This window comes from Triticum aestivum, chromosome 7B, assembly GCF_018294505.1.
Source record: "Triticum aestivum cultivar Chinese Spring chromosome 7B, IWGSC CS RefSeq v2.1, whole genome shotgun sequence".
In the NCBI taxonomy this organism is placed as follows: domain Eukaryota; kingdom Viridiplantae; phylum Streptophyta; class Magnoliopsida; order Poales; family Poaceae; genus Triticum; species Triticum aestivum.
Window position 1 is genome coordinate 131,537,216 of NC_057813.1, and position 72,089 is coordinate 131,609,304.

At 44.0% G+C, this 72,089-nt stretch overlaps 1 protein-coding gene and 1 pseudogene across 1 annotated transcript; both read left to right on the forward strand.

Annotated features, from left to right (window-relative positions):
* Positions 1-4,277: 4,277 nt before the first annotated feature.
* LOC123157770 (uncharacterized) lies at positions 4,278-46,662 on the forward strand (annotated as a pseudogene).
* A 235-nt stretch (positions 46,663-46,897) lies between these two features.
* LOC123162789 (probable E3 ubiquitin-protein ligase ATL45) lies at positions 46,898-47,680 on the forward strand. The gene has a single exon (XM_044580556.1). The coding sequence runs from the start codon at positions 47,036-47,038 to the stop codon at positions 47,528-47,530; it is 495 nt and encodes a 164-aa protein (XP_044436491.1). The 5' UTR covers positions 46,898-47,035; the 3' UTR covers positions 47,531-47,680.
* Positions 47,681-72,089: the final 24,409 nt, after the last annotated feature.

Below are 72,089 nucleotides of genomic sequence, written 5' to 3' on the forward strand. Positions count from 1 at the left end.
AAGGCAATCTTTCTTAGCACGCAATCTAGCGGTTCTTTCCTTGCACTCATTAATGGAAATTCTCATGGCTTTGAGAGACTCATTGATATCATGCTTAGGAGGAGTAGATTTAACTTTAAGAGAATCAACATCAAGCGAAGTCTATCAACGTTCCTAGCCAAATAATCAACTTTGAGCAATTTTTCTTCAAGCGAGGCATTAAAATTCTTTTGAGACATCATAAATTCTTTCACACTATTCTAAAAATTAGAGGGAATCTTATTAAAATTACCATAAGAATTATTGTAGGAATTTCCTAATTATTAGAGGAATTACTAGGGAACGGTCTAGAATTAAATTTTCCTCTATAAGCATTGTTTCCAAAACTATTCCTACCAACAAAATTCACATGCATAGATTCATTATTATTCTCAATCAAAGTAGACAAATGCATATCATTGGGATCAAGAGGAGTATTTTTAGTAACAAATAACTTCATAAGTTCATCCATCTTTCCACTCAAAACATTGATTTCTTCTATAGCATGCACTTTTTTACTAGAAGATCTTTCGGTGTGCCATTGAGAATAATTAGCCATAATATTATCAAGAAGTTTTGTAGCATCTCCTAACATGATTTCTATAAACGTACCTCCCGCGATTGAGTCTAAAAGATTTCTAGAAGCAAAGTTCAAACCGGCATAAAATTTTTGTATGATCATCCATAAATTCAAACCATGAGTAGGGCAATTGCGAATCATCAATTTCATTCTTTCCCAAGATTGGGCAACATGCTCATGATCAAGTTGTTTAAAACTCATAATATCATTCCTAAGAGTGATAATCTTAGCGGGAGGAAAATATTTAGAGATAAAAGCATCTTTGCACTTGTTCCAAGAATCAATACTATTTTTAGGCAAAGACGAAAACCAAACTTTAGCACGATCTCTAAGTAAAAACAGAAATAGCTTCAATTTGACAATATCATTATCCGTATCTTTCTTCTTTTGCATATCACACAAATCAACAAAGTTGTTTAGATGAGTAGCGACATCTTCACTGGGAAGACCGACGAATTGATCCTTCATAACAAGATTCAGCAAAGCAGTATTGATTTCACAAGACTCAACATCATTAAGAGGAGCAATCGGAGTACTAAGGAAATCATTATTATTGGTATTGGATAAATCACACAATTTGGTATTATCTTGTGCCATGGCAACAAATAATCCAACACACAAGCAAACAGAAAAAGGCAAGCGAAAAAGAGAGGAGAAGATTGGGAAAGAGAGGGCAAATAAAACGGCAAGGGTGAAGTGGGGGAGAGGAAAACGAGAGGCAAATGGCAAATAATGTAAATGCAAGGGAGATGAGTTTGTGATGGGTACTTGGTATGTCTTGACTTGAGCGAAGACCTCCCCGGCAACGGCGCCAAAAATCCTTCTTGCTACGTCTTGATCTTGCGTTGGTTTTCCTTGAAGAGGAAAGGGTGATGCAGCAATAGTAGCGTAAGTATTTCCCTCAGTTTTTGAGAACCAAGGTATCAATCCAGTAGGAGGCTCCTCAAAAGTCCCACGCACCTACACAAACAAACAAAGAACTCGCAACCAACGCAATAAAGGGGTTGTCAATCCCTTCACGGCCACTTGCAAAAGTGAGATCTGATAGAGATAGTATGATAAGATAAATATTTTTTTGGTATTTTATAATATAGATGCAAAAAGTAAAGATGCAAATAAAAGTAGATTGGAAGCTTATATGATAAAAGATAGGCCCGGGGGCCATAGGTTTCACTAGAGGCTTCTCTCAAGATAGCATAAGTATTACGGTGGGTGAACAAATTACTGTCGAGCAATTGATAGAAAACCGAATAGTTATGAGATTATCTAGGCATGATCATGTATATAGGCATCACGTCCGCAACAACTAGACCGACTCCTGCCTTCATCTACTACTATTACTCCACACATCGACCGCTATCCAGCATGCATCTAGAGTATTAAGTTCATAAGAACAGAGTAACGCATTAAGAAAGATGACATGATGTAGAGGGATAAACTCAAGCAATATGATATAAACCCCATCTTTTTATCCTCGGTGGCAACAATACAATACGTGCCTTGCAACCCCTATTGTCACTGGGTAAGGACACCGCAAGATTGAACCCAAAGCTAAGCACTTTTCCCATGGCAAGAAAGATCAATCTAGTAGGCCAAACCAAACTGATCATTCGAAGAGACTTTCAAAGATAACTCAATCATACATAAAAGAATTCAGAGAAGATTCAAATATTACTCATAGATAAACTTGATCATAAACCCACAATTCATTGGATCTCGACAAACACACCGCAAAAAGAGTTTACATCAAATAGATCTCCACAAGACAGGGGGAGAACATTGTATTGAGATCCAAAAAGAGAGAAGAAGCCATCTAGCTAATAACTATGGACCCGAAGGTCTATGGTAAACTACTCACAACTCATCGGAGGGGCTATGGTGTTGATGTAGAAGCCCTTCGTGGTCGATTCCCCCTCCGGCAGAGCACCGGCGAAGGCTCCAAGATGGGATCTCACGAATACAGAAGGTTACAGCGGTGGAAATTGTGTTTTGGTGGCTCCCTGGATGTTTTCGGGGTACATAGGTATATATAGGAGGAAGAAGTACGTCGGTGGCCGCTCGAGGGGCCCAGGAGACAAGGGGGCACCCAGGAGAGGTGGGTGCGCCCTCGTATCTCCTGGTCGCCTCGATTGCTTCTTGACTTGCACTCCAAGTCCTCTGGATCACGTTCGTTCCAAAAATCACGCTCCCGAAGGTTTCATTCCATTTGGACTCCGTTTGATATTCCTTTTCTTCAAAATACTAAAATAGGCAAAAAAAAATACGGGTTGGGCCTCCGGTTAGTAGGTTAGTCCCAAAAATGATATAAATATGTAAAATAAATCCCATAAACATCCAAAAGGGGTAATATAATAGCATGGAACAATCAAAAATTATAGATATGTTTGAGATCTATCACTCCACCGACCTCAACTCCAACTCTATATATTCCGTTTCACGGAGAAAAAAACCAGAGAGAAAGTTTCATCGCGTTTTACGATACGGAGCCAAACCAAGCCCTAATCTCTCTCGGGAGGGCTGATCTGGAGTCCGTTCGGGGCTTCGGAGAGGGGGATTCGTCGCTGTCGTCATCATCAACCATCCTCCATCACCAATTTCATGATGCTCACCGCCGTGCGTGAGTAATTCCATCGTAGGCTTGCTGGACGGTGATGGGTTGGATGAGATTTACCATGTAATCAAGTTAGTTTTCTTAGGGTTTGATCCCTAGTATCCACTATGTTATGAGATTGATGTTGCTATGACTTTTCTATGCTTAATGCTTGTCACTAGGGCCCGAGTGCCATGATTTCAGATCTGAACCTATTATGTTTTCATGAATATATGTGAGTTCCAAGTCTATAGTCACCTATTATGTGTTATGATCCGACAACCCCGAAGTGATAATAATCGGGATACTTCTCGGTGATGACCGGAGTTTGAGGAGTTCATGTATTCACTATGTGTTAATGCTTTGGTCTGGTACTCTATTGAAAGGAGGCCTTAATATCCCTTAGTTTCCACTAGGACCCCGCTACCACGGGAGGGTAGGACAAAAGATGTCTTGCAAGTTCTTTTCCATAAGCACGTATGACTATATTCGGAATACATGCCTACATTACATTGATGAACTGGAGCTAGTTTTGTGTCACCCTATGTTATAGCTATTACATGAGGAATCGCATCCGACATAATTATCCATCACTGATCCAATGTCTACGAGCTTTTCACATATTGTGTTTCGCTTATTTACTTTTCCATTGCTACTGTTACAACTACTACAAAACTGCTATCTTTACTTTTGTCACTGTTACCATTACAATCATACTAATTTGCTACTAAATACTTTGCTGCAGATACTAAGTTATCCAGGTGTGGCTGAATTGACAACTCAACTGCTAATACTTAAGAATATTCTTTGGCTGCCCTTGTGTCGAATCAATAAATTTGGGTTGAATACTCTACCCTCGAAAGCTGTTGTGATCCCCTACACTTGTGGGTTATCACCCCTAGCATGAGTCCATCACCCGTCCTTCGTCGACGTGCGCTAGGGGTACAATACTTTGGTACTGACCATGCCGTGGATGTAGGAGGGGAGCAGCAGCAAGGGGAGCCGCAGAGGGCTTCTCCCAACGTGTCGCCCCCATCGACCACGCTGCCCCGAGGGGCTTCCCCGGCAACGGCACCAAGCGCCAAGCCCATGCACATGGAGGAGGAGGAGGAGAACACGGGCGCCGGTGGCCTCGCCTCGACGTCGGACCTTGGGGAGAGGGAACTTCTGCTTCTCGGCTTGGCACGGGTAAGCCACTCGCTTTCCGTTTCTGCTTGCATTCTTTCCTTATTCTTTTTACCGGGCTTTGATCTTGTCCCCGCCCTGTTCCCTTCTTGGCATTCAGACTTCCCCTCGACGGACCCAGAAGACGTCAATACCGTCATCGAGGATGTCGCCAAGGACGCCGCGACGCAGGCCGTGAAGATCGGCGCCGAGGAGAGCGCCAAGGGCGCTACTGAGGACGCCGCCAAGGGGCCCGCCGGGGAGACCGGCAAAGGACCTGCCAGGGATGCCGGCAAGGCCGCTGCCGAGGAGGAGGTGGTTGATGACCAGCCCTCCTCCTCAGCCGCCTTCGGCTCCGGCAGTTATCTGAGGGTGAGCGATGACCTCTTCGTCCATCTTCCAGGCGCGTCGAGCACCAGGGCTCCCATTGAGGGGGAGGTGTTCGACGATGAGGTGCTTGCCGCTGCTGGGCTCGAGGTCGTCGACGAGCCGAGCATTGGTGGAGACGGCTCCCAGGAGGAGCGGCTGCTCCAGGCCATGGGCGCCAGCTTCCGAAAGCTCCAGGCGCTCCAACGCGCCCGTTTGGACAAGGCCAAGTCCAGGACGGCGGTGGTGGAGAAGGCGGAGGCGGACCTCCAGGGGCGCGTCACCGAGGCGCAGGACTGGTTCTGCCAGGCTCAAGACAAGCTGAAGGCCGCCCAGGGCAAGCTGGCCAGGCGTGACGTGGAGCTCACCATGAAGCTGGCCAACATCGAGAAGGCCCAAGAGGCGGCGAAGAACTTGGCCGCCGCCGCCGAAGCCGCCCGGATCCAGTACGAAGCCGCACTAAACTCCCAAGAGGAGGACCTTGCCGCGTGCGAGGATAAGCTTTCCGCCACGCTCTGCGGCAAGGATGAAGAGGTGGACAAGCTCGTCGTACAGCGGACCCAAGAGCTGGAGCAGAGGCACAGGGGGGCACTCGATGCCAAGGCTCTGGTTCACACCGGCAAGGTGAAGGAGCTGGAGGCGGAGCAAGATGAGCTGGAGGAGAAAACTCTGAAGTTGTCCAAGGAGAAGGACACGCTCAATAGCGCCCTGGCGGAGGCGTATGGCACGGCCACCAGCAGGGCCAGAGAGCTCTTCGAGGCCAACAACTCCATCAGAGACCTCAAGCTGAAGCTGGAGGATCTCGAGAAGATGTTGTCGGAGGCCAAGGTCTGAGAGGGGACCCTCACCAAGGACCTGGAGACCGAGAAGCAGCTGCGGAGGAACGAGGCCGCCAACCTTAACGACCACGTGGAGGGAGAGAAGCGTTGGCTCGGACGCCTCGCCGTTGTTGCGAACTCGGCCGCCATGCAGCTGGCCACCATGGGGATGTCAGACGTGACGTACGCCCTAGAGACGAGCCTGAGCCCCAAGGCCAACCTGACCCTATTCTTTGAGAGGGTCGTCGGTGCCTTGGAGCGGCTTCACTCCAACCGGGCAGCCTCCCTGGCCGAGGAGTCCCGGATGCTCTGTCGGGGCGCCATGACCAAGGTGCTTGCCAAGATAGTGCATTGGCACCCTGACCTTGACTTCGAAGCTGCGCTGAAGAGCTTGCCGGAGGATGCGGAAATCGCGGCGCTCAAGGAGCGTATCAAGCCCATCATCAGCCACATCCACGGAATCAAGAGGTTGGAGGGCCAGCGTCGGGACTAGGCACCCCGTTTCTTGTTGCCGTTGCACGTTCATGACCAAGACAATTGTTATCTTTAGTTAGAACCGCGGCAGCAATTTCTGTAATATAACTCTGTAGTACTTCTGACATTATGCATGTTATTTTCCTGTTCAATTTTCCTTTGTATGTCCGCCCTACGCTAACTGGGTAGGCTTGCCGGCGCGTAAACCCAAGGCGGTGTCTTGAGGACGGATACCCATTGGCCTGCCGGGTGTGCTTGCTGCCGGGGAAACCACCTTACCGCCCTTAACGCGGCCGCTCGAACTATCGAGCTTGACTCGAGTCAGAGTCGAGAGCGTTGCTAATTGTGGAAGGCTACCTTGCCGCTCTCGACGCGGCCGCTTGGGCTGTTGAGAAGACACGAAACAGAGCAAGGGCGTTGCCAATTGTAGGAGGGCCCCTCTGCGTACATGTTTTCCATACATAGGCAGAATCTCCGAGGATGATAACCTTATATTAAGGAGAAACGTTTAAAGTTTGGCATGACTTAGCTTTCTCGTCGCCGCCCCGGCATCCTTCGCGCTCGCAGGCAGCACCACTCTTTTGGCCGCCTTCCCCGCGGGAGCCATGGCGATGAAGAACTTCTAGGCCAACTACTAGACCAGATTCTCACAATTGTGCACCCCTGCCTGGCGCGCCAAAGATGTCGGTGGGAAACGACACCTATGGGATCACAAGGATCCCTTCTGAAGTTGCGGGGCGCGGGGTTGTGAGAAGAGCAGGATTAGCAATCAGCACAAGGATCGTTTACCCAGGTTCAAGCCGCGAGGATGCGTAAAACCCTAGTCCTGCTTTGGTGGATGTATTGAGTGTTCTTGAGCTCTTGAACTAGCTACGGTGATTGCGTGGTTCCAAAGAGCCGAATCCCTCTCCAGTACGCCATGGGCCTCCTTTTATAGTCAAAAGGGGCTGCCACAGTGGCACATAGGAGGTGGAAAGGCCTACAGTGCTATGAGTTTATCGCTCGTATTACAGGACAAGACGCATTTAATGCATAGCTTAGGTGTCCTCTTGCTTTATCGGGGACGAGAGCGAGGCCCGTCCCGTCCGTCACCGCTCCTCCTCGCTTCGACACGCGCCCTGGCCAGCGATGCATGCGGCGCCATGTAGGCACGCAAGCAGCTGAGGTGGCACGGTGGTGGAGCCTTCACAAAGATCTGCATGCCACCATGCAGGCCTGTGCTGAGTTGGCCTGGAAGCTGCATGTTGCCACGCAGGCGCCTACCCAGCTGGTTTGGCTGGCAGCTGCATGTGAACAGCGATGGAGACTTGGTGGGTGCGGGCCTGGCAGTGGCCTAGCTGATGCCCTTGGCAAGGGTCTTGCCGGGTGGCCCGGCAAGGGTCTTGCCGTGGCGCGCTGTCGTCCCCGGCAAGGATCTTGCCGGGGGTGTTGTGGGTTTCCTCAGCAAGGATCTTGTCGAGGATCGTTGCCTCCAATTCTCATCTGATCTTGAATATTCTTTGTCTTCACAAAGATCCGCATGCCACTATGGAGGTGCCTTCCGAGCCCTGGCCCAACGTGGTTGATGGTGTTGGAGACCGTGGGTTCGAGGGCGGCTCACTCCGCTGGTGTGGGCGAGCCGCCCCGGTAAGGGGCTTGCCGGGGAAACTTGCTTCGTCCATCTGCTCTCTGTGGTCTCGGTCTTTGGCGTGGCGCTGATTGTTTTGCGGCTTCGACCCCTCCCTTTTGCCCTACTAAGTGTGGCTTCAGCCTGTGGCTCTGACTGCTCGTGCACAAGTAAGGGGTACAAAGGAGTGCCCCTACTTTAGTACACCGACAGTAAGCGGAAGCGTTATGACAACGCGGTTGATGTAGTCGTATGTCTTCACGATAGACCGATCCTAGTACCGAATGTACGGCACCTCCGCGATCTGCACACGTTCAGCTCGGTGACGTCCCACGAACTCACGATCCAGTAGAGCTTTGAGGGAGAGTTCCGTCAGCATGACAGCATGATGAGGGTGATGATGAAGCTACCGACGTAGGGCTTCACCTAAGCACCGCTATGATATGACCGAGGTGGATTATGGTGGAGGGGGGCACCGCACACGGCTAAGAGATCAATGATCAACTTGTGTGTCTGTTGTGCCTTTGGGGTGTCACCTGCCCACGTATATAAAGGAGGGAGGAGGAGCCCAGCCCTAGAGGGGGCGCACCAAGTGTGGGAGTCCTACTAGGACTCCCAGTCCTAGTAGGATTCCCCTTTTTCCTTTCCGGAGTAGGAGAGAAGAAAGAGGGAAAGAGAGAGGGAGTAAGAAAGGGCAAGGGGGCGCCGCCCCCTTTCCCCTAGGCCAATTCGGACCTAGGGGGTGTGCACCTCCTTCCCTTTGGCTTGCCTCCTCTATTACCGTATGGCCCAATAAGGCCCAATACTTCTCCCGGCGAATTCCCGTAACTCTCTGGTACTCCAAAAAATACCCGAATCACTCGGAACCTTTCCGATGTCCGAAAATAGCCTTCCAATATATCAATCTTTACGGCTCGACCACTTCGAGACTCCTCGTCATGTCCCCAATCTCATCCGGGACTCCGAACAAACTTCGGTCATCAAATCACATAACTCATAATACAAATTGTCACAGAACGTTAAGCGTGCGGACCCTACGGGTTCGAGAACTATGTACACATGACTGAGACATGTCTCCAGCCAATAACCAATAGTGGAACCTGGATGCTCATATTGGCTCCCACATATTCTACGAAGATCTTTATCGGTCAAACCGCATAACAACATACGTTGTTCCCTTTGTCATCGGTATGTTACTTGCCCGAGATTCGATCGTCGGTATCTCAATACCTAGTTCAATCTCATTACCGACAAGTCTCTTTACTCGTTCCATAATGCATCATCCCGTAACTAACTCATTAGTCACATTGCTTGCAAGGTTTATAGTGATGTGCATTACCGAGAGGGCCCAGAGATACCTCTCCGACAATCGGGTGACGAATGCTAATCTCGATCTATGCCAACTCAACAAACACCATCAGGGACACCTGTAGAGCACCTTTATAATCACCCAGTTATGTTGTGACATTTGGTAGCACACAAAGTGTTCCTCCGGTAAACGGGAGTTGCATATTTCTCATAGTTACAGGAACATGTATAAGTCATGAAGAAAGCAATAGCAGTATACTAAACGATCAAGTGCTAGGCTAACGGAATTGGTCAAGTCAATCACATCATTCTCTAATGATGTGATCCCATTAATCAAATGACAACTCACGTCTATGGCTAGGAAACTTAACCATCTTTGATTCAACGAGCTAGTCAAGTAGAGGGATACTAGTGACACTCTGTTTGTCTATGTATTCACACGCGTACTAAGTTCCGGTTAATACAATTCTAGCATGAATAATAAACATTTATCATGATATAAGGAAATATAAGTAACAACTTTATTATTGCCTTTGGGGCATATTTCCTTCAGTGTAACAGTCTCTCTATTTGCGAGTTTAATAGTAACATCAATATAAAGTAAAGGAATTGCACTAACACTAGCACCCAACACATAAGCCATGATAACAATGATCTCCTATTTTAATATAGATGACATGCATGCCAACAACAGGTCTATGTTTATCTTTCTCATCAGGTTTGGCAATTCTAGTATCTTCATTACAGAAATAAATAACATGCCCATCAATATTTTCCACCAAGAGATCTTTAACCATAGCAACATTAGGTTCAACTTTAATTTGTTTAGAGGTTGTAAGTGTCCTTGTATAACTCTTGCAAACCACAGTTGAGGCTTTAGCGTGTTCTTTTATCCTAACAGGAAATGGCGGGTTCTCAATATAAGAAATAGGAATGACTGGATCACCATTATAATTAGTGGTTTCTTCTCTAGCTTCAATGGGTTTTACTACTTTCACTTCAATGGGAGGATGATATTTAGGGAGGTCAACATGAGTAACAAATGATTCACAGAAAGAGGCTACTATCTCAGAGTCAAGTCCATATTTAGTGCTAAAATTCTAAAAAGCATCGGTATCCATAGAAGTTTTAACACAATCAAATTCAAGCTTTATACCTGAATCCTTACCTTCGTCGAACTCCCAATCTTCAGATTTTCGTATAATTCTTTCCAAGAGATCTCATTTAAATTCAATAGTCTTCTTCATAAAAGAGCCAGTATAAGAAGTATCGATCATGGATTGATCATTATGAGGAAGCCGAGCATAAAAATTCTGAATAATAATTTCTCTTGAGAGCTCATGATTGGGGCATGAATATAACATTGACTTAAGCCTCCCCCAATCTTGAGTGATACTTTCTCCTTCACGAGGCCAAAAATTATATATATAATTCTGATCACGATGAACCAGATGCATAGGATAAAACTTTTGTTGAAATTCCAATTTCAATTGGTTATAGTCCCAAGTCTCAATATCATCGCGTAGCCTATACCATGTCAATGCCTTTTCATTCAAAGATAAAGGAAAGACCTTCTTCTTGACTTCATCACTGGGTAAACATGCAAGCTTAAATAATCTATAAATTTCATCCACATAGATAAGGTGCAAGTCAGGATGTTCCGTCCCATCTCCTGCATAAGGATTAGCCAGCAGTTTCTCTATCATACCCGACGGCATTTCATAATAAATATTTTCAGTAGGTGTAGTAGGTTGAGGAGAAACTCTTTGTTCTTCCAGTCGAGGTGAATATACCCCGAACAAGCCCCTCAAAGGATTATTTTCCATAGTGACAAGTGACAGTAAATTTCAACACACAATATAAGTTTTTCCTTACCAAATTCCACTCACCAAAGATGCTTCACTCCCCGGCAACGGCGCCAGAAAATAGTCTTGACGACCCAAAAGTATAGGGGTTCTATTGTAGTCCTTTCGATAAGTAAGAATGTCGAACCCAACGAGGAGCACAAGGAAATGACAAGCGGTTTTCAGCAAGGTATTTTCTGCAAGCACTGAAATTATCGATAACAGATAGTTTTGTGATAAGATAATTCGTAACGGGTAACAAGTAACAAGTGTAACAAAGGTGCAGAAAGGTGGCCCAATCCTTTTTATAGCAAAGGATAAGCCTGGACAAACTCTTATATAAAGCAAAGCACTCCTGAGGACACATGGGAATGGTCGTCAAGTTAGTTTTCATCATGCTCATATGATTCACGTTCGTTACTTTGATAATTTGATATGTGGGTGGACCGGTGCTTGGGTGCTGCCATTACTTGAACAAGCCTCCCGCTTTTGATTAACCTCTCTTGCAAGCATCCGCAACTACGAAAGAAGAATTAAGATAAATCTAACCATAGCATGAAACATGTGGATCCAAATCAGTCCCCTTATGAAGCAAAGCATAAACTAGGGTATAAGCTTCTGTCACTCTAGCAACCCATCATCTACTTGCTACTTCCCAATGCCTTCCCCTAGGCCCAAATCATGGTGAAGTGTCATGTAGTCAACATTCACATAACACCACTAGAGGAAATACAACATACATCTCATCAAAATATCGAACGAATACCAAATTCACATGATTACTTATAACAAGATTTCTCCCATGTCCTTAGGAACAAACGTAACTACTCACAAAGCATGTTCATGTTGAAGATCAAAGGGGTAATGAATATCATTAAGGATATGAACATATGATCTTCCACCAAATAAACCAACTAGCATCAACTACGAGGAGCAATCAACACTACTAGCAACCTATAGGTACCAATCTGAGGTTCTGAGGCAAAGATTGAATACAAGAGATGAACTAGGGTTTGAGAGGAGATGCTGCTGGTGAAGATGTTGATAAAGATTGACCCTCCAACGATGATAGGATCGTTGGTGATGACGATGGCTTCGATTTCCCCCTCCCGAAGGGAAGTTTCCCCAGCAGAATTGCTCTGCGAGAGCCCTAGATTGCTTCTGCCTAGGTTCCGCCTCGAGAAGGCGGTACTTCATCTCGAAAGCTTCCTTTTGATTTTTTCAGGTCAAAACCCTCCATATAGCAGAAGATGGGTACCAGGCGATGGCCAGGGGGCCCACAAGCCTTGGGGGTGCGCCCTGGGGGTAGGGCACGCCCCCAGGCTTGTGGCCACCTGGTGGGTCCCCTTCTGTATTTTCTTTGCCCAATATACAATACTCCGTAAAGTTTTAAGACATTTGGAATTATGCAGAATATGTATATCAGATTTGCTCTTTTCTAGTCCAGAATTCCAGCTGCCGGCATTCTCCCTCTTCATGTAAATCTTGTAAAATAAGAGAGAAAAGGCATAAATATTGTGCCATAATGTGAAAAACAGTCCACAATGCAATAAATATGGACATAAAAACATGATGCAAAATGGACGTATCAGGCCTCTCTGAGTCAGTCCATTGTAGCCACGACCACGGGAGATGCAGGGCGCGACCAAATATCTCTAAGTCCATGATCCCTAGACCGCCCAAATGCTTCAGGCGGTAGACGGTCTTCCAGTTAATAAGGGAGTGACCGTCCTAGGTATGAGATTGGTCCTCTTTTTGCCAGATGAAGGCCCGAATTATTTTGCGGATCTTTCTCAAAGTCCCCTTTGACAGGTTGAGAGCGGTGATGTGGAAGGTTGCCATGGCCGTGAGAATGGACTGCGCAAGTGCCACACTACTAGGCTTGTTCATTAGTTTTTCCTTCTTGGAAGTCTGCCTGTGAACCTGTCGATGAAGGGTTGCAGATCAATCCCTCTTAGGCGGCGAAAATGTAGGGGGAGCCCCAAGTAACGTCCCAGGAAAGTGGCGATCTTGGCGGGGAAGACTGACAGTACATCCTGGAGGTCAATGCCGACACATCTGATCAGGAAGACCTTAGTCTTGGTCAAGTTTGTGACCAGTCCGCTTGCCTCCTGAAAGGATCGAGAAGAGGTGTATAGGGGGGGTGATTAGACCTTCAACAAATAAAGGTGGCAGTTTTTAAGATTTTCAAGTTGAGGTGGTAGATTAACACAATTTCAAGCATACACAATACAATTAAAGAAGGCATGCAAAGAGTATATGAGCAGCGGAAAGTAAAGCATGCAACTTGCAAGAAAGTAAAGGGATGGGATTGGAGTGTGCAAATGCAATTAGAGACACGGAGATTTTTGGCATGGTTCTGATAGGTGGTGTTATCGTACATCCACGTTGGTGGAGACTTCAACCCACGAAGGGTAATGGTTGTGCGAGTCCACGGAGGGCTCCACCCACGAAGGGTCCACGAAGAAGCAACCTTGTCTATCCCACCATGGCCATCGCCCACGAAGGACTTGCCTCATTAGGGTAGATCTTCACGAAGTAGGCGATTGATACGTCTCCAATGTATCTATGATTTTTTTATTGTTCCATGCTATTATATTACCCGTTTTGGATGTTTATGGGCTTTAGTTTACACTTTTATATCATTTTTGGGACTAACCTGCTAACCGGAGGCCCAACCCAAATTGTTTTTTTTCTATTTTAGTGTTTCAAAGAAAAGGAATATCAAACGGAGTCCAAACAGAACGAAACCTTCGGGAGAGATCTTTTTGGAACAAACGCAATCCAGAAGACTTGGAGTGGACGTCAAGAAGCAGCCGAGGCGGCCATGAGGTAGGAGGGCGCGCCCTAGGGGGGTCGGCGCGCCCCCCACCCTCGTGGGCCTCTCGTGGCTCCCCTGACCGACTTCCTTCGCCGATATATACTTACGTACCCTGAAAACATCCAGGAGCACCACGAAACCCTATTTCCACCGCCGCAACCTTCTGTACCCGTGAGATCCCATCTTGGAGCCTTCGTTGGTGCTCCGCCGGAGGGGGAATCGATCATGGAGGGCTTCTACATCAACACCATAGCCTCTCCGATGAGTTGTGAGTAGTTTACCACAGACCCTTGGGTCCATAGTTATTAGCTAGATGGCTTCTTCTCTCTCTTTGAATCTCAATACAAAGTTCTTCTTGATCTTCTTGGAGATCTATTTGACGTAATTCTTTTTGCGGTGTGTTTGTCGAGATCCGATGAATTGTGGGTTTATGATCAAGTTTATCTATGAGAAATATTTGAATCTCCTTTGAATTCTTTTATGTATGATTGGTTATCTTTGCAAGTCTCTTCGAATTATCAGTTTGGTTTGGCCTACTAGATTGATATTTCTTGTAATGGGAGAAGTGCTTAGCATTGGGTTCAATCTTGCGGTGTCCTTTCCCAGTGACAACAGGGGCAGAAAGGCACGTATTGTATTGTTGCCATCGAGGATAAAAAGATGGGGTTTATATCATATTGCTTGAGTTTATCCCACTACATCATGTCATCTTGCCTAATGCGTTAATATGTTCTTATGAACTTAATACTCTAGATGCATGCTGGATAGCGGTCGATGTGTGGAGTAATAGTAGTAGATGCAGGCAGGAGTCGGTCTACTTCTTGCGGACGTGATTCCTATATACATGATCATGCTTAGATATTCTCATAACTATGCACTTTTCTATCAATTGTTCGACAGTAATTTGTTCACCCACCGTAATACTTGTGCTATCTTGAGAGAAGCCACTAGTGAAACCTATGGCCCTCGGGTCTATTTTCCATCATATAAGTTTCGAATCTACTTTATTTTGCAATCTTTACTATCCAATCTATATCATAAAAATACCAAAAATATTTATCTTATCTTATTATCTCTATCAAATCTCACTTTTGCAAGTGGCCATGAAGGGATTGACAACCCCTTTATCGTGTTGGTTGCGAGGTTCTTGTTTGTTTGTGTAGGTACGAGGGACTTTGATACGTCCATTTTGCATCGTGCTTTTATATCGATATTTATTGCATTATGGGTTGTTATTACACGTTATGTCACAATAGATATGGCTATTCTCTCTTATTTTACCAGATTTATCATGAAGAGGGAGAATGACGGCAGCCGGGATTCTGGGCTACAAACGGAGCAAATATTAGAAACCTATTCTGCACAGCTCCAAAAGTCCTGAAACTCCACTAAAGTCATTTTTGGAATTAATAAGAATTATTGAGCAAAGAAAGTACTAGAGGGGGCCCACACCCTGGCCACGAGGGTGGGGGGGCGCTCACCCCTACTGGGCGCGACCCCTGTCTCGTGGGCCCCTTGGTGGCCCTCCGGTGCCCATCTTCTGCTATATGAAGGCTTTCACCCTAGAAAAAATCATAAGCAAGCTCACGGGACGAAACTCCGTCGCCACGAGGCGGAACCTTGGCGGAACCAATCTAGGGCTCCGGCGGAGCTGTTCTGTCGGTAAACTTCCCTCCGAGGGGGGATCATCACCATCGTCATCACCAACGTTCCTCTCATCGGGAGGGGGTCAATCTCCATCAACATCTTCACCAGCACCATATCCTCTCAAACCCTAGTTCATCTCTTCTATCCAATCTTGTATCAAAACCACAAATTGGTACCTGTGGGTTGCTAGTAGTGTTGATTACTCCTTGTAGTTGATGCTAATTGGTTTATTTGGTGGAAGATCATATGTTCAGATCCTTAATGCATATTAATACTCCTCTGATCATGAACATGAATATGCTTTGTGAGTAGTTACGTTTGTTCCTGAGGACATGGGTGAAGTCTTGCTATTAGTAGTCATGTGAATTTGGTATTCGTTCGATATTTTGATGAGATGTATGTTGTCTCTCCTCTAGTGGTGTTATGTGAACGTCGACTACATGACACTTCACCATTATTTGGGCCTAGAGGAAGGCATTGGGAAGTAATAAGTAGATGATGGGTTGCTAGAGTGACAGAAGCTTAAACCCTAGTTTATGCGTTGCTTTGTAAGGGGCTGATTTGGATCCACTAGTTTCATGCTATGGTTAGGTTTACCTTAATACTTCTTTTCTAGTTGCGGATGCTTTCAATAAGGGTTAATCATAAGTGGGATGCTTGTCCAAGAAAGGGCAGTACCAAAGCACCGGTCCACCCACATATCAAATTATCAAAGTACCGAACGTGAATCATATGAGTGTGATGAAAACTAGCTTGACGATAATTCCCATGTGTCCTCGGGAGCACTTTTCTCAATATAAGAATTTGTCCAGGCTTGTCCTTTGCTACAAAAAGGATTGGGCCACCTTGCTGCACCTTATTTACTTTCATTGCGTGTTACCCGTTACAAATTATCTCATCACAAAACTATGTGTTACCTACTATTTCAGTGTTTGCAGAGAATACCTTACTGAAAACCGCTTTACATTTCCTTCTGCTCCTCGTTGGGTTCGACACTCTTACTTATCGAAAGGACTACGATAGATCCCCTATACTTGTGGGTCATCAAGATTCTTTTCCGGCGCCGTTGCCGGGGAGTGAAGCGCCTTTGGTGAGTGGAACTTGGTAAGGAAACATTTATATAGTGTGCTGAAAATTTATGTCACTTGTTACTATGGAAACTAATCCTTTGAGGGGCTTGTTCGGGGCATCTTCGCCCCCGACCAGTAGAGCAAAGAGTTGCTCCTCAACCTACTAAACCTACTGAAAATGTTTACTTTGAGATTTCTTCGGCTATGATAGAGAAACTGCTAGCTAATCTGCAGGAGATGGAACATTACATCCCGATTTACACCTTATATATGTGGATGAAGTTTGTGGATTATTTAAGCTTGCAGGTATTCCCGATGATGTTGTTAAGAGGAAGGTCTTCCCTTTATATTTGAAGGGAGATGCGTTTACATGGTATAGGCTATGTGATGATACGGGATACAAGGTATAGGCTATGTGATGATACGGGATCTTGGAACTACAAACGATTGAAATTGGAATTTCACCAGAAGTTCTATCCTATGCATCTTGTTCATCGTGATCGTAATTATATATATAATTTTTGGCCTCGTGAAGGAGAAAGCATTGCTCAAGCTTGGGGGAGGCTTAAGTCAATGTTATATTCATGCCCCAATCATGAGCTCTCAAGAGATATGATTATTCAAAAAAATTATGCTCGACTTTCTCTCAATGATCGCACCATGCTCGATACTTCGTGTGTTGGTTCTTATATGCTGAAGACTATTGAATTCAAATGGGACTTATTGAAAAGAATTAAATGCAACTCTGAAGATTGGGGTTCCGACGATGGTAAGGAGTCAGGTATGACACCTAAGTTTGATTGTGTTAAATCTTTTATGGATACCGATGCTTTTCAAGGATTTAGCGCTAAATATGGACTTGACTCTGAGATAGTAGCTTCTTTCTGTGAATCTTTTGCTACTCACGTTGATCTCCCTAAGGAGAAGTGGTTTAAATATAATCCTCCCATTGAAGTAAAAGTAGTTGCACCTGTTACAATTGAAGAAAAGACTATCACTTATAATGATCCTATTGTTCCCACTACTTATGTTGAGAAACCACCTTTCCCTGTTAGGACAAAGGATCATGCTAAAGCTTCAACTGTGGTTCGTAAGAGTAATACTAGAACATATACACCTCCTGAGCAAATTAAAGTTGAACCTAGTATTGGTATGGTTAAAGATCTCTTGGCTAATAATATAGATGGGCATGTTATTTATTTATGTGAGGAAGCTGCTAATATTGCTAAACCCGATGCTAAGATACATAGACCTGTTGTAGGCATGCCTGTTATTTCTGTTAAAATAGGAGATCATTGTTATCAAGGCTTATGTGATATGGGTGCTAGTGCTAGTGCAATACCTCATTCCTTATATGAAGAAATTATGCATGATATTTCACCTGCTGAAATAGAAGATATTGATATTACTATTAAGCTTGCCAATAGAGAAACTATTTCACCAATTGGGATTGTTAGAGATGTTGAAGTCTTGTGTGGGAAAGTTAAATATCCTGTTGATTTTCTTGTTCTTGGTTCCCCACAAGATAACTTTTGTCCCATTATATTTGGTAGACCCTTCTTGAATATTGTTAATGCTAAGATTGATTGTCAAAGGGATGTTGTTACTATTGGCTTAGGGGATATGTCTCATGAGTTTAATTTTGCTAAGTTTTGTAGACAACCCCATGATAAAGAATTGCCTAGTAAGGATGAGATTATTGGTCTTGCTTCTATTGTCGTGCCTCCTATTGATCCTTTAGAACAATATTTGCTAAACCATGAAAATGATATGTTTATGAATGAAAGAAGGGAAATAGATGAAGTATTGTTCCAACAGGGTCCTATTCTGAAACACAACTTACCTATTGAAATCCTAGGGGATCCCCCTCCACCCAAGGGTGATCCCGTGTTTGAGCTTAAACCTTTACCTGATAATGTTAAATATGCTTATCTAGATGAAAATAAGATATATCCTATTATTATTAGAGCTAATCTTTCAGAGCAGGAAGAGGAAAGATTATTGAAAACTCTGAAGAAGCACCGTGCTGCTATTGGATATACTCTTGATGATCTTAAGGGCATTAGTCCCACTCTATGCCAACACAAAATTAAATTGGACGAAGGCTCCAAACCAGTTAGAGATCATCAACGACGGTTAAATTCTAAGATGAAATAAGTGGTAAGAAAGGAGATACTAAAGCTCCTTGAGGCAGGTATAATTTATCCCGGCACTAATAGTGATTGGGTAAGTCCTATCCATTGCGTCCCCAAGAAGGGAGGTATTACTGTTGTTCCTAATGATAAAGATGAATTGATTTTGCAAAGAATTATTACATGTTATAGGATGGTAATTGATTTCCGTAAATTAAATAAAGCTACTAAGAAAGATCATTACCCTTTACCTTTTATTGATCAAATGCTAGAAAGACTATCCAAACATACACATTTCTGCTTTCTAGATGGTTATTCTGGTTTCTCTCAAATACATGTGTCAGTGGACTATTAATCAAAAGCTACGTTTACTTGCCCTTTCGGTACTTTTTCTTATAGAAGTATGTCTTTTGGTTTATGTAATGCACCTGCTACCTTTCAAAGATGTATGATGGCTATATTCTCTGAATTTTGTGAAAAGATTTGCGAGGTGTTCATGGATGACTTTTCCGTTTATGGATCCTCTTTTGATGATTGCTTGAGCAACCTTGATCGAGTTTTGTAGAGATGTGAAGACACTAGTCTCATCTTGAATTGGGAAAAGTGTCACTTTATGGTTAATGAAGGCATTGTCTTCGGGCATAAAATTTCTGAAAAGGGTATTGAAGTTGATAAAGCTAAAATTGATGCTATTGAAAAGATGTCGTGTCCCAATGACATTAAAGGTATACCAAGTTTCCTTGGTCATGCCAGTTTTTATAGGAGGTTCATTAAGGACTTCTCTAAAATCTCTAGGCCTCTGACTAATCTATTGCGAAAAGATATTCCTTTTGTCTTTGATGATGATTGTGTAGAAGCATTTGAAATCCTTAAGAAAGCTTTGATCACTGCACCTATTGTTCAGCCACCTGATTGGAATTTACCCTTTGAAATTATGTGTGATGCTAGTGATTATGTTGTAGGTGCTGTTCTAGGGCAAAGAGTTGATAAGAAATTAAATGTTATCCAGTATGCTAGTAAAACTCTTAACACTGCCCAGAGAAATTATGCTACCACCAAAAAAGAATTCTTAGCAGTTGTATTTGCTTGTGATAAGTTCAGACCTTATATTGTTGATTCTAAAGTTACTATTCACACTGATCATGCTGCTATTAAATATCTTATGGAAAAGAAAGATGCTAAACCTAGACTTATTAGATGGGTTCTCTTGCTTCAAGAATTTGATTTGCATATTATTGATAGAAAGGGAGCCGAGAACCCTGTTGCAGACAACTTGTCTAGGTTAGAGAATGTTCTTGATGACCCACTACCTATAGATGATAGCTTTCCTGATGAACAATTAGTGGTCATTAATGCTTCTCATACTGCTCCATGGTATGTTGATTATGCTAATTACATTGTTGCTAAATTTATACCACCTAGTTTCACATACCAGTAAAAGAAAAAGTTCTTTTATGATTTAAGACATTACTTATGGGATGACCCACACCTTTGTAAAGAAGTAGTAGATGGTGTTATTAGACGTTGTGAACCTAAGCATGAACAGGAACAGATCCTACGCAAGTGTCACTCCGAACCATATGGAGAACACCACGCTAGAGATAGAACTGCACATAAGGTATTGCAATCCGGTTTTTATTGGCCTACTCTCTTCAAAGATGCCCGTAAGTTTGTCTTGTCTTGTGATGAATGTCAAAGAATTGGTAATATTAGTAGACGTCAAGAAATGCCTATGAACTATTCTCTTGTTATTGAACCATTTGTTGTTTGGGGCTTTTATTATATGGGACCTTTTCCTGCCTCTAATGTATATACACATATTCTAGTTGTTGTTTATTACGTTACTAAGTGGGTAGAAGCTATTCCAACTAGTAGCTGATCATAACACCTCTATTAAGATGCTTAAAGAAGTTATTTTTTTGAGGTTTGGAGTCCCTAGATATCTCATGACTGATGGTGGTTCACATTTTATTCATGGTGCTTTTCGTAAAATGCTTGCTAAGTATGATATTAATCATAGAATTGCATCCCCTTATCACCCGCAGTCTAGTGGTCAAGTAGAATTGAGTAATAGAGAGCTCAAATTAATTTTTCAAAAGACTGTTAATAGATCTAGAAAGAATTGGTCCAAGAAACTTGATGATGCATTATGGGCCTATAGAACTGCATATAAAAATCCTATGGGTATGTCTCCGTACAAAATGGTTTATGGAAAAGCATGTCACTTACCTCTCGAACTTGAACATAAGGCATATTGGGCCATTAAAGAGCTCAAATATGATTTCAAACTTGCTGGTGAGATGAGGTTATTTGATATTAGCTCACTTGATGAATGGAGAACCCAAGCTTACGAGAATGCCAAGCTGTTTAAAGAAAAAGTCAAAAGATGGCATGACAAAAGGATACAAAAGCGTGAGTTTAACGTAGGTGATTATGTGTTTCTATTCAACTCTCGTTTAAGATTTTTTGCAGGAAAACTTCTCTCTAAATGGGAAGGTCCTTACGTTATCGAGGAGGTCTATCATTCCGGTGCCATAAAAATCAACAACTTCGAAGGCACAAATCCGAAGGTGGTGAACGGTCAAAGAATCAAGCATTATATCTCAGGTAATCCTATAAATGTTGAAACAAATATTATTGAAACCGTAACCCCAAAGGAATACGTAAGGGACACTTTCCATAATGTTTCAGACTCCGAAAAGGAATAGGTATGTGGTACGGTAAGTAAACCGACTCCAAAACAGTTCTAATGGCAATTTTTCTCTGGTTTGGAATACTTAAGAATTTAGGGAAATAAAAAGTAGTCCGGGAAGGACATGAGGCCTCCACGAGGGTGGAGGGCGCGCCCACCCCTACTGGGCACGCCCCCTACCTCGTGGGCACCTCGTGTGCTCTCCGGACTCCGTTTTCTTGCACGTTACTTCTTTTGGTCGGTAAAAATTCATTATATAATCTCCCGAAGGTTTTGACCACCGTATCACGCAAAAATCTTCTGTTTTCGTTTCGAGCTATTTTTTGACAGATCTAGAGCACCATGACGTCTCCAAGTGCTCCCAAGGACAAGTTTTTCGAGAGGGTTATCAACCCCTATCTCGCGGAAGTGCTGCAACACCCTCAAACTATTGAGATGCATGAGGGGGTGCTGCACATCCGCGATTTGGAGGGACCAAGGCGTACCGAAAGCATGGAGACAAAGCTCGAAGCTATGGAACAACAAGTTTTCAAGTGCCAAGGGATGGTGGAGCGCGGACTTAACGCCGACCAGATGATGATCGCGGAGTTCACCAACAACCACAAGCTGTACGCCAAGAACATTGTAGAGACCATCTTGAAGCTTCATGAGAAAATCGAGCACCTCTAAGCCCGGATCTATGACCTGCAAAACCAAAACTGTGAGTATGAATATAGATTCAAGAGGGTGAGTTTGGCTGCAGATTTGAGGATCCCGGAGACTCGATTATCCTTCTATGATGGTGAGCCTATGCCTTGGAAGACGAACGACAAGCCTACATCATCAACAACTCCTTCTTCACCACCTCCGAGGACATAATCACATGGGTATGGGCACTCCCCTTGGCAACTGCCAAGCTTGGGGGAGGTGCCCCGGTATCGTATCACCATCACACTCTTATCTTTACCATTTTACTTAGTTCGATCCTTAGTAATATCTTGATCTAGTAGAATAAAGTTTTGGTATGAATTAGTTTTGAGTTTTGCTTTGTGATCCCTCTATGTAATCGAGTCCGTGAGCTATATAATAAAGATTAATGTTGAGTCGAGGGCTTTGCTTTCTTGCTATGATCTTGAGAAAATAAAAAGAATAAAAAGAATAAAAGAGTTCATATTGATCTTGTGGATAGTAATGACTTCACATATAAAGAGTATGAGGCTTAAAAGTTGTTGAAGGTTGGCAAACATAGTTTTGGTCATCGTTGCAATCAATAGGAAGTAATAAAGAAAGAGAGGTTTTCACATATAAATATACTATGTTGGACCTCTTTTATGATTGTGAGCACTCATTAAAGTATGACATGCTAAAGAGTTGATGTTGGACAAGGAAGACAATGTAATGGGTTATGTTTTCTAACATCTCAGTTAAAGTATATTGTCATGGATCGTCCAACATGTTGAGCTTGCCTTTCCCCCTCATGCTAGCCAAATTCCTTGCACCAAGTAGAGATACTACTTGTGCTTCGAAATATCCTTAAACCCAGTTTTGCCATGAGAGTCCACCATACCTACCTATGGATTGAGTAAGAACCTTCAAGTAAGTTGTTGTGTTGCAAGCAATAAAAATTGCTCTAAATATGTATGACTTATTAGTGCAGAGAAAATAAGCTTTATACGATCATGTGATATGCGAAAGTCAAGCTGATCTTCACCTTTCCCTTTTTCATTTTATCCTTTAGCAAGCACCTCGTGTTGGAAAGATCCTGATATATATATATCCAACTGGATGTAAGTTAGCATGAACTATTATTGTTGACATCACCCAAAGGTGAATACGTTGGGAGGCGAAATTATAAGCCCCCATCTTTCTTAGTGTCTGATGAAAACTCCATAACCATAAGTATTGTGTGAGTGTTAGCAATTCTAGAAGATTATATGATAGTTGAGTATGTTGACTTGCTGAAAAGCTCTATTCTTGACTCTTTCCAATGTTATGATAAATTGCAACTGCTTCAATGACTAAGATTATAGTTGTTAGTTCTCAATGAAGTTTCTGAACCATACTTGACATTGTGAATAGATTGTTACTTGAGCATAAGAAATCATATGACAAAATCTATATATGTTGTTGTTATAAGAATGATCATGATGCCCTCATGTCTGTATTTTATTTTTATCGAAACCTCTATCTCTAAACATGTGGACATATTTTTCGATATCGGCTTCCGCTTGAGGACAAGCGAGGTCTAAGTTTGGGGGAGTTGATACGTCCATTTTGCATCATGCTTTTATATCGATATTTATTGCATTATGGGCTGTTATTACACGTTATGTCACAATACTTATGGCTATTCTCTCTTATTTTACAAGGTTATCATGAAGAGGGAGAATGCCGGCAGCCGGATTCTGGGCTGGAAAAGGAGCAAATATTGGAAACATATTCTGCACAGCTCCAAAAGTCCTGAAACTCCATGAAAGTCATTTTTGGAATTAATAAGAATTATTGAGCAAAGAAAGTACCAGAGGGGGCCCACACCCTGGCCACGAGGGTGGGGGGCGCGCCCACCCTACTGGGCGCACCCCCCTGTCTCGTGGGCCCCCTGGTGGCCCTCCGGTGCCCATATTCTGCTATATGAAGGCTTTTACCCTGGAAGAAATCATAAGCAAGCTCACGGGACGAAACTCCGCCGCCACGAGGCAGAACCTTGGCAGAACCAATCTAGGGCTCCGGCAGAGCTGTTCTACCGGGGAAACTTCCCTCTCGGAGGGGGAAATCATCACCATCGTCATCACCAACGATCCTCTCATCATGAGGGGGTCAATCTCCATCAACATCTTCACCAGCACCATCTCCTCTCAAACCCTAGTTCATCTCTTGTATCCAATCTTGTATCAAAACCACAAATTGGTACCTGTGGGTTGCTAGTAGTGTTTATTACTCCTTGTAGTTGATGCTAATTGGTTTATTTGGTGGAACATCATATGTTCAGATCCTTAATGCATATTAATACTCCTCTGATCATGAACATGAATATGCTTTGTGAGTAGTTTCTTTTGTTCCTGAGGACATGGGTGAAGTCTTGCTATTAGTAGTCATGTGAATTTGGTATTCGTTTGATATTTTGATGAGATGTATGTTGTCTCTCCTCTAGTGGTGTTATGTGAACGTCGACTACATGACACTTCACCATTATTTAGGCCTAGAGGAAGGCATTGGGAAGTAATAAGTAGATGATGCGTTGCTAGAGTGACAGAAGCTTAAACCCTAGTTTATGCGTTGCTTTGTAAGGGGCTGATTTGGATCCACTAGTTTCATGCTATGGTTAGGTTTACCTTAATACTTCTTTTCTAGTTGCGGATGCTTGAAATAGGGGTTAATCATGAGTGGGATTCTTGCCCAAGAAAGGGCAGTACCCAAGCACCGGTCCACCCACATATCAAATTATCAAAGTACCGAACGTCAATCATATGAGTGTGATGAAAACTAGCTTGACGATAATTCTCATGTGTCCTCGGGAGCACTTTTCTCATTATAAGAATTTGTCCAGGCTTGTCCTTTGCTACAAAAAGGATTGTGCCACCTTGCTGCACCTTATTTACTTTCATTGCTTGTTACCCGTTACAAATTATCTCATCACAAAACTATGTGTTACCTACTATTTTAGTGTTTGCAGAGAATGCCTTACTGAAAACCGCTTTACATTTCCTTCTGCTCCTCGTTGGGTTCGACACTCTTAATTATCGAAAGGACTACGATAGATCCCCTATACTTGTGGGTCATCAAGATTCTTTTCCGACGCCGTTGCCGGGGAGTGAAGCGCCTTTGGTGAGTGGAACTTGGTAAGGAAACATTTATATAGTGTGCTGAAATTTTCTGTCACTTGTTACTATGGAAACTAATCCTTTGAGGGGCTTGTTCGGGGCATCTTCGCCCCCGACCAGTAGAGCAAAGAGTTGCTCCTCAACCTACTGAACCTACTGAAAATGTTTACTTTGAGATTCCTTCGGTTATGATAGAGAAACTGCTAGCTAATCCCTTTGTAGGAGATGGAACATTGCATCCCGATTTACACCTTATCTATATGGATGAAGTTTGTGGATTATTTAAGCTTGCAGGTATTCCCGATGATGTTGTTAAGAGGAAGGTCTTCCCTTTATCTTTGAAGGGAGATGCATTAACATGGTATAGGCTATGTGATGATACGGGATCCCAAGTGACACCTAACCAATCTAGGAGACACCACTCTCCAAAAGGTAATAAATGGTGTGTTGATGATGAAGTCCTTGCTATTGTGCTTCAAATGATAGTCTCCCCAACACTCAACTCTCTTTCATAGATTTGGCTATGGTGGAAAGATGATTTGAGTGGAAAGTAACTTGGGGAAGACTAGAGATCAAGATTCTTGTGGTTGGAATGGAATATCTTGGTCTCAACACATGAGTAGGTGGTTCTCTCTCAGAAAATGAATGCTGGAAGTGTAGGCACATTCTGATGGATCTCTCCTCGAATGAAGAATGGGTGGAGGGGTATATATATCCTCCACACAAAATCTAGCCATTACACACAGATTCCCAAACTCGGTGGGACCGAATGGTAAAACTCGGTCAAACCGATTCGGGTCAAAATGTGAATGTTAGAGTTTTTGGTGGGACCGACAAGGTCAACTCGGTGGGACCGATGTGCAGGGTTAGGGTAAAACCTCAACTCGGTTTGACCGATTACACAAACTCAGTGGGACCAATTTTGGTAATAAGCAAACTAAGTATTGGTCAAGCAAACTCGATGGGACCGACTCAACAAACTCGGTGAGATAAAAAATGTTGCAATAGATCATAGAGAATTTGCAAGCCCATCTCGATGAGATCGAGATCCCATCAGTGAAACCGAACTGATTAGAGTTTGGCAGTGGTTGTACCAGATGAACTCGGTGGCGCCGGATAGATCAAATCGGTGGGGCCGAGTTTTGTTGGGGAACGTAGTAATTTCAAAAAAATTCCTACATACACGCAAGAACATGGTGATGGCATAGCAAGAGAGGGGAGAGTGTTGTCCACGTACCCTCGTAGACCGTAAGCGGAAGCGTTATGACAACGCGGTTGATGTAGTCGTACGTCTTCACGATCCGACCGATCCAAGCACTGAACGTACGGCACCTCCGAGTTCAGCACACGTTCAGCTCGATGACGATCCCCGGGCTCCGATACAACAAAGCTTCGGGGATGAGTTCCGTCAGCACGACGGCGTGGTGACGATGATGATGCTCTACCGGCGCAGGGCTTCGCCTAAACTCCACGACGATATGACCGAGGTGGAATATGGTGGAGGGGGGCACCGCACACGGCTAAGGAACGATCCGTAGATCAACTTGTGTGTCCTGGGGTGCCCCCCCTGCCCCCGTATATAAAGGAGCAAGGGGGAAGGCCGGCCGGCCCCTTGGCCGCGCCAAGGGAGGAGGAATCCTCCTCCTAGTAGGAGTAGGACTCCTCGTTTCCTACTCCTACTAGGAGGGGGAAGGAAGGGGGAGAGGGGGAAGGAAAGAGGGGGGGCGCCCCCCCCCCTCCTAGTCCAATTCGGACCAGAGGCGGGAGGGGGCGCGCAGCCCATGCTGGCCACCCCTCTCTCCTTTCCCCTAAGACCCATAAGGCCCAATACTCTCCCGGGGGGTTCCGGTAACCCCCCCCCCCCCGGCACTCCGGTTTTCTTCGAAATCACCCGGAACACTTCCGGTGTCCGAATATAGTCGTCCAATATACCAATCTTTATGTCTCGACCATTTCGAGACTCCTCGTCATGTCCGTGATCACATCCGGGACTCCGAACAAACTTCGGTACATCAAAACTTATAAACTCATAATAAAACTGTCATCGTAATGTTAAGTGTGCGGACCCTACGGGTTCGAGAACTATGTAGACATGACCTAGAACCATTCTCGGTCAATAACCAATAGCCGGACCTGGATGCCCATATTGGTTCCTACATATTCTACCAAGATCTTTATCGGTCAAACCGCATAACAACATACGTTGTTCCCTTTGTCATCGGTATGTTACTTTCCCGAGATTTGATCGTCGGTATCCAATACCTAGTTCAATCTTGTTACCGGCAAGTCTCTTTACTCGTTCCGTAATGCATCATCCCGTAACCAACTCATTTGGTCACATTGCTTGCAAGGCTTATAATGATGTGCATTACCGAGAGGGCCCAGAGATACCTCTCCGACAATCGGAGTGACAAAACCTAATCTCGAAATACGCCAACTCAACATGTACCTTCGGAGACACCTGTAGTACTCCTTTATAATCACCCAGTTATGTTGTGACGTTTGGTAGTACCCAAAGTGTTCCTCCGGTAAACGGGAGTTGCATATTTCTCATAGTTACAGGAACATGTATAAGTCATGAAGAAAGCAATAGCAGTATACTAAACGATCAAGTGCTAGGCTAACGGAATGGGTCATGTCAATCACATCATTCTTCTAATGATGTGATCCCATTAATCAAATGACAACACATGTCTATGGTTAGGAAACATAACCATCTTTGATTAATGAGCTAGTCAAGTAGAGGCATACTAGTGACTATATGTTTGTCTATGTATTCACACATGTATCATGTTTCCGGTTAATACAATTCTAGCATGAATAATAAACATTTATCATGATATGAGGAAATAAATAATAACTTTATTATTGCCTCTAGGGCATATTTCCTTCAGTCTCCCACTTGCACTAGAGTCAATAATCTAGATTACATAGTAATGATTCTAACACCCATGGAGTCTTGGTGTTGATCATGTTTTGCTCGTGAGAGAGGCTTAGTCAACGGGTCTGCAACATTCAGATCCGTATGTATTTTGCAAATCTCTATGTCTCCCACTTGGACTTGGTCTCGAATGGAATTGAAGCGTCTCTTGATGTGCTTGGTCCTCTTGTGAAATCTGGATTCCTTTGCCAAAGCAATTGCACCAGTATTGTCACAGAAGATCTTCATTGGTCCCGATGCACTAGGTATGACACCTAGATCGGTAATGAACTCCTTCATCCAGACTCCTTCATTTGCTGCTTCAGAAGCAGCTATGTACTCCGCTTCACATGTAGATCCCGCCACGACGCTTTGTTTAGAACTGCACCAACTTACAGCTCCACCGTTTAATAAAAACACGTATCCGGTTTGCGATTTAGAATCGTCCGGATCAGTGTCAAAGCTTGCATCAACGTAACCATTTACGACTAGCTCTTTGTCACCTCCATATACGAGAAACATATCCTTAGTCCTTTTCAGGTATTTCAGGATGTTCTTGACCGCTGTCCAGTGATCCACTCCTGGATTACTTTGGTACCTTCCTGCCAAGCTTATTGCTAAGCATACGTCAGGTCTGGTACACAGCATTGCATACATGATAGAGCCTATGGCTGAAGCATAGGGAACATCTTTCATTTTCTCTCTATCTTTTGCTGTGGTCGGGCATTGAGTTTGACTCAACTTCACACCTTGTAGCACAGGCAAGAAACCTTTCTTTGCCTGATCCATTTTGAACTTTTTCAAAATTTTGTCAAGGTATGTGCTTTGTGAAAGTCCTATTAAGCGTCTTGATCTATCTCTATAGATCTTGATGCCCAATATGTAAGCATCTTCACCTAGGTCTTTCATTGAAAAACTTTTATTCAAGTATCCCTTTATGCTATCCAGAAATTCTATATCATTTCCAATTAATAATATGTCATCTACATATAAAATCAGAAATGCTACAGAGCTCCCACTCACTTTCTTGTAAATACAGGCTTCTCCAAAAGTCTGTATAAAACCATATGCTTTGATCACACTATCAAAACGTTTATTCCAACTCCGAGATGCTTGCACCAGTCCATAAATGGATCGCTGGAGCTTGCACACTTTGTTAGCACCTTTTGGATCAAAAAAACCTTCTGGTTGCATCATATACAACTCTTCTTCCAGAAATCCATTCAAGAATGCAGTTTTGACATCCATTTGCCAAATTTCATAATCATGAAATGCAGCAATAGCTAACATGATTCGGACAAACTTAAGCATCGCTACGGGTGAGAAAGTCTCATCGTAGTCAACCCCTTGAACTTGTCGAAAACCTTTCGCAACAAGTCGAGCTTTATAGACAGTTACATTACCATCAGCGTCAGTCTTCTTCTTAAAGATCCATTTATTCTCAATGGCTTGCCGATCATCGGGTAAGTCAACCAAAGTCCATACTTTGTTTTCATACATGGATCCCATCTCAGATTTCATGGCCTGTAGCCATTTTGCGGAATCTGGGCTCATCATCGCTTCCTCATAGTTCATAGGTTCCAGAATAGGATTACCGTACCACTCTGGTGCGGATCTTACTCTAGTAGACCTACGAGGTTCAGTAGAAACTTGATCTGAAGTTTCATGATCAATATCATTAGCTTCCTCACTAGTTGGTGTAGTTGTCACAGGAACCAGTTCTTGTGATGAACTACTTTCCAACAAGGGAGTAGATACAGTTATCTCATCAAGTTCTACTTTCCTCCCACTCACTTCTTTCGAGAGAAACTCCTTCTCTAGAAAGGATTCGATTTTAGCAACGAAAATCTTGCCCTCAGATCTGTGATAGAAGGTGTACCCAATAGTCTCTTTTGGGTATCCTATGAAGACACATTTCTCCGATTTGGGTTCGAGCTTATCTGGTTGAAGTTTCTTCACATAAGCATCGCAGCCCCAAACTTTAAGAAACGACAACTTTGGTTTCTTGCCAAACCACAGTTCATAAGGCGTCGTCTCAACGGATTTTGATGGTGCCCTATTTAATGTGAATGCGGCCGTCTCTAAAGCATAACCCCAAAACGATAGCGGTAAATCAGTAAGAGACATCATAGATCGCACCATATCTAGTAAAGTACGATTACAACGTTCGGACACACCATTTCGTTGTGGTGTTCCGGGTGGCGTGAGTTGCGAAACTATTCCGCATTGTTTCAAGTGTAGACCAAACTCGTAACTCAAATATTCTCCTCCACGATCAGACTGTAGAAACTTTATTTTCTTGTTACGATGATTTTCCACTTCACTCTGAAATTCTTTAAACTTTTCAAATGTTTCAGACTTGTGTTTCATTAAGTAGATATACCCATATCTGCTCAAATCATCTGTGAAGGTGAGAAAATAATGATACCCGCTGCGAGCCTCAACATTCATTGGACCACAAACATCAGTATGTATGATCTCCAACAAATCAGTTGTTCGCTCCATAGTTCCGGAGAACGGCGTTTTAGTCATCTTGCCCATGAGGCATGGTTCGCAAGTACCAAGTGATTCATAATCAAGTGATTCCAAAAGCCCATCAGTATGGAGTTTCTTCATGCGCTTTACACCGATATGACCTAAAAGGCAGTGCCACAAATAAGTTGCACTATCGTTATCAACTCTGCATCTTTTGGTTTCAACACTATGAATATGTGTATCACTACTATCGAGATTCAATAAAAATAGACCACTCTTCAAGGGTGCATGACCATAAAAGATATTACTCATATAAATAGAACAACCATTATTCTCTTATTTAAATGAATAACCGTCTCGCATTAAACAAGATCCAGATATAATGTTCATGCTCAACGCTGGCACCAAATAACAATTATTTAGGTCTAAAACTAATCCCGATGGTAGATGTAGAGGTAGCGTGCCGACCGCGATCACATCGACTTTGGAACCATTTCCCACGCGCATCGTCACCTCGTCCTTAGCCAATCTTCGCTTAATTCGTAGTCCCTGTTTCGAGTTGCAAATATTAGCAATGGAACCAGTATCAAATACCCAGGTGCTACTGCGAGCATTAGTAAGGTACACATCAATAACATGTATATCACATATACCTTTGTTCACTTTGCCATCCTTCTTGTCTGCCAAATACTTGGGGCAGTTCCGCTTCCAGTGTCCAGTCTGCTTGCAGTAGAAGCACTCAGTTTCAAGCTTAGGTCCAGACTTGGGCTTCTTCTCTTGAGCAGCAACTTGCTTGCTGTTCTTTTTAAAGTTCCCCTTCTTCTTCCCTATGCCCTTTTTCTTGAAACTGGTGGTCTTGTTAACCATCAACACTTGATGCTCCTTCTTGATTTCTACCTCCGCAGCCTTTAGCATTGCGAAGAGCTCGGGAATAGTCTTGTTCATCCCTTGCATATTATAGTTCATCACGAAGCTCTTGTAGCTTGGTGGCAGTGATTGGAGAATTCTGTCAATGACACTATCATCAGGAAGATTAACTCCCAGTTGAATCAAGTGATTATTATACCCATACATTTTGAGTATGTGTTCACTGACAGAACTATTCTCCTCCATCTTGCAGCTATAGAACTTATTGGAGACTTCATAGCTCTCAATCCGGGCATTTGCTTGAAATATTAACTTCAACTCCTGAAACATCTCATATGCTCCATGACGTTCAAAACGTCGTTGAAGACCCGGTTCTAAGCCGTAAAGCATGGCACACTGAACTATCGAGTAGTCATCAGCTTTGCTCTGCCAGACGTTCTTAACGTCGTCAGTTGCATCAGCAGCAGGCCTGGCACCCAGCGGTGCTTCCAGGACGTAACTTTTCTGTGCAGCAATGAGGATAATCCTCAGGTTACGGACCCAGTCCGTGTAATTGCTACCATCATCTTTCAACTTTGCTTTCTCAAGGAACGCATTAAAATTAACGGAACAACAGCACGAGCCATCTATCTACAAACAAACATAGACAAGCAAAATACTATCAGGTACTAAGTTCATGATAAATTTAAGTTCAATTAATCATATTACTTAAGAACTCCCACTTAGACAGACATCTCTCTAGTCATCTAAGTGATCACGTGATCCAAATCAACTAAACCATGTCCGATCATCACGTGAGATGGAGTAGTTTCAATGGTGAACATCACTATGTTGATCATATCTACTATATGATTCACGTTCGACCTTTCGGTCTCCGTGTTCCGAGGCCATATCTGTATATGCTAGGCTCGTCAAGTATGACCTGAGTATTCCGCGTGTGCAACTGTTTTGCACCCGTTGTATTTGAACGTAGAGCCTATCACACCCGATCATCACGTGGTGTCTCAGCACGAAGAACTTTCGCAACGGTGCATACTCAGGGAGAACACTTCTTGATTATTAATGAGAGATCATCTTAAAATGCTACCGTCAATCAAAGCAAGATAAGATGCATAAAGGATAAACATCACATGCAATCAATATAAGTGATATGATATGGCCATCATCATCTTGTGCTTGTGATCTCCATCTTCAAAGCACCGTCGTGATCACCATCGTCACCGGCGCGACACCTTGATCTCCATCGTAGCATCGTTGTCGTTACGCCATCTATTGCTTCTACGACTATCGCTACCGCTTAGTGATAAAGTAAAGCAATTACAGGGCGTTTGCATTTCATACAATAAAGCGACAACCATATGGCTCCTGCCAGTTGCCGATAACTTCGGTTACAAAACATGATCATCTCATACAATAAAATATAGCATCACGTCTTGACCATATCACATCACAACATGCCCTGCAAAAACAAGTTAGACGTCCTCTACTTTGTTGTTGCAAATTTTACGTGGCTGCTACGGGCTTAGCAAGAACCGTTCTTACCTACGCATCAAAACCACAACGATAGTTCGTCAAGTTAATGATGTTTTAACCTTCGCAAGGACCGGGCGTAGCCACACTCGATTCAGCTAAAGTGAGAGAGACAGACACCCGCCAGCCACCTTTAAGCACGAGTGCTCGCAATGGTGAAACCAGTCTCGCGTAAGCGTACGCGTAATGTCGGTTCGGGCCGCTTCATCTCACAATACCGCCGAACCAAAGTACGACATGCTGGTAAGCAGTATGACTTGTATCGCCCACAACTCACTTGTGTTCTACTCGTGCATATAACATCAACGCATAAAACCAGGCTCGGATGCCACTGTTGGGGAACGTAGTAATTTCAAAAAATTTCCTACGTACACGCAAGAACATGGTGATGGCATAGCAAGGAGAGGGCAGAGTGTTGTCCACGTACCCTCGTAGACCGTAAGCGGAAGCGTTATGAAAACGCGGTTGATGTAGTCGTACGTCTTCACGATCCGACCGATCCAAGCACCGAACGTACGGCACCTCCGAGTTCAGCACACGTTCAGCTCGATGACGATCCCCGGGCTCCGATCCAGCAAAGATTCGGGGATGAGTTCCATCAGCACGACGGCGTGGTGACGATGATGATGCTCTACCGGCGGAGGGCTTCGCCTAAACTCCACGACGATATGACCGAGGTGGAATATGGTGGAGGGAGGCACCGCACACAGCTAAGGAACGATCCGTAGATCAACTTGTGTGTCCTGGGGTGCCCCCCTGCCCCCGTATATAAAGGAGCAAGGGGGGAGGCCGGCCGGCCCCTTGGGCGCGCCAAGGGAGGAGGAATCCTCCTCCTAGTAGGAGTAGGACTCCTCCTTTCCTACTCCTACTAGGAGGGGGAAGGAAGGGGGAGAGGGGGAAGGAAGGGGGAGAGGGGGAAGGAAAGAGGGGGGGCGCCCCCCCCCCCTCCTAGTCCAATTCGGACCAGAGGCGGGAGGGGGCGTGCGGCCCATGCTGGCCGCCCCTCTCTCCTTTCCCCTAAGGCCCATAAGGCCCAATACTCTCCCGGGGGGTTCTGGTAACCCCCCCCCCCCCCCGGCACTCTGGTTTTCTCCGAAATCACCCGGAACACTTCCGGTGTCCGAATATAGTCGTCCAATATATCAATCTTTATGTCTCGGCCATTTCGAGACTCCTCGTCATGTCCGTGATCACATCCGGGACTCCGAACAAACTTCGGTACATCAAAACTTATAAACTCATAATAAAACTATCATCGTAATGTTAAGCGTGCGGACCCTACGGGTTCGAGAACTATGTAGACATGACCTAGAACCATTCTTGGTCAATAACCAATAGCGGGACCTGGATGCCCATATTGGTTCCTACATATTCTACCAAGATCTTTATCGGTCAAACCGCATAACAACATACGTTGTTCCCTTTGTCATTGGTATGTTACTTGCCCGAGATTTGATCGTCGGTATCCAATGCCTAGTTCAATCTCGTTACCGGCAAGTCTCTTTACACGTTCCGTAATGCATCATCCCGTAACCAACTCATTTGGTCACATTGCTTGCAAGGCTTATAATGATGTGCATTACCGAGAGGGCCCAGAGATACCTCTCCGACAATCGGAGTGACAAAACCTAATCTCGAAATACGCCAACTCAACATGTACCTTCGGAGACACCTGTAGTACTCCTTTATAATCACCCAGTTACGTTGTGACGTTTGGTAGTACCCAAAGTGTTCCTCCGGTAAATGGGAGTTGCATATTTCTCATAGTTACAGGAACATGTATAAGTCATGAAGAAAGCAATAGCAGTATACTAAACGATCAAGTGCTAGGCTAACGGAATGGGTCATGTCAATCACATCATTCTTCTAATGATGTGATCCCATAAATCAAATGACAACACATGTCTATGGTTAGGAAACATAACCATCTTTGATTAATGAGCTAGTCAAGTAGAGGCATACTAGTGACTATATGTTTGTCTATGTATTCACACATGTATCATGTTTCCGGTTAATACAATTCTAGCATGAATAATAAACATTTATCATGATATGAGGAAATAAATAATAACTTTATTATTGCCTCTAGGGCATATTTCCTTCAAGTTTGACTTTTAGGTTTAGGACATATGTGGATGTGAGAAAGTGGCTGAGGGTTTTGGAGCATATCACTAAGCACTTTGAGCAAGCAAGCCATTAAGCAACACCTCATCCCCTTTTAATAGTATTGGCTTTCCTATGGACTCAATGTGATCTTGGACCACTAAAATGAAAATGTAGAGTCTTGAGCTTTTGCCAATATTTGTCCTTAGCATCTTGAAGGGGTTCCACATCCTCTTGTCCATGTCCATGCCACTACAATGTTGAACTTATCTGAAATATACTAGGTAGAAGTATTAGTCCAATAAGAGATATGTTGACATAAATTACCGAAATCACCCAGGGAGCACTTGTGCTTTCAATCTCCCCCTTTTTGGTAATTGATGACAACATATATCAAAGCTTTAGATAAAGATATAAGGAAATAGCAAGTAAAGCTTTGGCAAGACATGCAACATGCAATAGCTCCCCCTACATGTATGAAATCATGTGATGGATCATAAGAGTATGAGAATGCATAATCATCACAGAGCAAACAATCAGTTACATGTGTCTTGGCTCTATGCATCAGAGTAAATGATGTAGATGCTGGAAATGTACCTTCATGTTCATGAATTTCTCTTGCAAACAATATGTACACCAGCAAGAGGTCTTCATGCTCATGAGTGTGATGCATATACTTACCTTGTGGTCTTGAGCTAGGTTTGAAAGAGATGTACCTGGGTAAACAAGGTTAGATAACACAAGACAGGAGATCACAAGAATACCAAGACTGATATGACATGTTGAGAGTGAGTACTAGGTACTCTATTTTGTTATAGACATGTCCCCAAGAATAAAGATATGCAATGAATTCCAAAGATTTTCTTCCCTTAGGTGTCTTTCTCCTCCTGAATCTGACATTGGATAATGGGAGAAGATAGGGTAATAGAAAATTAGAGCAAACAAGAAAATCAGAGCAAGATAAAATTATAACATATGCTATCATGTCTTTCCCCTCTTGAAGACATGAGATAACTTTCCTCTTAAGAATGGAAGCATCAGGAGAAGCCTTTGGGGTGCATTCTCTCTTATGTGATAAGCTTTGATGTGCTCTCTCTCCCCCCTTTGACATCAATTTCCAAGAAGGGACTTCTGGAGCATGAGTCAATTAGGTTTGGTCCTTGAGTCACATTACAAAGCCACATGTAATATGGGATGTTGGTACAGGACAAGTATCATTGAGTGGAGTTGGGACAAATGTGCATGGTGCAAATGACACAGGTTTTATCTCGGTATTGAAATCGGTAGCACCGAGTTGTTACGTTCGGTGGCACCGAGATGGTTCGGTTTGACCAAGGTTAACAAACTGGTGAGGCCGAGTTCAACCTAGAGAGTAAATACTTGTCACCTCGGCTCACTTAGGAAATTAAGATCTCACAAGGGAACACAAGGAATTAACTGAAGAATATGCAATTAATTGGATGCATGGAAATGCAGAAAATAACAGAGAAAAGAAAAGAAAGGAATCTAGATGAAGTTTTTTTTGAAAGGGGAACTAGCATGCAAGGGGAAAATGCAAGAGCACAAAGAAACAACAGATAACTTCATCTAGAAATGGTCGGCGACAAAGTCACCTATGTTAGACTATATTGACTTAGGAGTCAAGTGAGGACACTTGATCATAGGTCATACTCATCGTTTAAGCTCAAAATGGGGTTGCCATTTTTTGTTTAAGCATTTTGATGTATTCACATCTTGTTGAGTTGCCTTGACCCATGTCTTCGGGTAAAGCTTCTCTAAGATGGAATGGCTGGTGGTGTTGAACTTGGCATGTAGTCGAACTTGTGTAGGGTGATCAAGTTGATGGAGATCATTAAGAGTTGAGAGCACCAATTGCAGTTGAAGTTCATCTTCCTACATGGGTTAGACTTACAAGGAAGAGCACTTGTGTATCCAAAATGATAATCATGAAATTTGATACCAAATGAAATTTGATATAAGGAGTTTGTCAAAGGATATATTAAATGGATTCGTGCTTCCGTGTCTTCATCCACCATTCTGTAGAGACTTGGAGATGTAGAGATTGTTTAGAATATGATTGAGTGGCAATCTTATAGAGTTGGGTTCGTCCAAGTACCTACAAGGGTTAGATAGCATGCAAGAGTACAAGAATATCCAAGACATATGATCATCATCATAAGAGAAATGTCAAGGATTAGTCATAGTAAGGTTCATGCCTTGCATGCATCCACATGGAGTTTCTACTCCAAATTTGAGGCATCAATGATGTTCAATTCACCTCTCAACCTGCAAAACACTTTCTCATCAAGTGGTTTGGTGAATATATCCGCCAATTGCTTATCGGTATGAACATGCTTAAGTTTGATATCTCCCTTAGCAACATGATATCAAATGAAATGATGACGAACTTCAAAATGCTTAGTTCGAGAATGTTGCACGGGATTATGAGCAATCTTAATAGCACTCTCATTGTCACAAAGCAATGGAACATGTTTCACATATATCCCATAATCTTTAAGAGTTTGGGCCATCCAAAGTAATTGAGCACAACATGAACCAGCGGCAATGTATTCCGCTTCTGCGGTGGATAAGGATGCCGAGTTTTGTTTCTTGGAGGACCAAGACACAAGAGATCTACCAAGAAATTGGCAAGTACCCTAAGTGGACTTTCTATCAACCTTGTCACCGGCATAGTCCGAGTCAGAGTAGCCAACAAGATTAAAAGAAGACCTCTTAGGATACCAAATGCCAAAATTTGGTGTATGGATTAAGTATCTCACTATCCTTTTCACAGCCTTAAGATGACACTCTTTGGGCACCGCTTGATACCATGCATACATGCACACACTTAGCATGATATTGGGACGGGAGGCACATAGATATAACAATGAACCAATCATAGAGCGGTAAACCTTTTGGTCAACTTGTTCGCCATCCTTTGTCAAGTCAAGATGTGCACTAGTAGGCATGGGGGTATTCATACCTTTGCATTCTTGCATGTTGAACTTCTTGAATACGTCCTTGGTAAACTTGGTTTGAGAGATAAAAGTTCCCTCCTTAGTTTTCTTGATTTGCAAACCAAGAAAGAACTTGAGTTCACTCATCATAGACATCTCAAACTTCTCCGACATAAGCTTTCCAAACTTTTCACTAAAATGAGGGTTAGTTGAACCAAATATGATATCATCAACATAAATTTGGCACACAAATAATTCTCTATTACCCATTTTAGTAAAGAGTGTAGAATCAATTTTACCAATTTCAAATCTTTTTTCAAGAAGAAATTTAGTCAAGCATTTATACCAAGCTCTAGGAGCTTGCTTAAGACCATGAAGAGCTTTGTGGAGCTTCTAAACATGGTCGGGTTTCTTAGGATTAACAAAGCCGGGAGGTTGTTTATCATAAACTTCCTCCTCAATTTCACCATTAAGGAAAGCATTTTTTATGTCCATTTGATATAAGGTGATGTCATGATGATTGGCATAAGCAAGTAAGATGCGAATGGACTCAAGTCTAGCAACGGGGGCATAAGTCTCACCATAGTCCATACCTTCGACTTGGGTGTAGCCTTGAGCGATGAGACGAGCCTTGTTGCATACAACTTGTCCATCTTCATCTTGCTTGTTCCTAAACACCCATTTGGTTCCAATGACATTGTGCTTCTCATCGGGATTTTCAACCAATGTCCACACTTGGTTCCTCTCAAAGTTATGTAGCTCTTCATGCATGGCATTTATCCAATTCGGATCTTCCAATGCTTCTTCAACCTTCATAGGTTCAATGCTAGAAATGAATGAGTAATGTTCACAAAGGTTAGCTAAACAAAATTTAGAGCGACTAATTCTCCCAGTTTAAATTTCATCAAAGATTTGTTCGAAGGGATGATCTCTTGAGACTCTAGCTCGAACTCGTGAGAGATTTTGTTTGGGTCAGGGCGGAACATCCTCTTCATTGTCTTGTTCCTCCTCTTGTCTTTCTTCGTTGTTGTTGGTGTTGTTGTTTTCCCATGGAGGTGGAGAAGGAGGTCGTCGAGGTTCATCTTGTTGTACATCCTTGTTTTCATCGTCTTGATGTGTCCCACTTGTGCATGCCTCCAAGTCAACTTGTGGTTCACCTTGGCGTGAAGTTGAGGCTTCCACTTGGACGGACGAGGTACTCTCCTTCACCTCTATTGGGCGAATCTTGCCAATAGACAAGTCTTGGATTGCTTTCGAAGGATCTTTGTCACCTACATCAGTTGGGAATTGCTCTACTTGTGAGCCGTTAGATTCATCAAACTTCACATCTACCGTCTCTTCAACCTTCCGGGTGAAATTGTTGTAGGCACGATAAGTGTGAGAGTTTGAGCCATAACCGAGTAGGAAACCTTTCATGAGACTTAGGAGAAAATTTCGAACGATGATGCTTATCAAGAATGTAACACTTTGAGCTGAATACTTGAAAGTACCCAACTTGGGGTTTGTTACCGGTGAGAAGTTCGTATGCCGTCTTGCCGAGTAGCTTGTGAAGATATAGATGATTCGTTGCATGACAAGCTGTCTCAACCGCTTCCGCCCAAAAGTGTTTTGGCATCTTATACTCATCAAGCATCATTCTCACCATTTCGATGAGCGTCTGGTTCTTCCTCTCAACAATTCCATTTTGTTGAGGTGTGTACGTAGCCAAGAACTCATGTGGAATCCCTTCTTCGTCAAGAAAGGTGTCCACATTGGCGTTCTTGAACTCCATTCCGTTGTCGCTGCGGACCTTCTTGATCTTCACTTCAAATTGATTTTGGGCCTTCCTAGCGAAGTTTTTGAAGATCTTTTGGGCCTGCGATTTATCATCAAGAAAGAACACCCACGTAGATCTTGAAAAATCATCAACAATGACTAGTCCAAACGAGTTACCGCCGAGACTCTTGTAGGCGTTGGGACTGAAAAGATCCATACGAAGTAGCTCGAGCGGTCTCCTCGTGGTCATGATGTTCTTCACGAGGTGGCTTCCTCCAACCTTTTTTCCTGCTTGGCAAATGCTGCAAAGTCTATCCTTATCAAATATGACATCTTTAACACCAAGGATATGATCACCTTTAATAAGCTTGTCAAGGTTTCGCATGCTCACATGACCTAACCGTCTATGCCACAACCAGCCTTTGGAAGATTTAGCAATTAAGCAAGTTCTAGGTTGAGCCTTTTTAGTGAAATCAACAATGTATAGATCACCTCTACGTATGTCGGTAAAGACCATTTTATGATTATCTTTTCGAAACACTTGGCAATCTACTTCAGTAAATAGGACATTAAAACCAAAGTCAGCTAGTCTAGATACAGAAAGTAGATTATAGCCAAGAGATTCAACGAGCATGGCATTTTGTATGGAGCTGTCATGTGAGATGGCCACCTTACCGAGGCCAACCACCTTACCCTTTGAGTTATCACCAAAAATGACATACTTTCGAGGGTCGTCATTTTCAGCAAGCTCACGAAACATATCTCTGTCTCCGGTCATGTGATCGGTACATCCACTATCAATGACCCATTCCTTTCCTGCAGCCATGTAGCCGCGAAGGTTATCCATAAGACCAAAGTGTCTCATAGACTCTTTAAGATCAAAGTCATTATCATCATCCTCATCATAGTATCCATGTTCAACATCATCTTGCAAATGATCATTTTCTAGAGAGAGTGATTCATTAGATATATGATTTTGACAATGTTCATCTCTATGAATTCTAATAGCTTCGGAAATAATATTGCTAATGATTCCAGCATCTCCTTTGGCACGCATAAGATTGGTAACTTCAAATAAACAATCTCCAAACTTGGGATCATTGGGATTCATCTTATTCAAAGCAATAGATTTATGGAGAATCTCATCTATGTTTTTCAAGGAATAGTCCAGAAATCGTTCCTCAAAAAATTTCCATATAGTATAAGCACAATCAAGAGTTGGCAAATGACCAATCAAATTTCTAGGCAAGCCTCTAGTGATAAGATTGATAGTTCTAAGGTTGCGAATCATGTCAAGAGACTCATCATGGGTAGAATGCAAGGGATCAACAAGGGGTTCACAAGGAGTAGTAATGTACTTGTTCAAGTGATATTCATGAAAAATTCCAAGCATATCATTTTTCCACTCACTAAAGAACTCTCCATCAAGCATAAGCGTTGTACGTCGAAGACTCCCCAACGTAGACTCATCCATCAATGGTGATTAAACCAAAGCAATGGAGACCAATGTTCTGATACCAACTGAAAGGATCGAGAAGAGGTGTCTAGAGGAGGGGTGATTAGACCCTCAACAAATAAAGGTGGCAGTTTTTAAGATTTTCAAGTTGAGGTGGTAGATTAACACAATTTCAAGCATACACAATATGATTCAAGCAAGCATGCAAAGAGTATATGAGCAGCGGAAAGTAAAGCATGCAACTTGCAAGAAAGTAAAGGGATGGAATTGGAGTGTGCAAACGCAATTAGAGACACGAAGATTTTTGGCGTGGTTCCGATAGGTGGTGCTATCGTACATCCACGTTGATGGAGACTTCAACCCACGAAGGGTAACGGTTGCGCGAGTCCATGGAGGGCTTCACCCATAAAGGGTCCACGAAGAAGCAACCTTGTCTATCCCACCATGGCCATCGCCCACGAAGGACTTGCCTCACTAGGGTAGATCTTCACGAAGTATGCGATCTCCTTGCCCTTACAAACTCCTTAGTTCAACTCCACAATCTTGACGGAGGCTCCCAAGTGACACCTAACCAATCTAGGAGACACCACTCTCCAAAAGGTAATAGATGGTGTGTTGATGATGAACTCATTGCTCTTGTGCTTCAAATGATAGTCTCCCCAACACTCAACTCTCTCTCATAGATTTGGCTATGGTGAAAAGATGATTTGAGTGGAAAGCAACTTGGGGAAGGCTAGAGATCAAGATTCTTGTGGTTGGAATGGAATATCTTGGTCTCGACACATGAGTAGGTGGTTCTCTCTCAGAAAATAAATTTTGGAAGTGTAGGCATGTTCTGGTCGCTCTCTCCTCGATTGAAGAATGGGTGGAGGGGTATATATAGCCTCCACACAAAATCTAGCCGTTACACACAGATTCCCAAACTCGGTGGGATCGAATGGTAAAACTCGGTCAGACCGATTCGGGTCAAAATGTGAACGTTAGATTTTTCGGTGGGACCGACAAGGTCAACTCGGTGGGACCGATGTGCAGGGGTTAGTGTAAAACCTCAACTCGGTTTGACCGATTACACAAACTCGGTGAGACCGATTTTGGTAATAAGCGAACTAAGTATTGGTCAAGCAAACTCGGTGGGACCGACTGAACAAACTCGGTGAGACCGAAAATGTTGCAATAGATCACAGAGAATTTGCAAGCCCATCTCGGTGAGAGTCGTGAGACCGAGATCCCATCGGTGAGACCGAACTGATTAGAGTTTGGCAGTGGCTGTATCAGATGAACTCGGTGGCGCCGGATAGATCAAATCGGTAGGGCCGAGTTTGACTTTTAGGTTTAGGACATATGTGGATGTGAGAAAGTGGCTGAGGGTTTTGGAGCATATTACTAAGCACTTTGAGGAAGCAAGCCATTAAGCAACACCTCATCCCCTTTTAATAGTATTGGCTTTCCTATGGACTCAATGTAATCTTGAATCACTAAAATGAAAATGTAGAGTCTTGAGCTTTTGCCAATATTTGTCCTTAGCATCTTGAAGGGGTTTCACATTCTCTTGCCATGTCCATGCCACTCCAATGAACTTATCTGAAATATACTAGGTAGAAGTATTAGTCCAACAAAAGATATGTTGACATAAATTACCAAAATCACCCAGGGAGCATTTGTACTTTCACCTCCCCAAAGGTCTTCAGAATTGCAGAAATCGCACGAAGCTCATCCTTGTGTGGGTTCGCAAAAAATGCCTGTATCGCCGGCGTAAAGGGAGATTCTGCATCTGGCCGTCCTTGCACAAATGGGCTTGAGGATAACTAGTGGCTGGTGCAGTAACCTACGAGTACACACCAACGGCTGGTGCATAGATGTTGGAAGTCGGCCACCGCAGCGCTGCGTGCCGGCTGCGGCCGCTGGAAGCCGCCGGACTGTACCTCTCGCCTCTGGAGCTGCATACGACATCGCTCGCCGTTCGATGTCTCCGCCGTCGTGGAGGAGCACCGGAGTCCATGGCTGCGCAACAACAGATCCGGCAACTTGATTTCTATTACAAAAAAAATTCTACAACATGAACTGTGTTGAAAAAAAATTCTACGGACATTTCCACAACATGATCCGTGTTGCAAAAATAAGATAAAATAACATAACCTCAGTTGCAAAAAAATTCCACAAACATTTTTGCGACATGATCTCTACTAGAAGAGAATCTGTAACATAACTTCTGTTGCAAAAAAAATCTACAACCGTTTCTACAACATGATCTCTGTGGCAAAAGAAATCTACAACGTAACCTCTATTGCAAAAGTTTCCGCAACACGACCTATGTTGAAAGGTTTCTGCAACATTATCATTGTTGCCGTTGTCGAGCGTGTGAGTTAGCCGCTCGATGTTGCCACATCTGATGGCTGGCGACCCGACCGATCTTTTAGAAAGATCAGCCGACGGACATGTAGCACGCCCCTTTACGTTATGTAGCATGGCAAAAATAAGTGAAAATGTTCCTAAAACTATGGCAATTATTTGCAAAATGGCATGGATTTTTTGGCATGTTTTCAGACCATGGATTTTTTTAAGAGCATGGCATTATTTATTTATTTATTTATTTTTTACACCAATATGATTTATTATTATGTTGGAACATGGAAAAATTATTGGAATTAGAATGACTTTTTTAACATACCTTTTTAAATTCTTTTTATATACTTTTTACAGTTTTACCGACATGGCATTTTTTCGCCTTTCTCAAAGCACAATTTGCTTTTTTTCCAAAAGAATATAATATCACGAAATTTGCCATGTTTATATGACTAACCTAACATGGCACTTTCTTATTTTGTTAGACCATGGCATTTTTATTAGTTAGAACCATGGTAGTTTTAGTGTAGGTAGCATGGCATTTTTATTATTTGGTATATGTCATTATTATTATTATTTAAATGATGATATTTTTCTTTTTATATACCATGGAAATTTTTATAATTGGAGCATTGTAGTTTTATTACTTTAGAGCACGCCATTTTTCATTATTTGTACACCATAACAATTTTTTATCTGGAACATGGAAATTTTATTAGATTTATCATGTTATTTTCTTTAATATATACTATTTTACATTTTATCGACATGACAATTTTCTGCCTTTCTCAAAGCACGGTTTTAATTTTATGTATGCCTTTTTTTAGTTATTACGCAAATCTGCCACGATCAATCCATGGTCAATTTGAACATTATGGTATTTTTTATTATGTGCATCATGGCATTTTTAGTGGATCATCGCATTGTTTCATCTTGTTTTGATTTTTCTGTTATGGCGAAGAAAATACATATCATGGGAACTTTATTTTTGGATAATGACATTTTTATTGTTGATATCACAGGAAAATGGGCTTTTTTGGGTCCAATTGTTCGGCTCAGATACGTACATTACTTTTTTAGCGTCTTCTTCCCTCATCATAAGTCCTATTTCTATCGCTCCCGTAGCCGCATTCCAACCAAATTCTCCTTCCTTGCACCAAGGTACCCCATGCCATGAAAAACCGTTTGCGACGAGAACGACATTTCCACAACAACCACAGCTACCACATCAGCTCTGCTCACGACACTACCGATTAATCCCTCCCACTGTTTTTAACGTCCAAGCCTTTTCTCACACGCTTAGCCGTTGCAATTCAATCACTACACCCAATCGCGGGCACAAAATTCTCTCGCTACCAGAAGACCCAAACTTGCAGGAAATGTCATGGTTTGCACCTGCGCTCGCTGCCACTCCACACCCGTGCAGCCGTGCTATAAAACCAACGCCACTCGGTGCACACTAGATCATCACCAATCACCACCAGCTTCTTGCCCAACAGAAGCACAAAGGCATTCACCGAGGAGGAAAGCTGAAGGCGCAGCAATGGCAGCTCTCAGCTCCACGGCCGCAGCCATTGCCATCCTTGCGCTCGCGACCATGGCCGGAGTAGCTCTAGGAGCGACGGCGGGGACAAAGAAGGCGCCGGTGATCTACATTTTCGGCGACTCGATGTCGGACGTCGGCAACAACAACTACCTCCTCCTCTCCATCGCCAAGTGCAACTACCCCTGGTACGGGATTGACTACGAAGGTGGCTACCCCACCGGGAGGTTCACCAATGGCAGGACCATCGGAGACATCATGGGTACGTAAGCTGCTTGTTTCTGCTGCTCCACATCCACATGAATGGCAAAATGTGATGTGTTTTATTCGGGGGTTTGCGTGTCTGCAGCTGCCAAGTTTGGCGTCCCACCGCCGCCGCCGTTCCTCTCCCTGTATATGACCGACGATGAGGTTCTCGGCGGCGTCAACTTCGCGTCCGGCGGCGCAGGACTTCTCAATGAGACCGGCATTTACTTCGTAAGCGATCGAGCCATGATGTTTCATCTCCTCGTTAATTGTTGCAGAATATGCTTTCTTTGGCAGCCGGAAGCATGATGATATATGGGGTCAATGCGATCTTGCAGGTCGAGTACCTGTCGTTCGACAACCAGATATCGTACTTTGAGCAGATCAAGAACGCCATGATCGGCAAGATCGGCAAGAAGGCCGCCGAGGAGGTGGTCAATGGCGCAATCTTCCAGATCGGACTTGGTACAGTTTAAAAAACATTTGATTTGCTTCAGATGATCAATCAGTTGCCCCGCACGCAATGTACAAGTTGATACGACGAGCATACCCTTTGCTTTGCAGGGAGCAACGACTACGTCAACAACTTCTTGCGGCCGTTCATGGCGGACGGCTTCGTGTACACCCACGACCAGTTCATCGGCCTCCTCATGGAGACCATCAGCCAGCAGCTCACGGTACGTAAGACCGAACGACGCCAGTAAGCTGTAAGAGTACCACGTACCGTTGACGTAATTATTTTGTTTCTGCAGAGGTTGTACCATCTCGGGGCGCGTAATGTGTGGTTCACGGGGCTCGCGCCGCTCGGCTGCATCCCGTCGCAGCGCGTCCTCTCGGACAACGGCGAGTGCCTGGAAGACGTGAACTTGTACGCCCTTCAGTTCAACGCCGCGGCCAAGGACCTGCTGGACCGCCTCAACGCCAAGCTCCCCGGCGCGCGCATGTCCCTCGCCGACTGCTACTCCGTCGTCATGGAGCTCATCGAGCACCCAAAGAAATACGGTAACGATCTGCACATGCCAAGGGATCGACGCACTGTCTGTCTTGCAGCGAGCTAATGGTCATTCGATCCGTGCGTGCAGGTTTCACGACGTCCCACACGTCGTGCTGCGACGTGGACACGTCGGTGGGGGGCCTGTGCCTGCCGACGGCGGACGTCTGCGACGACCGCAGCCAGTTCGTGTTCTGGGACGCGTACCACACCTCCGACGCGGCCAACCAGGTCATTGCCGGCCGCCTCTACGCCGACATGGTGAGCGCCGGCGACGTGCAGGAGGGCAACACCACCGTCTCCGACGCGCCTCGCGTCGTCCGGTCACCACGCCCCGTGCCTCCTTCCCGGCCCGCAGTGCGTGGTGGCGGCAACACCACCTCCGCCCCCCGCGCCGCGCCGGCCGCGCGGCCTGTGCATGGCAACGGCACCACCTCCGCGCCCCGCGCCTCGCCCGCAGCGAGGCCTGTGAATGGCAACGGCACCACCTCTGCGCCTCCCGTCGTCGGATCATCCTCCCACGCCGCGCCGCCTCCCCAGCCTTGAACAATCCGATCAAGCAGACACATTTTCGTGTCTCGTTCGTCTCCACTATACGTCTATACCAAACATGTACTTTGACACTCGGTGAATTAATCAAAGCAGAGAGCAGATTATGCTACAACACTACTACGTACTCGTACTGGAGTATGATTCCTAGGTCACAACGTTTGCGTCGGCTTTATCGTGAAGGATATCGCGTTCCCGTCTAGGTCTTCTACGAGACGGCGTATCAGCACGCATCTCCGACTCGATTTACAAACGGGTTAACCTGAATACGCCATATATGGAAACAGAGTACCGGCTTCCCTGTAGTTGATACTGAAAATATCTGCGTCTCCCACATCCAAAAATCGACAAGCCCGCCCGCACCGGCGCGATGATGAGCTCGTTCTTCGGGCCGGTGGATGGGGTACTAGGCCTCGTAATGGCGTGGCTTCTGATCTTGTTCCCTATTGTGGGGTTCTTAGCGGTAATTGCAGTATGCCTCTGGAGCCTCTGCGGCGGCGAGCGGGCGGCAGAAGCGAACGCACCCGGACGACGATTGGGCCGATTGGCCGAGGTGATGGCGGCCATTGAACGGGCGGAGCAGATGAGGCCGGCGACGGTGGCGCCAGCGCCGGAGCTGATGGTGGAGCTGGGGTACTTCCCGTACTCGGCGGAGGGCAGGCGGGCGTCGGAGAGGCTGGTGTGCGCGATCTGCCTGGAGGAGCTCCAGCAGGGACAGGCTTGCAGCGAGGTGCCGGTGTGCCGGCACGTGTTCCACCGGGACTGCATCGACGCGTGGATGAAGAGCCAGACCACCTGCCCGTTGTGCAGGCGGAATATCGCGGCCGGGTCAGAACGAGTATCGGCTGCCATTGACATGGTTTAGCTTAGCGCGCAAAGAGGTGTCTAGAGGCGCTGATATGTTCTTTTAGCCGATCTTGCTAAATTTTATTAATCATGAATAGTGTTTACAGGTACATAGATGGGTTCATATGTCATGTCAAGTCATACATGGTTCCACCACTATAGATATACTCAACCCTTCACAAATCATATTAGACAAAAAAGTGATTTAATTAAAATAGAGATTCAGTTATTTCAAAATAGACATTTCAGTCATTTGATTAATTAGAAAACTATTTTTGTTCTTCATAAAACGGAATTCGATTATTTTAAAATTGTGATTCGAACAACTTCAAATGTTTCACTTTCCTGTTTAAAAAAAATGATTTCAAAGATTACAAATAAGTGATGCAATGTTCCACAAAAGTTTGATTTAAAGAATTCCAAAAAAGTTCCAAACTTCAAGTGATTTTAATTATATCAAAAAGTGATAATTGCGAACCAACCTGTGGTTGGATGGTTAGGAGGATAGTCCTTGGGTTCAGATTATTTCAAATAGTGTGACGAACAATTTCATTATTTCAAAGCTATTATGATTTTTTCAAGTTCTTATCTGGAAAAGGTGGTTTTAATTATTAAAAATAAGCAATGTCAATGTTTCCAAAGAGTTTGATTAAATAAAACAAAACTGATTTACTATTTCATGGAACGTATTGCAATTATTTCAAAACTATGATTTTGTTATTTAAAAATGGCTATTTATGATATTTCATTAAATCAAAAAATATTTCATTATTTAAAAAAGTGATTTCAATTATTCCAACTTCATAATATGATAGAAACAATAAAATTCAGACCGGTCAAAATGTATCTGAGGTTGGTCTTGTTTTAAAGGTCTTAGCAACCTGAATTGAGATAGTATATAACAAAATTCAAGAGTGAAATTTTGATTTAAAAGTTGCCAGTCATTTAGAACGTCGCAATAAAAACAAAAATGGTGACAACTCGTGTGCATGCAACTGTATTCGTATGCCTGTTCAAAAGTTGTTAGAGCATCTCCAAGGCCGGTCCTAAAAACAGACAGTGTCTTTGTTCCCTAACTAATCTGGACTCGTCCTCGGACAATGATACGAGAGCAAACCATCCAATCATAACCTCTAAACTCCAGCATCTATTTTTTTAGCCCATGAGCTCATATTAAATATCCCTATAATTTAAAATATACAAAAGCGACAATACTTCTAGTTACAATCCAACTAAGTTTTTAAATAAAATAGTTCAAATTTGAATTGAACTCACTCATATGTTCTAGTTGTCCTCTTTAATCGCTCACAAATAGTCAATCAAATCTTCCTTGAGCTACTCATGAGTTGTTTGATGCCAAATTTATGCATTTGGACAAACTCATCAAACGTGGCCTGATTCTGATGTGGAAGTTGGATGAGATCACCCATGTTGTCAAATTACAGACCTCGGACAGGGACGGCATCGTCACCCTCATCTTTTATGATCGTGTTCTACATGATCACACAACATGTCATCACCTCCCACAAGCTTTACATATTCCAATGTTTAGTAGATCCACGAACAACTGTAAAACGGGCTTGAAGCACTCCAAATGACCTCTTCACATCCTTTCTAGCTCCTTGTCTTTAGCAAAGTGAGATCTTTTCTAGTGAACTGGCTCAAAGATGGTCTTGATGAATGAGGAGGATAGATGTCGTCGATGGTAGTAGCCCATGTTGTACTAATGCCCATTGATAGTATAGTTGCAAGGAGGATCTTTCCCTCCAGTCAAACCTAGCAAACAATGAAGACCGCTGCAGCACTGTAACACCCCAATAGTTACGCTACAATGATCTCGTACTAAAGATGCCATGTCATCGCATTTTGCTAAGCTTAATTACCCTTCATAAAAAAACCAAGTCAAATTCAAGTTTCAAATTGCAAGTCAAAATATTTATTTCTTCAAACAGTAAAACTAAAATATTAATGATACCGCAAGTATTCCCCAGGCAATTATCATGTTGAAACCCAACCCATTTGAATTACTGTTTAGTCCCTAGTAACAAGTACTCACTCCATAAAATTAGTACAAAATTGACTCACTTATTTTGGCACGGAGGGAGTAAATAGCAGCAAGAGCATTTAAATTGTCCTTTTCAAAATAAACAAATACTCCCTCCGTTCCCAAATATTTGTCTTTCTAGGCATTTCAAATTGACACAACATACAGATGTATGTAGACATATTTTAAAATGTAGATTCACTCGTTTTGCTCCGTATGTAGTCATTTGATGAAATCTCTAGAAAGACAAATGTTTGGGAATGGAGGGAGTATGTACCTTTTCAAATGGCCTGAAACTTTTTGTGCGGATCTGGTATGTCACAAAGTATTTATGTACAAAGTTTGACCTAAAAATAAAATCATTTGATAGCAAAAGAAAATCATTTGACGGAAAACCAGACAAGCGGACGGATGTGGATGATGTTGAATGGCAAACTACATCTGCATAATGTGATTCGCAAGTACGTGGGGCGAATTGAGGGTCCGATTTGGAGATGTCCTTACACCGTATATAGATCTAATGTTTCAGAAAAAATGTTGTGCAGATTATACACTTGAAATGACCACAGCGCTCTGCAGAACCACACGAACGGTGGATTCTTCACCATTAGCTAGCCTCACCCTTAGAGCATCTTCAATCGTTGGCCCCCCAAGGAGCGCGTAAAATCACTGTCTGGGAGCGAGCCGACGCTAAAAATCAGCGTGGGGGCGAGTGGGTTCGCAGCCGCCGAACCCAGGGCCGCCCACCAGACGTCGTTTATGTTTAAAAAAAAGAGTATGCTGCAAAGTTCGACTATAATTCGGCTAAAATTCGACAAACAGGGCATATATTCGACATGTTCGACATTTTACATAGTAAATTTGTTAAAAAAAGGCCGCAAACTACAACTACGGGCCGAAGAAGTCGCAGAGCGCGGCGAAGTCGCTGCCGTCGCCGCCATCCTTGCCGTCGTCGAGGCGAGGGAGGCCACCGGTTTATATAGCCCCGCCGTGTGTACGCATGGCGGGAGGGGAGGCGTCGCCGCGCTGCCCGTGATGCGCCGCCCGTGATGAGGAATCAATGGCAAGGCTGACCGGCGGCAGCCTTGCCATTGATTCCATGCGGGAAACCGAGGCGTTCCGACAACGACGAGGCGCGTGTCGCTGACTCGGCGGGCCCGCGGCTCTTTCGCGCCAAAATCACTCGCCCCGGCATCCCTGGACGCCCCCAACATGCCGGGTTTGGTGTGGGTCCGTCGACACTGATTTTGGCCCAAACCAGCAAAAAACGGGCTCCTGGAAACGTGAGTGGGCGTTTTCTCGACACCAGCGCGAAAAAATCGCCTGGGGGAGATGCTCTTAGGGCATCTCCAGCCGCGCCCCCAACAGGCCCTCCCCAGGCGATTTTGCCGCGCCGGCGTCAAATAAAGGCCCCAGTCGCGCCCCCAGAAGCCCGTTTTTCGCCGGCTCGGGCCAAAACTGGTGCCGGCGGACCCAGGCCGAACCCGGCGCCCTGGGGGGCGCTTGGGGAGCCGGCACAAGCGAAAAAGGCGTGTGGGCCCGCCCTGGAAGCGACCCGAGGGTCTTTTCCCGCCGTTTCTTGACGCTTTTCCCTCGCATCTCTCCCGCTCGCTCGCCTCCCTCCCGCCATTCTCTCCCTTTCTCCCGCCAAACCCCCTCCCACTCGCCGCGAAGAAGCACGCCATGCCGCGCGCGGCGGCAACCGCAACTGGCGCCGTGGCCCAGCCGAAGCAGAGGAAGCCGAGGGCGCCGCCATCGAAGCCACCGGGCCTGTCGAACGCCGAGTGGAGGGTGAAAGTTCAGCGGCGCGAAGCAGTCACCGCCGACAGGCGGAACAGGGCCATAGCCAAGAAGGCCCGCGACAACGCGACACGCGCGGTGACGTCTTCCTCATCGGTCGACCAGGCGGGGATGAATCCACCCATCGTCAGCCACGCCCAGTACGCGCCCTGGGGACAGCAAGGCGCCGGATCTCCATGGGGTTCATCGTCGCCCGGCTACGCCGACGGCGACGCGCACGGTGGGTTCAACCCAAACGTGACCTTCCCTCATGGTCACCCCGCTACGCGTTCAGGCCCGAGCCGTCCTACGCGAAGAGAAGACCGAGGCACGGTGGTCGTCGCTAATGAAGAACAACGCCATCAAGCTCGACCTGCTTCGGGCGAACGTCGCCGCGAAGAAGAGGAACACCGACATGGCTTTTCTGATGAGCGGGGCGGACATGCTCCAGAGCAACGACGAGAAGCTCAAGGCGTGGTACCTGGTGCAGCGCGGCCTCATCCTGAACGAGCTGCCGACGGCAACGCCGACGACGCCCACGACCACACGGACGCCAAGCCCGAACGACGCCTCTACATCGCCGCCCAGCAGTGCCGAAGCCGCGCCGACGCAGCCTTGCACCGAAGCAGCTCCGACAACGACGAGCCCGTGCACGCCGACTCCGCCAACGCCGACTCCGCCAACGCCTGGAGCTGACCCCGCCGAGTGAATCGGTGCGCACGGCGGCGCTCCATTTTTTTGTAACGCCAGACTACGTTCGTCCGATCGGCGTCTTTTGAAAGCGGGAACGACCAAGTTTGAATTTCCCGCATTCTGGGACCGGCGCGTGGGGTCGTGACTGGGAGCTAGGTCGCCCCCAGGGACCGAACTAGCGCCGGCACGCCCCAGGCCGCTCTATTTAGGCGCCGGAGGGCCGGACGGCTGGAGATGCCCTTAGTTTTACCAGTTCCCAAGTTATCGCCGGACGCCTCTGCGCTTCAAACAGCAGAGAGCAGATTTTACTAGAGCACTGTATATGATTGCTACTCCCGTTTCCGTTTTCGTTAAGGTCTTCTACGAGACGACGTATTAGCATCAATCTCCGACTCGATTTACAACCTATTAACTCCTTAAGAATACGCCATATAGTACCGGCTGTTGTTGATTCATACGGAGTACGTACCAGTAAAGATCTCGTCCCGACAAAGAGACAAGTCCGCTTGCATCTGAACTGACCGATGAATTCGACGATGACGACGACGTTGTTCGGGGGCGTGGACGGGGTCCTAGGCCTCGTAATGGTGTGGTTTTCGATCTTGTTCGTTGCAGCGGCGTTCGTGCTAGCTTTAATTACAATAATATGCCACTGCGGCGGAGAGCGAGCAGCACGAGACAGCGCGGCAGAGGAGAACGCGGCCGCCGGAGACTTGGCGAACGCGCAGGCGGCGTATGAGCTGGCACTGGCGGCTTATCAGCTGTTCCGAGGACGATCAGCGGAACAGAACGCGGCCGCGGAAAGTTTGGCCGTCCTGCGGACGGGATATGAACTGGCGCGGGCGGCGCACGGACTATGCCGAGGAGGACCAACGGCGGAAGAGATCGCAGCCGCGGAGCGTTTGGCCGCGTTGCTGGAGGCGTTTGAAGGGTTGATGAGGCTGGCGGCGCCGGCGCCGGTCGTGGAGCTGGGATGCTCCCCGTACTCGGCGGAGGGCGGGCGGGCGTCGGAGGAGCTGGTGTGCGCGATCTGCCAGGATGAGTTCCTGCAGGGACAGATGTGCAGCGAGGTGCCGGCGTGCCGGCACTTGTTCCACCGGGACTGCATCGAGGTGTGGAGGAAGAGCAAGACCACCTGCCCGCTGTGCAGGCGGAGTACCGTGGCCGGATCGGAACCAGTATCAGCTGCTGATGACATGGTTTAGCTTGGTCATGGCGTCGCCTCTGCGTGATCGATTCAGCCGTCTTGTGATCTCGTTGGGCCTCTGCGTCGTCTCTGCGTACAATATAGTGGGAATAGAGATGTAACTTTTCTGTACCCATCGGTAGGTGTAGGATTATTGGCATGAAAATCAGGAGGAGAGAGATTAGTGGGGAATGTTCAGTACATCGACATCGGTTGCAATATGTACATTGCGGGGTAAATTGTTTAGAACTAACATGCAAGTGACTGGTTATAAAGTGCAATGTTGCCAAAGTACCTTAGTTTTTTAGGCTGTTCATGGTCATGGCTTCGGCGGCGGCAATAACAGCGCTGAATAAGATTTCTTCATATACTGCTCCTATGAGAAGATTGGTCCTATCATTGGGGATGGATTTGAAATCCAGTCTTTTCAAAAAAGGATGATGTGGCGGCGGCGGGGGTTTACAATGTTCTCCGTTGTTGGATTCTTTATGAAAAGCTCTTTAAACCATGACCAATCTTTGGTTACTTTTTTTGATAGAATTTGAATAAACTATGAGCATGACGAAACCTTTATAAAGCAGTAGTTGTTTTTTGCCATCTCATATTTGTTTCCGCCATGTTTCAGGATGGCTTACGGTTTGAAATCGTAACTATGTAACAAGATCGAGCCTATCAGAAACTATGAAGGACATGGCTACAATTGTGGCATCCAAATTGTAGCCTTCGTGTGCTACTCTCTCTCTCTCTCTCTTTCTCTCTCTCACACAGATGCATGTATACATGCAACAAAAAAGAATAGTGCATGGAAGTATGTCATTGCCAAGAATCCTTTGGTTGTGAATTTTCAAAAACTATTATTTCTCAAACCATCAAACTCATTGATGATTTCGATTCACTTTCATTGTTGGCTTCATCAGTCCGGACCTGCAAAACAAGATCTCATGTCGAACATGCTTCGATGATTCTGAAATCGCCACATTACTGTTACTTATTGTACTATGTTATTAGCACTTAGTTGTCAAGTTATTGTATATTAAAAATATTAGTAATCATCAATTTATGCCAACATAAAACTTTCTTCAAGGTAGGTATATGGGCTGATATCACTTTGTACTTGTTGTTACCACTTGAAAACTCTCTCTCTCTCTCTCTCTCTCTCTCTCTCTCTCTCTCTCTCTCTCTCTCTCTCTCTCCATTCTAGCAATCTATTCGTCGTAAGCCCTTCTAGCAGCAATCCAAACGTCCCTCCCCCCCCCTCTCTCTCTCTCATAAACTATTACCTAGTAACTATACGAAATTATTGTCGTAATTTGAGAGCGGCGATTCGAAGCCAATGCTCATCTGCTCCCATCCCTGAACAGTAAAATCAAAAATAGCAACATATATATTTAAAAAGCTATGCAAGGTGCTCTGGTATGCTACATGTATGTGCAGACTTTCTGGTGAATGGACATTCGAGGAGCTCGTGGAAAAAGAACAAAAGTCGGTTCTCAAAGAAACTAAAAAGTAACACTTTTGAGATCCGATTTTGTTACGAGGACCCGATATTGTTTTCCTTTTTTGCCACGGGTTCCCCGAATAACATTTCACCATGAAAACTGGCTAGCTGCAACATGCGCTATGAGGTGAGCCAGCAACACGCGGGGGATGTGTGCGGGGTTGCGGAGATGGGGGCGAAGGGGACCAAAATCGTGCGACCCTATACACGACAATCAAACCGTTCGGAAGGTAGCCAATCACAATCTGGATCGGTCGGTCGACGATGAGCAGTGTCCCTAATGAGCAGAGGAAATTGCAAAAACCTACGACTAATGGGGTCAATTTTGCACAAAACACGTACTCTCCAGGTTTGTTGCACAAAAACCACCTATTGGTGGAAACCGTTGCGTCTACCTCTAATCCATTATTTGACTATATTGGCATGATTTCTGCTGAGTGGATCCCGTTTGTAAGTGCACAAGCACAACTGCCAAAAAATATGTCACATCTGTAGGCAAATAAAAACTGCAAGTATTCACAGTTTTAGTTGCTCATTATAAGTTTTTAAAAAACATAATATTAAAAGAACAAATACCAATAAATTGTATATACCACATACTAATTGGGGAACTTTTAGCTTATTTAGCCCACATGTTTTGGAGATATTGGCTATGCCACTTGTGCAGTTACAAGCAGGACCCACCTATTAAGAATTATGTCTAACTAAAAGAACAAATAATAAATGCCACACATGTGGCACAAAGCACTCTAACCTAACGTTTTTTACAACTAAAGTTGTCATCCGAAAAGAAAAAACAAACCCAAAAAACTTGAAACTTGTCATCCGAAAAGAAGTTGTCATGTTTGACAACTAAACTTGTCATCTTTGTGTCACTAAATCAAGAACAGTAAAACTGAGCCTAATCCCTGCTCCCTCATGAATTAGGAATTTCTAGCCGTTTGATTTCGTTTGCTAAACGTTTCTGGCCCTCCGATCTAAAGCTAGCGCTACGTTAGCCGCGAACTGGGCCGAACGTCGTAAGGGCAGCTACTCCCGTAGCTATTTTGGAGCCCTGACATTAATCAGGCCAGTTTTCCTACTCGGCCCAAGGCTGTGAAGCCTGCTTCAGCCTTGAAAAAAAATAAAGCGAACGAGCACCTCCCTTCGCTGCTCACGATGCCCCTCCTCTCCCAGCCGCCGCCCACGATGGCATCTCCTCCCTCAACAAAACACTTGATGCGTTCTTCTTCCATCCAGCCTATCGAGCCTCGCGAGGGATTCCAGTGCGGGTGGGGATCAATCCGAGGCGAGGCTTGCCAGTGATCCGACGCAGTAGGGGATCGGCCAAGGCGACGCCTGCGAGGATGCAGTGCTCGACAGGATCCCACCGGTAGCAGATGTGCGATGTTTCCTCCTCCCCGTCACCGTTGCTCCTTGGTCCTTGCCGCAGCCACTCGCGCGCGTCGCCGCCAGGTTTAGGTCAATCTCTTCTGTATATGAGAGGCCGTCCGATGTGGAGCGCCACTAGCCTCAAGGGAGATTTGGAGGAGGCCGGGTCTTGGAGCACCGAAGACATGTGCTTGTGTCAGCTTGATGCCAAGTTATTGGCATAGGTTCAGTCGCTCTCTATCGTTTTTCGTTTTGTCCATAAAAAATGTTTGTTGGACTGAAAATATTTATCACTTGCAGTTCTATATAATTTGACAATCCTGGTATTCATTGCTCCCAGTTGCTTGAAGTAAATAATTAGATAAGTACATTTGGTGGTGTTGTACGATGTGAAAGAACAACGTTTGTTTCTATCAGTTAGTAACTGAAGAATACATCTAAACTGACTACTGTCAAGAATACAAATTAGTGATAGAGATGATGCTATTTAAGGATTAAGAGGTACAGATTAATGAATCCATTAGAATCCAAGAACATTTCGGTGGCTCCTTTTTTTCACTATGTATATGTAGCTGGCTGTACAACAATTCTTTGTATCTAGCAAAAGTTCCTTTTTGTTAGTGTACTGTGAGATTCTAATATAAATGTCCATTTACTGTGTCCTTTTTGGCACACAATAGTGTAGTTTAAGAAAGAGGATAAATGTTGCAAAAGAGCTGATAACTTTTCCCTTATGTAGATTATTAGGAGATGTGAAGGAAGTTTGAGTGGATGAGTTATATCCTATCCATGATACCTGGTGTACAACTACCCTGCAATTATCCATCGCCGGCGAGTGGCGCACATGAGTCGCCATTAAGGTCCTGTTGTGATGGTTATATAGCTCCTCGATTTCCGGCAACTGTTTGCTGCTAGAGGTGACCCTCTACCTCGCAGGCGGATTACCATGGTCGACTGTCACTGGATTGACCGGCCCCCGATTCACCTGCATCCCGTGCCTCGGCTTGATCGACTGGATACCATCAAGCGTTGGATTTCTTCGGGTGCCTTGCCGCAGCTGAATCTCCTTGAGCGCGTCGTCTCCCTCCCGCACTGGATCCCCTCGGATATTTCAATATTGTTCCGTTCTTAAATTATGTTCCTGGAGACAAACGCTGGAAACTGAGGTACTGCTACGCTGCCCGATCTTCCGTCTCCCCAACGGATCTCCTCTCACATGATCTTGCGACGGTTGTCGTGCAGGTGTTGACTTCCGTTTCTACATTTTGATAGATCAGTAGGCTAAATTTTCATCATGGAGATGACTAAGCATGCTTTCTCTGTCTTGTGCACTATTCTTCAGTACAAAATATTGCACCTGTCAGGCAGAATTGAGAGGACTTGAATGGGATAAGGACCACTGCTACATCAGCTAACATAGCAGCAAGGATTCACTTACTCGGTATTATCCATTGCTCTAGCTGTATATAAACATGCAGGTTAGGTTATATCGATGAATATGATTGAGAAAAAAATCTTCATACCTTACAACAATGTGATTTATTTCTGGTTGTATAACATCTATTTATGGTATGCACTCTCGAATATGCTTGCAATAGTCGAGTAGAAGGAATACTTACTGAAGTTGCCAGCATTTCTGTCTATGGTATTTGATCGTTACTACCACCATTGTTTTTTAGATGTATTTTTAATTATTCTTCTATTTCTCCCATTTACAATGCGAAGAGGTTGCAACTTTCTGTAGTCCACATGTAAATCGTTGATTGATTATATGTTGTTCTTTGGTTTTAGAAAAAATAAAGCATAATGATATAAATTCTTCTCAATATTTGAGATATAAGAATGTCAATATTAGAATTGATAGTGTGGCATTTACCTATCTATGCATAAAAAATTAACTTGCATTTTTACTTCAATGTTTATGTGGAACAAATGGATGTATTTGGGACACCTCTTTGGTTATTCCATACTTATCCAGATGACTACAACAAGTATTTGTTTCACACTGCCATTGGTTAGTACATACTTTATCCGGAGAACTATAGCAAGTGTTTTTTGGCGGGACTATAGCAAGCCTTTGTTTCAGGACATTGCTTTGGTTACTACACATGTTTATCCGGAGGGCAATGGCGAGTCTTCCTTTTGCCGGACTATAGGAAGTCTTTGTTTCATAGCATCCCGTCATTGCTTTCCTTCACTCTACAACAAAAAAGAATGGTTGTTTCGCAAAAAAAAAGAACAAGAAAGAAAGGTTTTTATGAGGTCTTTGGCTCTTCCTACATGAAACTTTTATGTAACTACTTGGTCAGCAGGGGGCAGCATCCAACAAAAACATAGTGTTGCAGACTACATATGGAGTTCGTCCAGCTAATCAGGTAAGTGTGCTACAGTACCCATGGCTGTCAATATCTTCTTTTTTGTTTTAATTGCTAATCTGCTGATTTTGCTTCTTAGTTGTGTTAGATTGCCATACATGTGTTGTCTCTAGAGCTCCAGAAACCTGTGACGATACATGTTGGTTGAACGGTCAATTCCATTGTTATTTCAATCTATTTTATCATTTCCATGAGCAACATTGTTATTTCAATCTATTTTATCATTTCCATGAGTTATCTTGTCTTCATGTATTTACAAAAAATATATATATATATCTGTCAAGAAAACTTCAAAAGAGATGGGCGCAGCAACGCGCACCAACAATGATCTAGTTTGCCATAAAAACGCTCGAAGTTGCCATGTGTTCATGCCGCACATGTGCCACTTATCAGGGGCAAGAAAAAGGAATCATGTCAACATAATCAAATGGCGGATTAGAACTATCTGCAACAGATTACACCAACATATGTTTTGTGCAAAAACATGAAAAGCATGCGCTCTCTGCAAATTCATCCCCAATAATTGTTGGTGTGTGCAATTTCCTCAGTAAGCGAGGCCTTAACTAAGAGCATGCTTGGATCCAAGGGACTATTTTTAGTCTGACTAAAACTAGTCTCTTTTAGAGGCTAAAGTTCTAATCACCCCTGACTAAAGAGAGGCTAGAACTAGTCTTGAAACTAAAATATTTTAGTCAGGGGAACCCTACTAAAATGTGGATCAGTCCTCTCTCTCCTCATTTAACTCCTCTCCTTTAACACATGCGAGTTCTGGATTGGAGGATAATAAATGCTCATTAACTCTATTTTAGTCTATTTAGTATTTGTATCCAAGCATGGGTGAGGCTAACAAGTTTTAGTTCCACTACTTTTAGTCATGGGACTAAAACGTATCCAAGCACCCTCTAATTTTTTCATAGTTGAGCTTTGGGCTCGAAACCCTAAGTAGCTAACAGCCATGATTCCCAAGGAAGTATCCAAGCCTTTTAAGTCATCCGTACGAAGTTTATCCTGCAATATTCTCCTGTTCCGAATCCTGAAACCAAGGAGTATTGTACTACTACCAAACTATACTACTCCCTCCGTTTCAGTTTATAAGTCCTACATGCAGTACTGCCTACGCGTATACCTAGGTTGTCAATTCTGTCAACCTAATATAAACTACATAACATAAAAATTATACCTTTTGAAAATAGAATATCTGAAGTTTATATTGGTATATTTTTTGTAATATATGACTTGTATTAGGTTGGTCAAATTGACGATCTACGGGTACGCGCAGGCACTGAAAACTGAGAGAGAGGGAGTATATCAGAATCCGAATGTCCGAGTACGGTATCCATCTTGCCATTGATGGAAACCAATCTCTAGAGCCCTTAAAATACCGAGAGCGACCACGGCGATGCCAGCGACGGCGGCGGACATCGCATATATCGTGTTGTATTGTGCGTTCTGCCTGCTACTGCTTGGCGTGTGCTACTTCTCCAACCCTAAACCGGAGAACGCGGAAGGACAAGGACGGGTCGCGCAGGGCGGCGGCGGCGCCAGCGGTGCAGATGACGGCGGCTCCGGTCGTGCTGCGGTACTTCCTGTACTCGACGCTGGGCAGGAGGTCGTCGGAGAAGAAGCTGGTGTGCGCGATCTGCCTGGACGAGTTCCTGCACCGGGAGGCGTGCGGCCAGGTGCCGGCGTGCCGCCACTTCTTCCACCGGAGGTGCGTCGACGTGTGGAAGAAGAGCAGCCATAGCTGCCCGCTTTGCAGGCACTACATGGCGACGGGATCGGAGCGCGTATCGGCTGCCGACGACATGGTTTAGCCGGGACTTCAATTGCGAGCCGTAAACAACGAGAGAATTTGTACTTTCCGTGCGCTCGACTTGCGATTCTCTGACGCTGCCAAGGTGTTTGGATTGGGTCCGTCGAGAGACTCCAGACTTCTGGCCGGCACGGCCTTTGTTTTTCACGGGTTATTCTGTTTCTTCAGATAGGGACTCCTGTTTTTTGATGGGGTTTTACAGTTTAGCTGCACGATCAGTTTTTTCAATGTGGTCAGTCAATTCGGCGAAGATGGAAGGAGGCGGTAGCGTGTACCACCAAGGCGCCGCAAACGGCGGCGCTTCGCTCGCCCCGGGGACATCGGGAAGGCCTCCGCCAGGTACGAGCCGCAGCCAGCGTACGCGCGGGGGCAAAAATGCTACTTACGAATCAATTCTAGGTAACCTTTCGCACCTTCCTTCTCCATTAATCAAGACTTTCCCCCGATTTTCAGGGTGGGCCCGGGCGCCCCTAATGACTAATGATAGCCCTCCAAATAAATAAAAAAGTACTTCCTTCGTTTCAAAATAGATGACTTAACTTTGTACTAAGGGAGTACGTTTCAGGGGGACACGGCGATGGGCGCGGGGGAGATGAACAGAACGTCGGAAGGATGAAGAAGGCATCTGGCCGTTCCTTGCATCAGATGGCTGGAAACACATTTGATACATCCAAATTAACATATCAGTCGACTTACCTCTAGCCAATCCCAGTGTTTCAACTTGCGCTCTATATGCCCTCAAAAGAAAGTACGCGCGCTCTCACTTTTTTGAGTTGGAAAATACTTTTTGCTCTATATACATGTGTATATATGCTCCATCTAAGATGCTTGTAGCGACACCTTTATTACTAAATAGCTGCAACGAGCTATTTTTCGCAAGGAGCAAAAGATACTAGATAGGTAATCCTCTTACAAAGTTAATTAAAGAAAAAAAAATCTAAACTACGAGACAAACACGGCAAGCATAAGGAGTGCACCTTCCTTGTATGCAACCATCGTGCCACCTTCCACATCCCCTTCCACATCACAGCCTCCCAGGGCACGCTCGGCCTCCCTGCCATGGCTGTATCTGGGAGGGAACCAGGCAAGCCAATGACCCATTGTACAACAATTATGACATCTTTCAATATGTTAACATGGAATCGTGGAAAGAAGATTACAAGAGGGGACGATACGAACTCTCATTTTTTCTAATCCCTCTGCTTGAGAGCTTCACAAGGTACCCTAGCCCGATCCAATGACTCTATCGACAATGCTGCCGGGCGGAGATGGATAGGGAGAGGGGATCGAGATCTTCTTGTACATAGTAGATGTAGGTTAATTAGTTGTGCTAGGACTTGCCTTGGCAACGGCTGGTGTTATGCCATTCTGGATCTTTGCTCTCGTGCTCTAAGGCGGAGGTCCTCTTCCTCCCTCTGTTTTCATCCAGGGTGAAGGTTGGCGATGTAGGCTAGCAAGGGCTCGATCTCCCTCCCAATAAGCTCATGGGATAGCCTGATATGGCTCGACCAGGAGATGTGTGTTCCCCTTCTTCGTGTTGCCACAGTGGTATTGCCTGAGAGGTGCCCGAATCCTGGTGTGGATGATGCGAATCTTGTGATTAGGAGGAATATCAAGATAGCTCTTAGGGTTTTCATTGTCTATCTTCTTTATCTGGTCCAACCTCAGCTTCTGGGGTTGAAGATCAAATTACCACAAGGCCCCGACAAGCTTCATGGGTGGCTAGGATGATTTGACGGCCTCGGGTGGATTTGCTGGCAGGAACCCCTGTCCCCTCCTTCAACCTTCATTGGGTAGGCCCTTTTCAAGGTCATGGCCAGAGGCGGTGGCCATAGCGTCTCTGACGAGTTCACCGGTAGCGCAAGGACCCGTTTATGTTTTTATTTTAACTGTTGAGGTCATATTGCATTTTGAGAGGATGTGTTTGTAATATTTATCTTTTCTAGGGTCCGCCTGCAAAATGGTGTCACTCTTTATATTATAAAGCCAGTTCTGGGACCTTCGGTTCCCTTCCCTCGCACAAGGATTTTGCAACAATACATATTGTTAAGGATTTAAAGGCACAGAAGTCTGAAGTCATCGAATCGTCCATGAAGTGCAAGCACCCCATGGAGAGCGTCGGCCTTTCAGGGTGTATGCCAGAGGTAGGATGCCACGCTGCGTTGTCATCGATGAAATCGAGCTTGCCAAATCGCATGATCTGCCCAGGCACAAGCCTGCCACAGATGCCCGAAGAAGATCCCGCCTGGATCGCAACTCCAATGTGCGCTTGCCCCAAGGTAGGACCCAACTGACGTGGGGATTTTGCGGCAATACACATTGTTAAGGATTTGGGGGCGCAAGAAGATGATTCGGGATGGGTTCGCATGAGAAATGGTAACTTCAGGTTAAGTGCATCGTGGTAACGCTGTGTTAATTGTGTCGTAGCATCTATCTTGATGCCGCACTAGTAGATAAATGACTATCTTGAACTTTACTTTGTGGCGCGGTGTGCCCATTTGTACTGACCAGGCACAAGCTAGTGCTAGCGTTGAATTTCTATCAACGTTGTAGCTAATTAGTTTCAGTGTTGGCATCGTAATTACCAGCACGCCGAAAATAATTTTGAGTATTTTTTTAGTTTCTTTATAATTTTGAGTTTCTTTACCCAATTTTCCTATTTTTTAATCATTTAAAAATTTTAGTCCTTTTTTTTATTTTTTTTGAGTCTTCTATTTTTTTGAATGTTTTATAATTTGAGTTCTATTATTTTAAATATTTTTACTTTTTGAGTAATTTTATTATTTTGAGTCTTTTTTATTGTTTTTAGTTCTTCTATTATTTTGAATCTTTTATAATTTTGAGTCTTTTTATTGTTTTTGAGACTTTTATTATTTTGAATCTTTTATAATTTTGAAACCTTTTATAATTTTTTTAGTATTTATTGTTTTTTGAGTCTTTTTTATAATTGAGGGTAATTTATTATTTGAGTTTTTTATGGTTTTTAAGTCTTTTTAATTTTTTTGATTCTTTTAACCTGTTGAGTCTTTTCTTATTGTTTTTGAGTCTTTTTATTGTTTTTACTATTTTATTATTTCGACTCTTTTATAATTTTGAGTCTTTCTATTATTTTGAGTCTTGTTTTTTGAGTCTTTTATTATTTTGAATCTTTTACAATTTTGAGACTTTCCATTATTTTGAGTCTTTTTATTGTTTTTGATTATTTTTTTATAGTTTTGAGTCTTTTATTATTTAGAGTCTATTTATTGTTTTTAAGTCTTTCTATTATTTTGAATCTTTTTAGATTTTGAGTCTTTCTATTATTATGAGTCTTTTTATTTCTTAAGTCTTTCTATTATTACGAGTATTTTTTTAAGTCTTTTATTTTTTAATCTTTTATAAAAAAATCAATTATATTTTCTACACCGGCCTATTGGGCCTAGCCCAACATTTCAGACTCAGTCGGGTCAAAACCTAGGGGGCACAGCTTCGTCACCCCACTCGACACATTTCCGATGCTCAGGCACTCTTCTAGACCTCCCCCTCGCTATCATACATCTACACTTCCCCTCTCACTGCCATTGCCAACCATTTTTTGAGTCTCTTTATTTGATCCCAAATGTAGGGTTTTGGCAATGACGACGGGTGACAGCGGCGGAGACACAAGTGGGCGACGACGCACCACGGCTCCAATCTTCGGTGAGCATCTCCCTCTTGATTTGTTTGCTTTAATATCGGCATTGCAGGAGATTAGCTAAGGCTCACGCTGGTTTCAATTAATGGACTTTGACAGTGCCAAAAAATGGTTAGAAAAAAAACTTTGAGAGAGCCAAAAATGTAGGAGATTAGCTAGGGTTCATGCTAGTTTCAGTTAATGGACTCTGGAGGGCAAAATGGTTTGAAAAAAGCTATAATAGTGCCAAAATGTAATATATTAGCTAGGATGCATGCTTTGACAGTGCCAAAATGTTTGACAACTCCAAAGCTTTGGCAGTGCCAAAACGTAAGCTTTGACACTGACTAGTTCTTGTCCATAGTCTCTAGTTCTAACGACTAGTGTCAACTATGAAATTGTCTTCGGTACATTGCCATGATCTAGTTACTCTAGTTCTAGTTCATACTCTCTAGTTCTAATAATTAGTGCCAAAATGTAGGAGATTAGCTAGGGTTCACAACTTAATATGATAGCTCCAAAGCTTTGACAAGCCAAAATGTAAGCTTTGACACTGACTAGTTCTACTTCGTACTCTCTAGTTCTAATAACTAGTGTCAACTATGAAATTGTCTTTGGTACACCATGATCTAGTTACTCTAGTTATAGTTCATACTCTAGTTCTAGTTTGTACTCTCTACTTCTAATGACCAATGTCTATGAAAATGTCTTCGGTACATTGCCATGATCTAGTTACTCTAGTTCTGGTTCATACTCTCTACTTATTATTTTGACACTAGCTTGTTATTCTTTTGTAGTTTGCACCGATGAGTTCATTCCACAACCACTACAGATTTTATTGTAACTTCGCGGTGTATGCCGACGAAGCCGACACGAGCAGCAACCAAGTATGATTCCAAACACATCCATGATGATTGCAAACACATGCATATCTAACGATTCATGATGATTGCAAACACATGCATATCTAACGATTTCAAATATTGGACTTGGTAGGGATATATACCGATTCCGACACCCGTTGAAGAAAAGGTCTACGATGTGGACATGCTGAACCGCCAGCTTCTGGATTCTCATGAAAGTACCATCAAGGCCCTGAAGGAGGTGAATGCCACGCCGCAGCTAGAGAGAGATCTCCTAATTGACTAGAAGGCTGATCTTGTCGATCGAAGGAGCTAAGGGATCAACTGATCCAGTAGAGGGATCAGCTAAAGAAGGAGAGAAAGCTTCTCAGGGCCGAGAGAAATGAGCTCAAAATGGCAAAAGCTCATTTTTCTCAAAGATGGACAAGACAATAGGCACAAGATTCGACAGATCAAGGCAATCCTTGATCATGAGTGATGGACTATGCAAACTATCCTAGCTCTTAAGTTTGTTAAGTTGATGTAGTACCCTAAATTAGTTAAGTTGGTGTAGTGTTAACTGTTGAACTACTATTATGTTAAGTTGGTGTAGTCTTAACTGCTGAACTTCTATGATAGTTGATGAAGTAGTATCTTAAATTAGTTGATGGATTACCTAGCTGCATATTTTTTATACATGAAAAATCTAATTGGTGGCGTTGCGCCAACATGGCATGCAGTGCTAACATATACTTAGTTCCAGTGTTGGCCACATGACACGCTAATAGCACACAGATACTGCTGTGTGGGCACCAACGCACCCCTATCTTTTAGCACTAGCATCGTATTGGTGGTGTTGGGCTCCCACGCTAGTAAGGCCATTTTTGCAACACCAGCACTAGGATTTTCTGCACTAGTGTCGCACTAACGGTCCAGCCGAGTGGGCTTCATGGAGCGCATCCACACAAGCTGGCCTTTGGATTGTATTTGAACTATCATAGGCCTGGTTGATCAATTTCTAACCTTGGATCTATTTCACGCTAATGACATGTTTTGCTTATAGCGATATGTATCATGTGATCGCTCGCTAGCATAGGAAGGTGGGCTGACCAATTTAAGGTGTTCCCAGCGATTTTGTGCGGAATAGTTCCAGGAAGGTTCCACACGGTTTGCACACAGGCTCTACTCTTCTGCAGCCGCCGCCTCTTCCTCCTTGTCCAAAAAAACAGCTAGGGTTTCTACCTCTTGCTGGCGCTGACGTAGATCTGCCTCATCTCCGGTGGACCTAGGACCATGGAGGCACGGTGGATCCTGCCAAGGGCCGGCGAGAGGGCTTCGTTTTTAGTCTTTCCTTTTAGTTTTGTTAGGGTTTGTGTTTTGCTCAGGAAGGCAAAACGGCGGCGGCTCCCTGAAGATGGAATAAAGGTCTCCCCGCCTAGCCCCCGTTTCAGTGGTGCATCTAGCATCATTGGTAGGCGTGTGAAGGTGTTTCTCCGGCGGATCTATCTTTGGTGGATTTGCTCGAATCTCGTTGGTGTTCGTCTATGTTTGTGCTGAAAGAACATGCGGTGCCCCCATGTTTGGTTTTGGTAATTGATGACAATCTCTATGGACTAATGGTTGTCTTGAGTTATATTTGAAGGATCTGTCCATAGGCTTTTCTTGAATTCCATGTGTTGGTTTCAAGGAGTTTAGGAGTTGACCAAGGTGCTATTAAGGAATTAAACAAAGATTGGTCATGTGAGTGTTGAGCTTATTACAAGCATGTCTTGAAGAATAAGATTGTGTGATCATTCATGTCCACCTTCAAGACATCATCCAAATGAAGAGAGTTGGAAAGATTCAACACAGAAAGCGCACAAGATGTACCGAGGGATCAAGTGATCCCATGGTATGGTAAGCATTGTCCATTACGCTTTGTGTGCTAACCCATGGTCTTCGTGAGAGTTCTTTGTGGGGTTAGGTTGCGGTGTGCAAGTTCAAGTGATGAATCACGAAGAGATCAAGTGCTTGAAGCTTGCCGTCCATTGTGGTGACAATGGACTTGTGAAGATGAGCGGAAGAGAGGCTCACCCACAGTAGAGTATGGGGGAGCAATCAACTAGTCTTCATCCCGCCAATGCAATCAAGAAAGGTGGTTCCAACTTGAGGGAGTCAAGATCGTCATCATCTAGCTCAAGTGGACCATGTGCAAGGCAAACGTTTGCCCTTGATAGGTTTTCTACTTTATCGGTCTCATGGTAGTTGTGGGAGACCGGGTTATAGGATTGTTTGCCGTACTATCAAGGGGGGCTCTCAATGAGTTGCTTGATCGTATCGTTCGTAGAGAGCTCAAACCATTGCATCCTTGCATCATCTTTATTGGTTCTTGTTTGGTTCTTATCTTTGTGAGTCTTAGAGCTTATGGTCATCTTGATGACAAGCTTGAGTTCATCGAAAACGGAGTTCGCATGCGTCTTCTATGATGTTTTCGGTGTTGGAGGTTTTACTGGTCTTATCCGATGAAGGGTTCTCACCATTTTCTTATGGGACTTCTCTCATTTTCTTATTTTTGATATTTCTATCAATATTGTGTTAGCCCATGTCGTTAGCTTTCCAACAAACTTGGTTTCGTTGAATTCGGAGTCCGTTTGCAAAAGTTGTGGCTGTTTTGGTAAAAGCTGCAGCGGTATTACCGCGACTAGAGCGGATGTAATTTTTTAGGTAGTACCGCGGTTCCTGAGTGGTAGTACCGCTACAGAGCAGTACTACCATGGCTCCTAAGCGGTAGTACCGCCCCGGACCAAAAACTCGTGTTTTCTCTCTCGATTGGGCTGTTTTGACCGTGCTAGGCGGTAGTACCGCTCCTCCAAGCGGTAGTACCGCTTGTGCACGACCTGAGCACATAACGGTTGGATTCGGGAGGTCCTATAAAAGGGGGTCTTCTTCCCCAATGAACCTTATCCTTTGAGCTCGTGTTCTTCCCCCATTGTTGACCTTCTTCGAGCTTGCTAACTCTCAATCCCTCCATGGATTCTTGCTAGTTCTTGAGGGAAAAGAGAGAGAAGATCTAGATCCACGTTTCCACCAATCACTTTCTCCTCTAAGTGAGGGGAACCCCTTGGATCTAGATCTTGGAGTTCTTCGTGTTCTTCTTTCGTTCTTCCTCTCATTTTCCTCCCTAGCATTAGTTGCTTTGGTGGGATTTGGGAGAGAAGGACTTGGGCACTCTGTGTGCCCTTGCCATTGCATTTGTGCATCGATTTGAGTTCTCCACGGTGATATGTGGAAGTTACAAGTTGAGAAGCTTATTACTCTTGGGTGCTTGGTGCCCTTGAGCTTGTTCCTCTTGGGTGCTTGGGCGCCCTAGTCGGTTGGTGGTGTTCGGAGCTCAATCATTGTGGTGTAAAGCTCCGGGCAAGTGTCGGGGTCTCCAATTAGGTTGTGGAGATCGCCCCGAGCAATTTGACGGGTTCCGGTGACCGCCCCCAAGGGTTGCCAAAGTGTACGGGTTCGGTGACCGCCCCCAAGGGTTGCCATTTGTACGGGTTCGGTGACCGCCCTCAAGGGTCCCTTAGTGGAATCACGACATCTTGCATTGTGCGAGGGTGTGAGGAGATTACGGTGGCCCTAGTGGCTTCTTGGGGAGCATTGTGCCTCCACACCGCTCCAAACGGAGATTAGCATCTGCGAGGGTGTGAACTTCGGGATACATCGTCGTCTCCGCGTGCCTCGGTTATCTCTTACCCGAGCCCCTTTACTTATGCACTTTACTTTGTGATAGCCATATTGTTCTTTGTCATATATCTTGCTATCACATAGTTGCTTATCTTGCTTAGCATAAGTTGTTGGTGCACATAGGTGAGCCTAGTTGTTGTAGGTTTTGTGCTTGACAAATTAACCGTTAGGTTTATTCCACATTTATTCAAGCCTAAACCGTAATTATTTTAAAGCGCCTATTCACCCCCCCTCTAGGCGACATCCTCGATCTTTCAATTGGTATCAGAGCCTCGTCTCTTTTTGTTGGGCTTAACCGCCTAGAGAGTAAAGATGTCGACTAGGGGATTAGGATTCTCTGACAGTCTTAGTTTCGATGGCACAAATTTTGATGTTTGGGTAATTCGCATGCTTAATCTCTTTAGGGTCATGGACCCAAATTTAGAGCGAATTGTAGATATGGGTTTGTCTCCTCCAAAGGATCCCCAAATGTTATCTTTAGAGGATGAGAAAAACTCTTATCTCAATGCTCAAGCTTCTAATGTGCTTTTCGATGCTTTGAGCAATGTAGTAATATTTCAACTCATGCCGTTCCGGGATGCTCATGAGTTATGGACAAAGCTTCAAGATAAATATGGCGTGTCCAAGATTTGTAAGGATGATTGTTCTCCCTCCACCTCCGGTCGTATAGTCTTCTCAACTTCTTCTACTTCACCTACATGTGGTTTGCCACAAGGTAATGATATGGTGAGTAGTGTTGGTCATTGCAATGATGATAGTATGCTTATTGTGGATGATCCTTCATCACTATATTATTGCAATGCTCCTTCTTTGGGCTTTAACACTTCAAGCACTCCAAATGTTTCACATGCTTGTGTTGATAGTCCTTGCATATCATGTAGAAATTGCTTGACTAAATCTCATGATGATATGCTTACTATGTCTTGTTGCCATGATAAAAATGCATCTATTTCCTCAAATTGTTGTGCTAACAATGTAGAGGAAACCCAACACTCCATGGAACAAGATGTGGTGTTTAATGGTGCCTCAAGGGATCCTAGAACATCATCTATTGCTTTTTGCCTTATGGCTAAGGCGTCAAAGGTATCTCCTACTTTGTACCCCAATATGTCTCTTGATGATGATGTTGATACTAATGATGATGAGGATAATGATGAAGAGAATGATAATGTTGCCTCCTTAAAAACTAAGGGGGAAATGATTTTTAAAGCTCTTCATAAAAATAAAATTGCTCGTTCCAACTTCATGGAAATAATGTCCATTGCCATTGATGGCAAGAAATACATCGAGGAGTTGGAATCTCATCTAGAGGAGCATGAGGCCACCATTGAGAAAATGGAAGCTCATGGGTGTGATTACGCAAATGAGATCGCGGAGCTATCTCAAGCTCTTGAACATGAACAAACCACCTCCGAATCTCTTGAGGAGACTTTTGCTCTAGAATTATCTAGAGTGAGGGAATCTCATGATAGAGCTCTTGAGGTGGCCAATGATTTCAAAACTAAAAATGCTAAGCTTGAAGTTTCTCATGCTAGACTCCTTGAGGATTTTGAGCACCTCGAAAATGGCTCCAGGGTCATCAAGGGTGAGCTCATCAAACTCACCGAGTCTCATGCCCAACTTGAAGCTTCTTATTTAAAAGAGCTTGCCAAGTTGCCTTCTCCTCTTGTTGTTAATGATGATGCTTGTGCTACTAATTCTATTACTTGTGAATCATCCATTTTGAAGGAGAATGTTGAGCTACGGGCTCAACTTGAGGTGCTATCTAGCAATTATGGGAAATTGGAAGAAAGTCATGAAAAGCTCTCAAGCTCTCATGATGATCTTCTAGTATCTCATAGTGTGCTAAAGATATCCCATGAGGCCATGATTTCTAAGGTAACATATAGTGAGCCTCATGTGGATACTAGCACTACTTCTAGTCAAAATAGTATATTGCCATGTGCTAGTCCTCGTAATTCATCTACTCACAATGTTGGTACATCTTGTGATGAATTGCTTTCCTTGCCTTGTTGCTCTAACGATGAAGCTTATACTTCCTCTAGTACTTGTGTTGAGACTAACCATGTAGAGGAAATCAAAGAGCTCAAGGCCCAAGTCACTTCTTTGAAGAAAGACTTGGAAAAGTGTCATGAAGGGAAGGCCACACTCAGCAATATCTTGAGTGTGCAAAAATCCCCCAATGACAAAGGTGGACTTGGATTCAACTCCAATAAGAAGAAGAAGTCCAAGTTTAACAAAAAGAAGGGCCAAGAACAAGTCAAGAATTTGGCCAAGATTGTTTGCTTCAAGTGCAAAATAGAAGGGCATCATGTTAGATCTTACCCATTGAATAAGAAGGCCATTAGTGTCAAGCAACAAGGGAAGAGGGCACAAGTTCAATCACATGCTCAACCTCAAGTTGAAGAAAGGCCTCTTCCCAAGAAGACTCAAGTTAATGCTTCTCAAGTTGAGAAATCAAGTGAGAAGAAAGTGAAGAGTAGACGTTGCTAACTATGCCGTGAGAAAGGTCACCTCGCTTCTTCATGCACTAGTGGTAACTTATCCAACCCAATTATTATTGATGATGTATATTCTCTTGGGAAGGATAAGGTTGGCAATGTGGTTGCCAAGTTTGTTGGTACTCAAAGTGGTTTGAAGCAAAGAACCATTTGGGTAGCCAAACCTATTGTGACTAACCTCTTAGGACCCAACGTGGTTGGGGACCAACAAGCTCAAACTTGATCAGTAGGTGTTGTTGGAGGGCATTGGAGACTTGGCTACATTATGAAGAATTAAGGGGACTTCATCACTCTTATTGTCTCAAGCCAAGTCAATTGAATCATCAAGTTTATATCTTATATCCAATGTGCCTCCTTGCGGTAAATTGTACTTAAAATTTCTTACATTGAAAGTTACTTGCCCCCTTGCATGTTTTGGTTTTGTTCCTTGCATGTGTTTGTATATGTTGTGATTCCGACTTGCTTATCTTGAGCAATCAAGTATGTGTGTGTTGGTTTGCACACCATGTACGTGTGTGTCGTGCGTTGAGCCTTTATGCTTCTTGTTTGTATCCTAGTTGGCTCGTGTGAGAGATTAATAGAACATCCCATTTTGGGGGAGTGATGTGCTTTGTGCACCTCACAATCCTATAAATGTGTGTACATGAGGAATACCATCTAGTATTGATATTACAAGATTATCTAGTCGCTAGGTGGTATATCTCTCATGAGAAATTCAAAATCTAAATAGTCCATTAATTATCTCTTGTTTGTTCCTCTTATTGCCTCTTATTAAGTTCTTATTGGTATCACATTATGGGGGAGTAATATGCTAAGTGCATATTACAAGCCTAGAAAATGTGTACATTTGAGATATTGTCACCTAGAATTGACATTGTAGATTATCTTGTTCCTAGGTGGCTTGTTAGCTCTACAATTTGCAATTTGCTTATGTTTGTTGTGAAGATGATGTTGGATGTCCTTGTTATCTACCACCGGGAATTATTTCCAAATACTTCTTGTCTTTTGACAATTGGTAGTCACTTATGTGTGGTAGAATTTGTTGATCTTCTTTACTTTGGCTTTTGTTTTTATTTGCCTTTTCTCTTGCCAAGGTTTGTGTCAACT

Coding starts and splice junctions, on each gene's coding strand:
- LOC123162789 (XM_044580556.1), top strand. CDS start 47,036: ATGATGAGCTCGTTCTTCGGGCCGGTGGATGGGGTACTAGGCCTCGTA.